Below are 72089 nucleotides of genomic sequence, written 5' to 3'. Positions count from 1 at the left end.
TTGGATGGCATCACCAACACAATGGACATGGGTTTGGTTAGACTCCAGGAGTTGGTGATGGACAGGGAGGCCTGGCATGCTGCGGTTCATGGGGTTGCAAAGAGTCAGACACGACTGAGCGACTGAACTGAACTGAAGTCATGTCCAGCTCTTTTGCAACCCCATGGACCATAGCTCTCTAGGCTCCTCTGTCCATAGACTTTTCCAGGCAAGAATACTGGAGAGGGTTGCCATTTCCTTCTCCAGGAGATCTTCCTGAACCAGGGATGTTCAAATCCCCATCTCATGCTTAGCAGATGGATTCTTTACTCCTGAGCCAACAGAGGAAGCCCCAAATAATAATAAACTTAACTCTTATATTTTCAGTTGTCTAATTATGTAAATGCAAAGTGTGTGTGTCAGTCATTCAGTCATGTCCAAGTCTTTGTGATCCCATGGATGGTAGCCTGCCTGGCTGCTCTATCCATGGAATTCTCCAGGCAAGAATAGGGGAATGGGTTGCCATTTCCTCCTCCAGAGGATCTTCCCAATCTAGGGATTGATCCTGGGTCTCCTGCCTTGCAGGCAGATTCTTTATCCTCTGAGCCACTAGGGAAGCCAGGTTTTCTAATTATCAGAGTTTTCTAATTATGTGAATGCAAAGTACATTTACATAGTCTGCCTCATTAAGTTGTCATAGAGCTATGAGTTTTACATATATATCCCAAGTTTTTATATGAGAAAACAGGTTCAAAAAGCCCAGTAATTTTCTGAAGGTCTTGTGGACAAGAGGTGGGTATTGCTCACCATCCCATTCCTGCCTTGCAAATGCTCAGGAAGGAGTTACCAAGCCAAGTTACCAAATTACCCAGTGAATGATGATTTAACTAATGGCATCTCTAAGTTTCTTTATGGACTTACCTCAGCTGGGCATCTTATGATTTTTTCGCCAGCTAACTTGTTCTTACCTGTGAGTCTTCATAATGTGAGCACTACCACTAATTTTTATCCAAAATTCCCTACTGGAAAAGCCCAAGGAAGAATTCCAGGGCCTGGGATGGTTGTATGGAGGCAAAGAAATTAACTCCAGAGCTTGGAAAGTGTGTTAGTCACTGAGTCATGTCCAACTCTTTGTGACCCCATGGGCTGTAGCCCAAAACGGTCCTCTGTCCAGTGGGAATCTCCAGGCCAAAAATACTGGAGTGGGTCGCCATTCCCTTCTGCAGGGGATCTTCCTGACCCAGGGATCGAATCCAGGTCTCCCACATTGCAGGCAGACCCTTTACCATCTGAGCAACTAGGGAAGCCCTGAGCCAACATCCAAAAAAGAAGGACAAGAAATGGAAAGACAAAAAGGAAAGGAAACAGAAGAAAAACAACCCAGCTGGCAAGCTGCCTAAGCATTCATCCACAGGGACTGGGCTACGGGATACAGGAAAGCTACATGCAAAGCATTTCCAAGGGATAGAGGTTCCTGCTGATCAGTAAGGTCAAGTGTGCAATAGGCCAACCAGCAAGTAAGGAAATGGACTCAAAACTTTCTTATTGGTGTGGAAAGGTAGTATCCTTCCCCCCCCCACACAATAAACAAACAAAAATAACCAGGAGCATTTTTCTTTTCTAGGCTAAGGATAAGGATGTGATATTTTTATATAATGTAGAAGTGGATCTTGTATCAATCTAGAAGCCCTATTGGATGAATTAGGAATTAACTTTACTGAACATCAGCCACTATAGAAAGAAAAATTGTAGGCTTTAGATTCAGATGAAACTAGGTTAAAATTCTGGTTCTGTGAATTTCTAGCTACAGAAAATTCAAGATGGTTATAGGACCCTCAGTACCTTTACTTACAAAAGGGAATAATATGTATCTAGCAAAATACTTGTAAGAATTAACTGCTGTTATATTTATTATAATAGATAGGCATAAGGCACTCAAAAATAGTAGTCATTACTACTGTTATTACTATCATTGTCCACTGAGTTTTATAGTTTGAAGAACAGAAAAATGTACAGATGACAAGTGAGTAGCCAGGTGCGTTATCACACACTGAACACATTCATATAACCACCACTTGGATAAAAATAGAATCAACTCTCCTGCATCCTCCCTGCCAATACAGATGTCATAACAATTCTTATTTTTAATAACAGAGACTAATTTTGCATGTATTTGAAATTTCTACAATGTAGAAATTTGTGCAACTATGTCTTTTTAAAAAACTTTAGCTTCTTCACAAATTATTACACTTCTGAGGTATAGCAGTGGTTCATTCATTTTCATTACTAAATAGTATCTTATTTTAATGAGTATTTATGCTTTTGATAAATATTTAAAGTATTTCCAGGTTTTAGCCATTTCCAAACAATGCTTCTCTGAAAATCTTCCTACTTGTCTGATGACATTATTTACACATCCTAATCTACACAAATTTAGGGATGAAATTAGCTGATCAAGATTATGCATGTATTTGATTCTAGGAAATGTTGCAAGACAACTTTTAAAGGAATTTCTTCCCATTAATCCTTTTACCAACATATTATGAGAGTTCCTGTTTCTCTGAATCCTCAGTTTTTGCCTGTTTGTGCTCAGTTCTTCAGGCATGTCTGACTTTTTGCAATACCATGGACAAGAGTTCGCCAGGCTCCTCTGCCCATGGGAGTTTCCAGACAAGAATGTTGGAGTGTGTTGCCACTTCTTACTCCAGGGGATCTTCCCTGACCCAGGAATCGAATCCATGTCTTTTATGTCTTCTGCGTCGCAGACGGATTCTTTTTGTGCTGAGCCATTGGAGAATCCTCAATAGCATTTGTTATTTTCAACTGTTTTAAGAAGTCAACCATGTCTAGTGAGTATGCAGTGATATCTTATGGTTTTATTAATTTATTTCACCAATAACTAATAAAGTTGAGCTCCTTTTAATACATTTGCCATTTCAATATTTTCTTATATAAAGTGCCTGTTGAAGTATTCAAACCTCTTCCTAGTTTTCTTCTTTCCTTTTTTTTTTTTTTTTTTGCCTTTTTCTTGCTGTTTCAGTAGAAGATTTTATATATTTAGGATACAAATAATTGAAAATTAAAATAAAATATTAATAGCTTGTTCTGTGACATTTCTTCTAGCTGCAGGAATGCCTGAAAATGTGACCCTTGTCAAAAACAATTTGCAACACTAGTATTCAAGACATTGTCTGGAGTATATTTATTTCAGATCAAAGACAGCAGGTATCCCATCCAGGATTCTGTACTAAAATAAGCTACTAAAAAAATTAAGTTGTCAAAAAAAATAGAATTCATAAATTTCATAGACTTATGGGACTTAACAAATTTTCTCTTATAAATTATTTATATGGTCTAGAATGCTGATTTGCTGGTACAGGAACCCCTATTTGTCTCTACTCAACTTTGCATGGCACATGCACACTAGATAACAGGACCACCTTGGTCTCCATGTGAAAGAAATACAAAAACATTATGATGTTTATATAATTATAACATTGTTATCAGTAAGGGAAGGTGTGTTCATATATAGGCTATCAGTAGTTAAACTCCCCCCCACCCAGTTTTGTTGAGATATAATTGACAATATCATGTGGAAACTTCATCTGTAAATCTGAATGGTTTGACTCTCCTTCATCATGAAATGATGACCACAATAAGTCTAGTGAACATCCATCATCTCATATAGTTAGTTACAATGAAAAGAAAAAATATTTCCTTGTGAATAGAGCTTGTAGGATTTACTTCTTTAATAACTTTCGTACGTATCATTATAAATATAGCAGTGTTCATATGTATACAGCAATTTAACTGTAGCTATCATGTTACACATTATAGCCTTAATATTTATTTTTCTTATAAATGGAAGTTTGTACTTTTGGGCCATCTTCAACTCCTTTCCCCCTCCCCCTGAACTTTGGTAACCACAATTTTATCCCTTTTTTCTGTGACTTTGCCTTTATTATTATTATTATTTTTTGATTCCACATTTAAGTGTAATCAGTACATATCCATAGGGGACTGGTTCCCTGATCCTAAGTCTTGTTTGACTCTTTGCAATACCATGGACTGAAGCCTGCCAGACTCCTCTTTCTACGGGATTCTCTAGGCAAGAATACCAGAGTGGGTTGCCATTTCCTTCTCCTGTCGGGAGCCGCGTTAGGCATTATTGACAAAATAGAGGCATGGACCCGGGATGAAGGAGTTAGGCCTTGTGATTCTGACTTGTTTTTCCTCTCCTCAGCTGAGTTGACTGGGAAGAATATTAAGGTGCTTATTGTTCTTGAGAGGAGCATGATAAGGCACAAAGCCTTCTGCAGCTGTGCTCAGAAAATAATTCATAAAGTTAATCATTGACATTTGTTCAAGGACTTTTACAAAAGAATGTTCCAGGATGAGCACATAGGCTGCAGCTTGAGGGAGGGATTGCTATCTGAAGCCTATTTGTGAGGAAAATGTTTATGGCAAAGGAGTTTACTGAATTCAGGCCTTAGAAATAATTAAAATAGTTAGAAGTTAAAGATCTAAGGAATGTTGTAATATTAGCATATTTTACTATAGCTTATAGAGGTTAGGAATTTTAGAGATACTAATAGCTAGAAGCCTTTTTAAGAGAGAGTGTGCTCAGGATGTTAGGGGCAAACAGGATTTAGAAAGATAAGAAATAAACTGAGGAATGTAGCATGAGTTACAAAGTAATCACAAGTTAACTATAGGACACATAAGAGGAAGTAGATAATAGATGGTAAAGCTGATTCAGAATTGCTGAAGCAAGAACTCTGTTTGAAGGGCAACAGTGATTTATGGAGACAACAAATCTGGGTCAGTGGGAACTAAAAATGTCAAACCTCTGACCTAATGCTTTTGTAAAAGTATAAAGGAGAATCTTAAGCTTGAAATAGACAGTCCAAGAAAACTGAGAGGCTGCCTCATTTTCTCGCTGACACCATCCATCTCTTCAGGTTGAATCCCTGGCTGCTGGAGCTGGACTCTGGCATTCTCCAGGGGATTTTCCCAATCCAGGGATCAAACCCACATCTCTTGCATCTCCTGCATTGGCATAAAGATTCCTTACCAACTGCACCATCTGGGAAGCCCTCCCTAACCCTCATGGATACCAAAATCCAAGTATACTTTAGTCCCTTACAGGTGTTCCTCTGAATGGGAAATCTGTCATTACAAGGTGCTGACTATATTTGTTTTTCTCTGACTTATTTCACTTAGCATAATGGATAGGTCCATTCATGTTGTAAATGATGGAATTTCCTTGGATTTTTTATGGCTGAATAATATTCCACTGTATGTGTTTTATTTATATATAAAACAACTTCTTTATCCATTCATCCAGCAATGGTATTTAGGTTGTTTCCATGTCTTTGCTATCATAAATGATGTTTCTATGAACATGAAGGTGCAGATATATTTTTGAGTTTATTTTTCATTCCCTTGGATACATTGCCAGAAATGGAATTGCTGGATCATATGGTAGTTACATTTTTAAATTTTTGAGGATTCTTTATATGATTTTCAATAGTATCAATTTATAATCCCACCAAGAGTACACAGGACTCCTTTCCCTCCACATCCTCACCATCATTTGTTAACCCTCATCTTTTTGATAATGGCATTTAAAAACTCCAACATCTGAGGTTTTAATAAATAAAACCTAACAATTCAAACTATCACTGCATGCGTGTGTGCTAAGTTGCTTCAGTAGTGTTAGGCTCTTTATGACCCCATGGACTGTAGCCCACCAGGCTCCTCTGTCCATGGGATTCTCCAGGCAGGAATACTGGAATGGGTTGCCATGCCATTCTCCAAAACTGTCACTAGGGGGCTGTATAGAAACAGTTGTAAAATAGAAATTTAAATTTGAATAAACATGTATAAGTTAATTTCCTTTTAAGAAGTGCGTGTCCTCTTTATTGTTTGTTTCTGTGTTTTAAACATAAAGTTTGGGGGTTAAGATTTCACATTCAGTAACAACTATTATGAGCTTCCCTGGTTGCTCAGATGGTAAAGCATCTACCTACAATGTGGGAGACCCGGGTTAAATCCCTGGGTTGGGAAGATCTCCTGGAGAAGGAAATGACAACCCACTCCAGTATTCTTGCCTGGAGAATCCCACGGACGGAGGAGCATGGTAGGCTACAATCCATGGGGTTGCAAAGAGTTGGATGGACATGACTGAGCGACCTTCACAGCTTCACACAACATCTATTATACCAAAAAGATCTCTTAAATGTGTGCCTGTCTTATGTCAAATGGTGTTCTCAAAAAGGTTCTACAGTGAGATCGGTGTTACTCCAATTTATTATAATATTCTTTGTGTAACTCTCTCTCTCTCCTTTCTTTCCTTCTTCTAGTCCCAGTTTTCCCTTTTCCTCTCTTCCTCCTTCCTTTTTCTTTTCCTCCCTGCCGTTTTCTCTTCTTGATCCCGTGTCAAATTGGATCTACCTGAAATAGAAAAGGAATTTGCTGTATTGCAACATCAATAGATACCATTCATATTTTCTCCTCTTTGTGAAAAGTTAAAGAAGTAGAAGCAGACCAGTGATTTCACACAAACAAACTTTTTACACAATAATATTTTTTGCAAAATAATAATTTTGCAAATTATTTGTGGATTAGATAATGTTTATAAAAAGGCATACATGTATAAACTCTCCCATTGTGAAATAATCAAATACTCAACCCCAAACTTCTGCTCCCCAAATTAAATAAGGCAAAATATGAGTTTTTCAGTGATGAATTGAAGAACATAAAAGAAATGAAGATGCCATATGTCTGATACCTCTGTGCGTAAACCAATACCTAATTCTACTTTTTGGTGACTCAATAGCAATACTCAAGAGCCCTATCCTTGAAGTCTTTACTATTTCCACAATAAAGGAGAGGAGAAGCTTTTCTTTGTTGAGAGCTTCTCGAAACCTTGTTTCTTTGCCACTCAAGGTCATATCTGCCCTCTGACTATGACACATGTTCTTGTTCCTCTGAGATTGTAAAGGCTTCTTGAAACTTTTGAGAATCAACAGGACTCTCTGCCAGAGGTGCTTTATGTTTTCCATTAGTACCCGTTCAATCAGTGCACAGTGGGTGGAAGATCTCTTTACCCATTTTTCTATGCAAAATATTTAATGGCAGTTGAGTTAAGTGAAGATATAAACTCGGAACATTTATTTCATATTGGATTATAATTAGTAGAAGTCAATGCTGCTGCTACTGCTAAATCACTTCAGTCGTGTCTGACTCTGTGCGACCCCATAGACGGCGAGAGATAATAATTAAAAAGCTAACATTGCTGACAACTTACTGTGTGTCAAAATTGTTTTCAATGATGTATAAAAATCTCTCTTCTAGGAATCACAACAGCTCCAGGATGTGGTAACATCAGAGAGGAATCTAGGTTTTAATCCTGATTGAACAATCTCCCTGGGTGAGGAATACAAGCCACACTTTGGGGCTTAGTTTCCAATAGATATTCGTCATCTGCTGCTGCTAAGATGCTTCAGTCATTTCCTACTCTGTGCAACCTGTTTGGTTATCTATTGCTGCATAATTAATGATCTCAAAACAACTCATTAATTCATGATAAATAATTATCTCAAAATGTAGTAGCTGAAAATAAAACAATGTTTAATTATCTTATAGAGTTCCTGGGGTCAGGAATCCAAGAGTGGCTTAAATGGGTGGTCCTGGCTCAGGATCTCTGAGAAGGTCTCAGGTAAGATATTAGCAAAGGCTATAGATGGCAACTCACTCCAGTATTCTTGCCTGGAAAATCCCATGGATGGTGGAACCTGGTAGGCTACAGTCCATGGGGTCGCAAAGAGTCGGACACGACTGAGCAACTTACTTTCACTATAGACATCTGATGTCTTGCCCTGGGCCACAGAATCTATGTTTCAGCTCGTTTAGGTGATGGTCGGAAGACTGCTTCACTTCCCAGCACGATCTAGGGAGGTCTCTACTCCTCCCAAGAAGACCTTCTCCAGAGAGCCCTTCACAATAAGGCAGCTGGCTTTGTCCACAGCAAGTGATTCCAAAGGGAGGTAATGAGACAGAATCTTCACTGTCTTAGTATAACTGAGACTCTGAAATTGCACGTTATCATTTCTCACTGGCTTTTTCTATTCAAAGAAGCAAGTCACTAAGGGCAACCTGCACTTAAATGGAGGGAAATTAGGCCCTACTCTTGAGTGGTAGAAGATCAGAGCATTTGGTATATAGACATAATTTTAACCTATTTTACCACCTATCACAGACAGAGAATGAACATGTGAACATAGTGAGGCAGGGGAGGCATTATTTGGGAGACTGGGATTAACATACATACCCCCATGTGTAAAACACACTCTCCATGTGTAAAATAGAGAGCTAGTGGGAGTCTGCAGCATAGTGCAGGGAGCTCAGCTTGGTGCTCTGTGATGACATAGAGGGGTTGGATGGAGAGGTGAGAGGGAGATCCAAGAGAGAGGGTATGTATGTACACATATAGCTGATTCACCTAGTCTTAAAGCCAGCCTTGCTTTTAAAATCAGTACTAGTAGTCATAGTAGTAGCAGTATTTCACTGGCAGTTTGATGAATTTTCACATATGTTTACATCTAGGTAACTGCCATCTACATCAAATTAGAGAACATTTCCAGTACCCCCGAAGGCATCTCATGCCCCTTAACAGACACCACTAGACTAGTAAAATAACCACTATTCTGCCCTTTATCACCATAGGTTAGTTTTGCCTATTTATAAACTTCATTTACATAGAATCATACTATGAAGGTTTATTTATCTGATGTTTTTAGTTAGGTATACCTTACTTTTAAGTGTGTGTGTGTGCGAGTGCAGTCACTCAGTCGTGTCTGACTCTTTGCAACCCTGTGAACTGTAGCTCACTGTTCATGGAATTTTCCAGGCAAGAATACATGAGTGGGTTGCCATTTCCTACTTCAGGGGATCTTCTTGACCCAGAGATTGAAACTGCATCTCTTGTGTCTCCTGCACTGGTAAGCAGATTCTCTACCACTGGGCCACCGGGGAAGTGTAGTGGATAGTTAGTTATCTTGAGTCCAGACAGAAGTTCACCTAATCAAAATGTAACTGATACAAGTGTGTGGAATCCTTAGAGCACACAGACACATACACACACACACAGTATGGATGTGCATATATATATATATATCAACATGTATATATATACATATAATTTTCTAAGTGATTGAATGTTACTTTATAGAAGTAGCAAGAAGAGTAGCATACTGGGGAGCTAAAGTAAACATCTGGATTTTTTTTCAGAGAGCCTTGGTTATATCGATTCATTATACAAATATTTATTGTGTTCTATTAATGCATCAGGTACTGAAAGACATGATTGGAATAGAAACATCAGCAGGCAAAATTTGGAATCAAAAGCAGTGCCAACTTACTGATGCAGGGATGATTATAACCACAACATTACAGGAACTCTCTTGGAAAGAAGCAGACCAAGAACAGGAGAGCTAGCTTCAAGAAGGGCCAGAGAAGAGATGTTGAGCGATGCTCTGGAGACTCTAAATGAGTAACTAGGAGTTCAACATAGAGATGGGTTTTACTAAAAGAAAGGATGCAATAGCAATAAAGTTTTTCAGGAAAAAACAAGCATAGCATGTCTGAGAGACAGCAGGCATGGGATGATAATTGGGGAAAATGAAGCTGCAAGGGTTAGTGGTGTTCAGGTCATAAATTCCTGTGCACACCATAGATAGGAGCTTGTATTTCACCTTGTTGGTCATTTAGAGCCATTGAAAGGTTTTAAGAGAGGAGGTGACAAGATCAGATTTGCATGAAAATAACTCCAGTAGCAATTTAGATATTCAGATAGAAAAAGGAGAAAATGGGAGCAATAGGGCCAATAAAGAGGTAAATGATGATGAAAATGAGCCATAATGATGACCTGGATGCTGGCTGGCCCCAGTAGTGGGCAAAGAAGGGAGTAAAGGCAGGACTTCCCTGGCAGTCCAGTGGCTAAGTCTTCGCCTTCCAATGCAGGGTGTGCAGGTTCAATCCCTGGTTGGGAAGAAAAGATCCCATATGTCCCAAAACCATCAAAAACCAGAAGCAATATGGTAACAAATTCAACAAAGACGTTAAACATGGTCCACATCAAAAAAAGAAAAAAAGGAGCAAAGGCGCTGCAGAACTGTCCCTGAAGCTTACACAGTTGCTTCCTTGAGAGAGGGTGCATGCACAACTCTCATGTCTCGCAATTCTTTCCAGCCACCCTAGAACCTTAGAGTACCCAGATGGCATTCCAGAGGTCCCCAAGTCTCCTAACATTGTATGTGGAATTGTGTTAGTCACAGGCATGTGCACTGTAGGGACATGGATGCACTGTTCCTGTGCTGAGGTTTATCACCTACATAGGTTTAAAACCGTTGCATTAAAGGCCGCTCCTCCTACCACTGGCGCGTGGGTATGGGGACGCTGTGGGCCCAGCTGCCTCACGATCTGAAACCGCCAATACCACGCAGATCCACCGAAAACAGATACTCACGCTGGGAAAGAGCAACGGAGTGCTCCGAAAGCCGTGACAGTCGAGCAAAACGAAGGGGATCTTCCTGCAGAAAAGTGCCCGCAGGCTCGCTTCTTTTGTCGAGCATGGAACTATGAGCTTTCCATGCACCCATGAGCTTTCCATGTACCCAGAGGGAGCGCAGCATAGACGGGAAGCTCACCGCCTCTCCTTCCAGACAGATGTTTTGTCATCCTAAGCGTTTGTCCAATTTTTTCCTCCTCCACCTTCCTGTGGCCACGCGGCAGCCCTGTACTCCGCTGTGTCTCAGCCTGCCTTTCCTTATCATTCCCTGCATTCTGCTCTCAAGCTCTTTCGCCTTGACCCACACTAATTGCCCTCCTGGCACATCCGAGGCCAGGGGCAGCAGCCGGGGGGAGCAATCCCATGTCCAAGGAGCCGGGGATGCACAGGCGCAGGAGGGCCTAGAGGAGCTATTCCACGTTCAAGGTCAGGAGAGGCAGCAGTGAGGAGATACCCCTCTTCCAAGGTAAGGAGCAGCGGCTAAGCTTTGCTGGAGCAACTGTGAAGAGATACCGACTTCCAAGGTAAGAGAAACCCAAGTAAGATGGTAAGTGTGACCAGAGGGCATCAGAGGGCAGACACACTGAAACCATAATCACAGAAAACTAGTCAATCTAATCACACTAGGACCGCAGCCTTGTCTAACTCAATGAAATCAAGCCATGCTCGTGGGGCTACCCAAGATGGGCAGGTCATGGTGGAGAGGTCTGACAAAATGTGGTCCACTGGAGAAGGGAATGGCAAAGCACTTCAGTATTCTTGCCTTGAGAACCCTATGAACAGTATGAAAAGGTAAAATGATAGGCTACTGAAAGAGGAATTCCCCAGGTCAGTAGGTGCCCAATATGCTACTGGAGATCAGTGGAGAAGTAACTCCAGAAAGAATGAAGGGATGGAGCCAAAGCAAAAACAATACCCAGTTGTGCATGTGACTGGTGATAGACGCAAGATCCGATGCTGTAAGCAATATTGCATAGGAACCTGGAATGTCAGGTCCATGAATCAAGGCAAATTGGAAGTGGTCAAACAAGAGATGGCAAGAGTGAACATCGACATTCTAGGAATCAGCAAACTAAAATGGACTGGAATGGGTGAATTTAACTCACATGACCATTATATCTACTACAGGGGACAGAAATCCCTTAGAAAAAAATGGAGTAGCCATCATGGTCAACAAAAGAGTCCGAAATGCAGTACTTGGATGCAGTCTCAAAAACGACAGAATGATCTCTGTTCGTCTCCAAGGCAAACCATTCAATATCACAGTTATCCAAGTCTATGCCCCAACCAGTAACGCTGAAGAAGCTGAAGTTGAATGGTTCTATGAACACCTACAACACCTTTTAGAACTAACACCCAAAAAAGATGTTCTTTTCATTATAGGGGACTGGAATGCAAAAGTAGGAAGTCAAGAAACACCTGGAGAAATAGGCAAATTTGGCCTTGGAATACGAAATGAAGCAGGGCAAAGGCTAATAGAATTTTGCCAAGAAAATGCACTGGTCATAGCAAACATCCTCTTCCAACAACACAAGAGAAGACTCTACACATGGACATCACCAGATGGTCAACACCAAAATCAGATAGATTATATTCTTTACAGCCAAAGATGAAGAAGCTCTATACAGTCAACAAAAACAAGACCAGGAGCTGACTGTGGCTCAGATCATGAGCTCCTTATTGCCAAATTCAGACTTAAATTGAAGAAAGTAGGGAAAACCACTAGACCATTCAGGTATGACCTAAATCAAATCCCTCATGATTATACAAGTGGAAGTGAGAAATAGATTTAAGGGCCTAGATCTGATAGATAGAGTGCCTGATGAACTAAAGAATGAGGTTCGTGACATTGTACAGGAGACAGGGATCAAGACCATCCCCATGGAAAAGAAATGCAAAAAAGCAAAATAGCTGTCTGGGGAGGACTTACAAATAGCTGTGAAAAGAAGAGAAGTGAAAAGCAAAGGAGAAAAGGAAAGATATAAGCATCTGAATGCAGAGTTCCAAAGAATAGCAAGAAGAGATAAGAAAGCCTTCCTCAGCGATCAATGCAAAGAAATAGAGGAAAACAACAGAATGGGAAAGACTAGAGATCTCTTCAACAAAATTAGAGATGCCAAGGGAAAATTTCATGCAAAGATGGGCTCAATAAAGGACAGAAACAGTATGGACCTAACAGAAGCAGAAGATATTAAGAGGAGGTGGCAAGAATACAAAGGAGAACTGTACAAAAAAGATCTTCAAGACCAAGATAATCACGATGGAGTGATCACTCACCTAGAGCCAGACATCCTGCAATGTGAAGTCAAGTGGGCCTTCGAAAGCATCACTACGAACAAAGCTAGTGGAGGTGATGGAATTCCAGTTGAGCTGTTTCAAATCCTGAAAGATAATGCTGTGAAAGAGCTTTACTCAATATGCCAGCAAATTTGGAAAACTCAGCAGTGGCCACAGGACTAGAAAAGGTCAGTTTTCATTCCAATCCCAAAGAAAGGCAATGCCAAAGAATGCTCAAACTACCGCACAATTGCACTCATCTCACATGCTAGTAAAGTAATGCTCAAATGTCTCCAAGCCAGGCTTCAGCAATGTGTGAGCCATGAACTTCCAGATGTTCAAGCTGGTTTTAGAAAAGGCAGAGGAACCAGAGATCAAATTGCCAACATCCGCTGGATCATGGAAAAAGCAAGAGAGTTCCAGAAAAAATATGTATTATTGCTTTATTGACTATGCCAAAGCCTTTGACTGTGTGGATCACAATAAACTGTGGAAAATTCTGAAAGAGATGGGAATACTAGACCACCTGACCTGCCTCTTGAAAAACCTATATACAGGTCAAGAAGCAATAGTTAGAACTGGACATGGAACAACAGACTGGTTCCAAATGGGAAAATGAGTACATCAAGGCTGTATATTGTCACCCTGGTTATTTAACTTATATGCAGAGTACATCATGAGAAACTCTAGGCTGGAAGAAACACAAGCTGGAATCAAGATTGCCGGGAGAAATATCAATAACCTCAGGTATGCAGATGACACCACCCTTATGGCAGAAAGTGAAGAGGAACTAAAAAGCCTCTTGATGAAAGTGAAAGTGGAGAGTGAAAAGGTTGGCTTAAAGCTCAACATTCAGAAAACAAAGATCATGGCCTCTGGTCCCATCACTTCATGGGAAATAGATGGGGAAACAGTGGAAACAGTGTCAGACTTTATTTCTTGGAGGCTCCAAAATCACTGCAGATGGTGACTGCAGCCACGAAATTAAAAGACACTTACTCCTTGGAATAAATTTATGACCAACTTAGATAGCATATTCAAAAGCAGAGACATTACTTTGCCAACAAATGTTCATCTAGTGAAGGCTACAGTTTTTCCAGTGGTCATATATGGTTGTAAGAGTTGGACTGTAAAGAAAGCTGAGCACCAAAGAATTGACGCTTTTGAACTGTGGTGTTGGAGAAGACTCTGGAGTGTCCCTTTGACTGCAAGGAGATCCAACCAGTCCATTCTGAAGATCAGCCCTGGGATTTCTTTGGAAGGAATGATGCTAAAGCTGAAACTCCAGTACTTTGCCCATCTCATGGGAAGAGTTGACTCACTGGAAAAAACTCTGATGCTGGGAGGCATTGGGAGCAGGAGGAGAAGGGGATGACAGAGGATGAGATGGCTGGATGGCATCACTGAGTCGATGGATGTGAGTCTGAGTGAACTCTGGGAGTTGGTGATGGACAGGGAGGCCTGGCATGTGGTCCATGTGGTCACAAAGAGTCGGACACGACTGAGCGACTGAACTGAAATGAACTGAACTGAATGTAAGTTTGGGCTTCCCAGGTAGCACTAGTGGTAAATAACCTGCCTGCCAATGCAGTAGACATAAGTGATAGGGGTCTGATCCTTGGGCAGAAAGATCCCCTGTAGGAGGGCATGGCAACTTACTCCAGTATTCTTGCCCGGAAAATCCCATGGCCAGAGGAGCCTGGCAGGCTACAGTTCATCGGTTTGCAAAGAATCGGACATGACTGATGTGACTTAGCATGCACACATGCAATGTATGTTTTGAGCCTAAATATCGAATTATGTAAATTATTGTGTAACTGAGACCTATCTTTTTTTACCAAACAACATAGATATTTTAAAATACTTAAATTGTTTGTTATGCTATGGCAATAAACTGATAATGTTAAGAATAGGAATACTTTTACCTCTTTTTACTTAAACTCCTAAAATTTAGCACATTGTTTGACTGGCACATATTTGGTGTTCAACATCTTGTTGAGTTCATGAAATTAGTAACCCAATGTAAAAATAGCTCCTGTCGACAGAGTGTGTTAAAAATCACAGTGTTGCACTGAGGGTTAAGTTAAACTATAGGCTGAACACACTTCCATAGTATTTCATGCTGCAGAATAAGTATTCAGTACATGGTAGCTGTTAATCATATTAGCCTTGTCTTCAATAACACACAAATTCCCATCTAACAGTATCTATAAGAAAATCATTAAACCTTGAATAAGGATCAGGGTAATAATTTTCCAAACATTGATTTTAAAAATGCTACAAATGATAGGAGCTAAAATTGCTGTCAGAAAGAAATGTTCAAAAGAAAAAATTTTGATTACTTTTAATTAGCTTTTGATCTTCCCTTCACCTGCCTTTTACCCTCTTTATAATAAAAAAATAATGAGGGAAAAATGAGTCAAGGTTCTAAATCAAAATGAAACAGTTACATAAAATTCTGTCTAGAGAATTCACTCACATCACATAAACATTTCTGATTCAAAGTGGTATAAGTTCCTTTCTAACAAAGCATTCTAAACAAAACAGTCTCTGGAAGGTTTCCAAAGAAATTTTTTTAAAAATGGAAAAAATACACTAACATAACATTTCTGCTCACAGTGCAGGGAAAACAATCCTTAAGACTAAATGCAATAAGCAAGAATATGAAGGATCTGGCATGTGAGTCTCCGAATATTGTTATGTTAGGGAAAGAAGGCCCTTAAGATTATATATTTTTTCCTTCTGAACATAATATTGTTTGAGAGAAATAGAATTCCAATTTTCAAGTCTGAAAGCAGAAATTGAGGAAAAACATTGTGAGCATCTTCCACAAATTTTTTTCTCCATCTCTGTCTTCTAGCTCTAGTCTCTGATATCTGAATTGAGACTTTTACCAACATAAGATTAATGAATTATTACTGGGAATAATAAAATGCCTTTTCATTAAGACACATTGATCATGATTTAAAAAAATTATTTGTATCAAGCAATGCAACTTAAAAAGAAAAGAACCAGCAGTTATTTTTAATTCCTAATATTCATTATTCATATTAAGGAATTCTATTCCATTAAAAGAAAGAATGTTCTTTTAAATGCCTTTTTAAGCATCTTTTATTTTTAGGTGAATATGGATATAATTTTTTTCAAGACTGTTAGAATAAGGTAACTGGCACCCTAAAAATAAAAAGTGCCTGGGATCAGGGCCAAGAATAGTAAGAGAAAAACTCTATGTTACCCAGATTATTTGGGGTACATTGTGACTACATAGATTGTTGTTCCTGAAATACCTTTTGGCTACTGGTAGTAGGAAAAATGTTTGTGTTTTGATATCCGCTTTTCTGTGGAACATAGATCTCTAACCAGAATTGAAAGAGACACATGTACCACAATGTTCATCGCAGCACTGTTTATAATAGCCAGGACATGGAAACAACCTAGATGTCCATCAGCAGATGAATGGATAAGAAAGCTGTGGTACATATACACAATGGAGTATTACTCAGCCGTTAAAAAGAATACATTTGAATCAGTTCTAATGAGATGGATGAAACTGGAGCCAATTATACAGAGTGAAGTAAGCCAGAAAGAAAAACACCAATACAGTATACTAACACATATATATGGAATTTAGAAAGATGGTAATGATAACCCTGGATGCGAGGCAACAAAAGAGACACAGATGTGTAGAGCGACTTTTGGACTCTGTGGGAGAGGGAGAGGGTGGGATGATTTGGGAGAATGACGTTGAAACATGTATACTATCATGTAAGAAAAGAATCGCCAGTCTATGTTTGATGCAGGATACAGGATGCTTGGGGCTGGTGCACGGGGATGATCCAGAGAGATGATATGGGGTGGGAGGTGGGAGGGGGGTTCATGTTTGGGAACTCAAGTACACCCATGGTGGATTCATGTCAATGTATGGCAAAACCAATATAGTATTGTAAAGTAAAATAAAGTAAAAATAAAAATTAAAAAAAAGAAGAAAAAGAGAAGCAAGTTTAAGTAAAAGTGTTCATAAACCCTCTTGCCCCACCCCACATGTATAAGACCTGACAGAAGACAGCAAAGCAAACACAGAGATCCAGAGTGATAATTTCAAAGAGAATGAGGTCCTGGGAAGTCAATCAGTAAAAGCTTGGTAGTCTGTGTAAATGTATATGTAAGGAATCAGACCAAAGACAGACCAACCAATTCAAGGCCAACTGGACAACTTAATATTGGCACCAAGAGACTTTCACTGGGTCCAGAGTCCTATAGCTACTATCTTTGAAGTCAACCTGTAAAATATCTTTGAGGTCATTAATTTGTAGTCACTTTTGGTCTAAAACCTTCCTGATCTTTAAATTCCTTTTCCCTGAAACACAAATCTTCTCAATTCTCTCAAATCAATAAACAAAACACAGGCAGACTAGACTTATGTAGTCATTGTTGCATGATATTTATCACCATGAACTTTTTCTTCAACTTCCCACCAAGGTGGTCATCTGTGAAGATCCTGGTGATATCTATGTGACCCCATGTACTTGAATCTCAAAAATTTGGAATGTCAAATAACAATGTTCCTTAATGTCCTTGGGGCAACGTTTTTCCATCTGTCTTATCTTCTGACTCTCCGTTATTGTTACTTATTTACTCAAGGGGACTGTAATTTTTACTGGAACTCATTTTTGGTTGGAGTTGGTTTATTTGCACTTTGAGTACTATGTGTCCTGGATTGTGAAAGTGTCTCTACAGAACAGTTTACACTTCCTTTGCTAGAACCTCAAGGGCTTCATGAATTTTGGATCCTATTGATATTGTATTCTTGGCTTTAACTAGTATAGAGTAAATATGACCTCATTTCCACACACAGTCTCTGACAATGATTTTCAGTTTCTTGTGGGAAACTTTTCCCTGTTGAATCACAAATTGAAAGCCATTTAGTCATGTCTGACTCTTTGCAACCCCATGGACTATACAGTCCATGGAATTCTTCAGGCCAGAATACTGGAGTGGGGAGCCTTTTCCTTCTCAAGGGGATCTTACCAACCCAGGGATCGAACCCAGGTCTCCTGAACTGCAGGCAGATTCTTTATCAGCTGAGCCAACAGAGAAGCCCAAGAATATTGAAGTAGGTAAAGGCTATCCATTCCAGTATCCTGGCCTGAAGAACTCCGTGGACTGTAAAGTCCATGGAGTCACAAAGAGTTGGACACAACTGAGTGACTTTCACTTTTATGGGAAATTTTATTGTCCATGAACAACGGAGAGATGGTAGGCTTACTTGTCATCTTCTATTTTTTGGTCAAGTTACTCTAGGTTCTGGTCTATGGACTTGGGCTATCCTTTGAAAATCCCAAATTGGTGCTGCCCTCTGACATTCCTGCATGCAAGATCAGGTATCTTGATTCTCAGTGTTTTTTTAATGTTCTAGACATATAAGACTATTTCTTAGGTCTGACACTTTCTGGTAGCCTAAGTCAACTAGTTTGAGACTGACTTTATCACACCTATCAATTTCCCTCTCATTGTCTTTAAACTCTTTCAGATGCAGCTACTGTTGCTGTTAGTGGTATGGAGCAGGATCCTGTGGGGTTCCTGGGGACAGAAACATTTCTGTTCCTTGTTTTCTGTAGGGAACAGACTCCAGCCTCCCTAACTTCCAAATGGTTCTAAGCAATGGAGAAACAGCCAAAAACCATCTGAGGCTCCATTAAAGGAACCAGGGAAGCTCATCAAGATTACCTGAGACCAGATTAGATGAGTCCAATGAGTACAGGCCTTGCAGGGCACTCTAATCTTATCAGAAACTCCACCCTTGAACTGTTACTTTTAAACTCCTCATCAAATCCTCCTGGGTTAGGACAAATAGTTTTCGAGGGCAGGAGCCCACTGTGCCTCACTTTGTCTGCAAAACAATAAAGCTATTCTTTTCTACCTAATCAAAAATTATCTCTGAGGTTCCGTTCAGCACTGATGCACAGAAGTCGAGCTTTCAGCATCACAGGTGGTGGTGTTATTATTATAGTATTATTTTTAGGTACTAATGTTAGTAGATATAGGCAATGTTGGTTTACCCTGTTACCTGAATCATGGTTCAGCATTCTTTCCACAACTATGGCATTGGCCTACCATCTATTTTGTGCATTTTATTTATTAAAACCAACACCTTTACAAAAAGGAGTGATTATTCTGGCAAGGCCCATTAGGAGACAACTTTTATGCAGATGAACTTTTACCAAGACTATTAAAAATCACACAATGTAAGTAAAGGAGGTAATTGCTTATTTCACTTATGCAAAAGGGTGTCTCTGGTTGCACTCACATGATATTTATTTTCTATAGATCAGTTGCTTCTTTGCTTGTTCATTTACTAGGGAAGTCCTTCTGGAAATATTTATCCATCGGCTCAATGCTGTTAGGCACTGTCCTAGGTACTGGAATCACAGAGATAACTAAGAGTGTGTTCCTTTTCTTAAAAAATTTTCAAACTAAATGGCTATGGATTCAGAGATCAAAGATAGCCATTGAAACACATGGAGAAAGGAGATGGACGTAGCTTAAGAAAGTCAGACATCATTTCTGCATTGGTACTTAACATAAATGGACAAGAATGGACTGGGCTTACCAGTATAGATCACAGAGTGGTTAGAAATTAATATGCATGGAGCAGAGTTTGAGATAGTGTCCAGCAGGATGCAAGGTCCTGAAAGTAACAAAGGACTATACCATATGAAGGTCTAGAAAGTAAGCAAGGGTAACAGTGCTAATGAAAAAAATTAGGCAAGGGATTGTACAACCAGGCTTTGTTTTCTAGAAAGAATTAAGTTGATGATGGACAGGGAAGCCTGGCAGGCTGCAGTCCATGGGGTCACAAAGAGTCTGACATGACTGAGTGACTGAACTGAACTGAACTGATGACAATCAGACGCAAATGTCTGACGATATGAACACAAGTTGTTATAAGTCCCTTTTTCATCTTGACCACCCTAACAAGCACACTTTAAAGACAATTTAGCCAGAAGTCATGAGGGTGTTCAGCAAAGATTTTTTTTTTTCTCTTTCATGTGTTTATGGACAGCTCTAAAACTGCAGTCTATGGATGGAGAATGTGGGGCTTGACTAAAGCAGGCAGCGCTCATGAGGTCTCAACCACGGTCAGGTTTGAGCTGGTTGCAGAGATGGAGTCAGAAGACAAAAACTCAGGCCATGTTGAATCTTGAGCTTAAAACAGAAAAATCAGAATCCAAGTGTGGAGCTTATATTTAGCAAACAGTAAAACTGCACTTTATCAGTTTGGCTCTAAATTGCACAAAAGAAGAGATAAGGAGACAGTTAAGTTTCTTGCATATTGTTCTGTAGTGGACTTTTGGATATGTTTTTGCATTTGAAAGATGATTTTTTTTTGTTTCTTTAAAGATGCTGGGACTTCCCTGGTGATCAAGTGGGAGGCAATCTGCCTTCCAATGGCGAGGGCACAGGTTCAATGCCTGGTGGGAACTAAGATCCCACATGCCTTGAGGGCAAAGCCAAAAAATAAAAATGAATAAAGTTACAATAATAATAATAAAATATGTTTTTAAAGATTCATATTTCTGATACTTTCTAATCAAGTAGATCCTCCCAGCCTTCTCCTACGGTATTTGTTGAGTAATTAATCAGCATATTTAAATTCATAAAAACAACTTGAATGTCAAGGCTTGATATTTTGATTTTTTAATATAATATAGGAATGAGACAGGTTCTTTGCCCTAATTCAAGGTAAGTATATAAAGAATTTTTTGCAAAATAATGATTGATTTTATTAATATACCACTAGAGGTACAGGATGCCAATAATATCTTATACTGAAATTAATAATAAAACATTGAGCTGTGATGGCCCCTAGCTTGGTTATGTTAGTGCCGTCTTTTTCTTAAATTTATTCTCAGTGAGATCCAATATATAAAAATGTATTTCTATGGGAAAAAAATATCTGCAGTGAGTCAGAAGGAAGATGTGATGATAAAAAAAAAAAAAAAACAAAACCAGTTATCTCCCCAGGCTCCTCATGGTCTATTCTTCAAAGTCTTAGCCAGGAAAATAAACAGGTTCAGATGGAGTCTGCTTCTTCTGACACCTTAAACTATTAGACATTAGCCCTGCCATGAGAGAGAGTGAGAAACAAGAAAGGAAACATGCTTCTTGAAAAAGTGTCCATTTAGAAGTGATTGGCAATATTCTGATGGCTAGATTTTTCACACCTCTTGACAACCCAATGATATTTCTTCACACCTTTTGCAGATGTCAACCTGCCAAGCTGCTGCAATTCATTCTGTGGTTCATATACCATCCAGCTGAGTGAGGCAACACTCTGAGGGAACCCAATGACACAAAAGTTGCTGAAAAACAACTAAATTGCTATTAAAAATTGCTTAGCCCTCAGGTCTGTTCTTGGTGGCTCTCTTTGCCTCACAGTGATGTTTTCTATGCATTGGGTTGGATTAGTGATTCCAATAAGACCGTATTCTGGGAACTATGAAAATTTCAAGGAATCCTCAGCTCTGCCTGATTGTTTTTCTTTTAAATGAATAAACTTTATTTTTAAAGCAGTTTAATTTCACAGCAAAATTAAGTGGAATATACAAAAAATGGAAGATCTTGTATATTTCCTGTCCCCATGTATGCACATTGTTAAGTTGTTAGGCAGTGTTTATTCATCATTTAGTATCTGCTATCCGTGTTTTCCTAGTCAGAAAATTGGTAGGTTTTCTGATTAGGAAGACTCTGTGTTGTCTTCTCAGCATCCCACCCATGGGAGGAACCTAATATGCTTTGGTTGACTATTCCAGATGCCTAGAAGGCCCTTAAGATGATGTCATTTGTGGAGATGCTTTATCCCATGGAGTTTGATATGGTGGGAATGGCATTGATTTTGGAATCAGACATCCCTCTCTTTTAATTTACTAACTACTCAATTTACTCTTCAGAGTTTCTTTTTGATTTTTATAAAATGAGTAAAATATTACTGCATCGTGAGGAGTGTTACAGGAGAATAGGTTTGCTGAGAAAGCAGATGATATACATCTAGAACAGACTTTGGTGAGTAACTTAGGTAATGCTCTCTTCCTCCTTTACTCCCTCCAACCCCTGACTCTACTCAATATTAATTTTATACCACTTCGTTCCTGGAATTTATGTACTTTATCTTGTGTAAGTACTCAACTTGAATGTATAAATATATAAATTGATAGCATATATCACTGAAGCTTGGAGGAAAAAGAAAGGAAGGTTGATAAGGGAGGATCATAGAAAAGGTAGAAATAGAATCATTTGTTTCAGAAAATGAGAAATGTTCTTGGGGACTGCCAAAGGCAGCTCTTGGGAGAACTGTATACACCTCAGTAGCTTCACTACATTTAATCTTAAAATGTACATGAATAGTGGGACCTTTGACATGATTATGTAAATATATGCAAAGCTACCCTATATGGTAGTCTCCAGAAGGTAATCTCTCAGCCTTACCAAGGACCTATTAATACCCCCTTACTAGACTCAGATGTCAAAAATATCTCTAGTTTTCAAGTTATTAGTTTAGTGGGAAAAGTGGGAGTGGGGGCATCTGGCTTCTCATATTGGCTCTTGTGTAACCTATTATCTGCTCTTGGGCAAAACATTCAGGCCGTGATGAAGCTTCTTCTTTAGGGGCATAGTAGCCATGCTGCCTCCTTCACAGAGTTGTACTAAGAATCAAGTATAAAACACATAAACACTGCACAAAGATTATTATGTGCAGTTATCAGGGGCAGTGGGAAACAGTCAACTTTAAGTTACAGGAATGTGGCCACTCTAACAAGTAAAGGCATGACAAAATAGATAAGAAATAGAGGAAAAGGGGGAACAGAGGGGGATCAAAGTGATACCTGCTGTAAGAAGTACAAAGGAATGATTTTGAAGAACGTACAATGTAAACCAATCGCAATTAGATCAAAGTAGCTGAACAGTATTGTTTACACCAAAGACATATTTTATCCTGGTTTTTGATGAAAAGGAGATTGGGTAGTTTCATTGCGAAATTAGGTTTGCTTTTAAGAACAATAAATTTATGAAATAGGCTACAAAAATGTCTTGGGAAGCCAGACACTGTAATGGTGGCTGATTAAATACACTCAGTGACTTACCATTTGAGACAATCTCCCTCTGTAGGGAAAGGAATAATGTTTCAGGAAAGACATTGAGGAGGCAGAAAGGATTGACTGGAGCAGAATGACAAATGAGAAAGGAGGTTATATTACTTTGGAGAGCTAGAAAACTGAGATTACAATACTTGAAGAAAAAGCATTGAAGAGCGGAGATATGATTGAAGCTTTTAAGATGTTAAAAAGGATAGTAAAGGTCAATATAGATAAGCTTTCCCAATGATAATCGCAAACACTGAAATTTAACGACACATTCTAAAAATAAGCAGTGGCTAGAAAATGACTTTGTGTTTGTTCAGGAAACCCCTGCATCCTCTGTCCGTTCCTAAATTATCTTTATTTTGTTGAACAATCATGGAACAGGAAGGCATGGAGTCAAAAACCTTATTCATCATTGTGAAAAAAAAGGACAAGGATTCAAACCAGAATTAAAATAGCAATTTATAAAATCTTCCTGAGGCTGCACATTTATTCTACAGAAGATTAGTGATACTAACATGAGGAATATGTGATGTTGTTGTTCAGTTGCCTAGTTGTGTCCAACTTTTGCAACCCCCTGGATGGCAGCACACCAGGCCTCCCTGTGCCTCACCATCTCCCAAAGTTTGCCCAAGTTCACGCCCATTGCATCGGTGATGCCAAGTGTCAAGTGGGTATTCCCCAGTGGCTCAAACAGTAAAGGCTCCGCCTGCAATGCAAGACACCTGGGTTCAATCCCTGGGTTGGGAAGATCCCCTGGAGAAGGAAATGGCAACCCACTCCAGTGTTCTTGCCTGGAGAATTTCATGGACAGAGTACACATGGGCTATAGTACACATAGTTGCACATGTGGGTATTACCAACCTGGGATTACTTTAACATTCATCTATCATCTTGAGCAGTTCAGAACATAAAAGGAGCTGGTGGAAATTAAAAGCCTAAACGTGGTGAGGGCATATGCATGGTGACACCAAGCAGGAATCTGTGGGGCTTTCCCTGGTTCAAATCTTTTCTGTGTCCTCCATTTCTTGCTTGTAGGAAATAGGCTTCATTCAGCCTCCACAACCTTACCTGAGTTCCAAAGGACAGATTCAAACAGTTGCTAATTAGGGAAAGGAGGAGATGTGGAAGCAAGAGAGGAGCAGTCAAAAAATGATAGAGCAACCCTGTGGCCCGGTCCTGGTTCCTCTTCAAGGACTGCATATAATGATATCTTTGAGTTCTTCTCTGGGAACTGAGGCCACCACCCAGGTGGAGGATGGCAACTTCAGGCTGAGCACAAGATTCCTGGAGCACATTCCTGAGACCTCAGTAGGAAGAAAGCACATACCCTCTCCGGAAGCCTATAAAAACTTTCCCTCCAAAACCATCAGAGAGCTCAGGGTTTTTGAGCGTGAGTCACCCATCTCCTTACTTGGCCCTGTAATAACCCATTCTCTGCTCCAAACTCTAACGTTTTGTCTTCTCTGTGCATCAGGAGCATGGACTTGGGTTCAGTACCAATGGCATGAGCCTCAAACAACTTTCTGCCCAAAGTTTTGTTTTCATCCCCATCCAGAAATCCTTATTCTCCTTACAGTGGGCAGATTTTGCCAACTGTACCCTATTACAGAGTACCTCTAATTTTTACTAGTGTCTCTCCTTTCTCTTGCTCTAGGTCTGGTCAGCAGTCATTCTGTGTCTCAGGTTTTTAATTGTTTCTTTACTTTTGTCTTTAAGGATTGTCTTTACTTTCTAATAGTTTAGAATTGCATTGAAAGAACATTTGTAATATTTTATTCAGCATTTCTAGTTATTTTTTAAAGCAGCCTTCCATATTGCTTTATTTTCTTGGGCTTCAAAATCACTGCAGATGGTGACTGAAGCCATGAAATTAAAAGATGCTTGCTCCTTGGAAGAAAAGCTATGGCAAACTTAGACAGTATATTAAAAAGCAGAGACATTACTTTATCGACAAAGGTCCATATAGTCAAAGCTATGGTTTTTCCAGTAGTCATGTATGGATGTGAGAGTAGGACTATAAAGAAATCTGAGAGCCAAAGAATCGATGTTTTGAACTGTGGTGTTAGAGAAGACTCTTGAGAGTCCTTTGGGCAGGAGATCCAACCAGTCCCTCCTAAAGGAAATCAGTCCTGAATATTCATTGGAAGGGCTGATGCTGAAGCTGAAGCTCCAATACTTTGGCCACCTGATGCAAGAAACTGACTCATTTGAAAAGACCCTGAGCTGGGAAAGATTGAAAGTAGGAGAAGAAGGGGATGACAGAGGATGAGATGGTTGGATGACATCACCGACCTGATGAACAATGAGTTGGAGCAAGATTCAAGAGTTGGTGATGGACAGGGAAGCCTGGTGTGCTGCAGTTCATGGGGTCACAAAGAGTCGGATACGACTGAGTGACTGAACTGAACTGAACATATTGCTTGGAAACAGAAGTTTCTGAGTTTCTATGAATCTTTTAGTAAATAAGATAAATAACAAAATAAAATTGATACTTTTACCCAGTTATGGGATTGGTGAGCAGTGACAGAAAGTTCCATAAATGCCATTGACTTAAATGTGCATCCTTAAGACATGGAAAAAAAAAAAATTTTCTTGCGCAGTCACTTCAGAGACTTCCTTGGGTAAGGAAAGACCTCTATCTGTCATATCCTGATCTGTGTACATTGGTTTCATGAGTGATTCCTCTCCATCCTAAGTAACCTCTTTCTTCTCTTATAGGCTCATTCACTCATTTCCTGGCCATCTAATTCATTATTAATTCAGAAGCCCCAAAGTATATGGACGTGAAGAGTTTCCTGCCAGCTTTACTTCTATGGGCTCACTACAAACATCCAGGACATCACTGGCAGAGTGTCATTCAGTTCAGTTCAGTCGCTCAGTCGTGTCCGACTCTTTGCGACCCTATGAATCGCAGTACTCCAGGCCTCCCTGTTCATCACCATCTCACAGAGTTCACTCAGACTCATGTCCACCGAGTCCGTGATGCCATATAGCCATCTCATCCTCGGTCGTCCCTTTCTCCTACTGCCACCAATCCCTCCCAGGATCAGAGTCTTTTCCAATGAGTCAACTCTTCACATGAGGTGGCCAAAGTACTGGAGTTTCAGCTTCAGCATCATTCCCTCCAAAGAAATCCCAGGGCTGATCTCCTTCAGAATGGACTCGTTGGATCTCCTGGCAGTCCAAGGGACTCTCAAGAGTCTTCTCCAACACCACAGTTCAAAAGCATCAAGTCTTTGGTGCTCAGCCTTCTTCACAGTCCAACTCTCACATCCATACATGACCACAGGAAAAACCATAGCCTTGACTAGACGGACCTTAGTCGGCAAAGTAATGTCTCTGCTTTTCAATATGCTATCTAGGTTGGTCATAACTTTTCTTTCAAGGAGTAAGTGTCTTTTAATTTTATGGCTGCAGTCACCATCTGTGGTGACTTTGGAGCTCCCCAAAATAAAGTCTGACACTGTTTCCACTGTTTCCCCTTCTATTTCCCATGAAGTGATAGGACCAGATGCCATGATCTTCATTTTCTGAATGTTGAGCTTGAAGCCAACTTTTTCACTCTCCTCTTTTACTTTCATCAAGAGCCTTTTTAGTTCCTCTTCACTTTCTGCCATAAGGGTGGTGTCATCTGCATATCTGAGGTTATTGATATTTCTCCCGGCAATCTTGATTCCAGCTTGTGTTTCTTCCAGTCCAGCGTTTCTCGTGATGTACTCTGCATATAAGTTAAATAAGCAGGGTGACAATATACAGCCTTGACGCACTCCTTTTCCTATTTGGAACCAGTCTGTTTTTCCATGTCCAGTTTTAACTGTTGCTTCCTGACCTGCATACAGATTTTTCAAGAGGCTGGTTATGTGGTCTGGTATTCCCATCTCTTTGAGAATTTTCCACAGTTTATTGTGATCCACACAGTCAAAGGCTTTGGCATAGTCAATAAAGCAGAAATAGATGTTTTTCAGGAACTCTCTTGCTCTTTCCATGATCCAGCAGATGTTGGCAATTTGATCTCTGGTTCCTCTGTCTTTTCTAAAACCGCTTTGAACATCAGGGAGTTCACGGTTCACACATTGCTGAAGCCTGGCTTGGATAATTTTGAGCATTACTTTACTAGCATGTGAGATGAGTGCAATTGTGCGGTAGTTTGAGCATTCTTTGGTGTTGCCTTTCTTTGGGATTGGAATGAAAACTGACCTTTTCCAGTCCTGTGGCCACTGCTGAGTTTTCCAAATTTGCTGGCATATTGAGTGCACTTTCACAGCATCATCTTTCAGGATTTGAAACAGCTCAACTGGAATTCCATCACCTCCACTAGCTTTGTTTATAGTGATGCTTTCTAAGGCCCATTTGACTTCACATTCCAGGATGTCTGGTTCTAAATGAATGATCACATCATCATAATTATCTGCATCATGAAGATCTTTTTGTACAGTTCTTCCATGTATTCTTACCACCTCTTCTTAATATCTTCTGCTTCTGTTAGGTCCATACCATATCTGTCCTTTATCGAGGCCATTTTTGCATGAAATGTTCCCTTAGTATCTCTAATTTTCTTGAACAGATCTCTAGTCTTTCCCATTCTGTTGTTTTCCTCTATTTCTTTGCATTGATCACTGAAGAAGGCTTTCTTATCTCTTCTTGCTATTCTTTGGAACTCTGCATTCAGGTGCTTATATCTTTCCTTTTCTCCTTTGCTTTTTGCCTTTGTCCTTTTCACAGCTATTTGTAAGGCCTCCCCAGACAGCCATTTTGCTTTTTTGCATTTCTTTTCCATGGGGATGGTCTTGATCCCTGTCTCCTGTACAACGTCACTAACCTCATTCCATAGTTCATCAGGCACTCTCTCTATCAGAGCTAGGCCCTTAAATCTATTTCTCATTTCCACTGTATAATCATGAGGGATTTGATTTAGGTCATACCTGAATGGTCTAGTGGTTTTCCCTACTTTCTTCAATTTAAGTCTGAATTTGGCAATAAGGAGCTCAAGATCTGAGCCACAGTCACCTCCCGGTCTTGTTTTTGTTGACTGTATAGAGCTTCTCCATCTTTGGCTGCAAAGAATATAATGAATCTGATTTTGGTGTTGACCATCTGGTGATGTCCATGTGTAGAGTCTTCTCTTGTGTTGTTGGAAGAGGGTGTTTGCTATGACCAGTGCGTTTTCTTGGCAAAACTCTATTAGCCTTTGCCCTGCTTCATTCCACATTCACAGGCCAAATTTGCCTGTTACTCCAGGTGTTTCTTGACTTCCTACTTTTGCATTCCAGTCCCCTATAATGAAAAGGACATCTTTTGGGGGTGTTAGTTCTAAAAGGCCTTGTAGGTGTTCATAAACCCGTTCGACTTCAGCTTCTTCAACATTACTGGTTGGGGCATAGACTTGGATAACTGTGATCTTGAATGGTTTGCCTTGGAGACGAACAGAGATCATTCTGTCGTTTTTGAGATTGCATCCAAGTACTGCATTTCGGACTCTTTTGTTGACCATGATGGCTACTCCATTTCTTCTGAGGGATTCCTGCCCACAGTAGTAGATATAATGGTCATCTGAGTTAAATTCACCCATTCCATTCCATTTTAGTTCGCTGATTCCTAGAATGTCGACGTTCACCCTTGCCATCTCTTGTTTGACCCCTTCCAATTTGCCTTGATTCATGGACCTGACATTTCAGGTTCCTATGCAGTATTGCTCTTTACAGCATTGAATCTTGCTTCTATCACCAGTCACATGCACAACTGGGTACTGTTTTTGTTTTGACTCATTAGAGTGTCATTAGCTCCACTGAATCCAGTCTCCTTATTGGTGCTTTCTGAAAAGGAAGACTAAAGAATCCTTACCTTTAGATAAGATATAATTATTTCCAAAATAATGTAATTTCTCATATATCCTTCCCTCCACTCTTCTCAGAAAAGTCTGTAAAACGCAATTTCCAGTATCTTCTATCCACTCTATTGTATTTAAAATGGCATTATGTCCTGGTCTGCCCAAGAAAACTCAAGATTTCATATGCGGTTCTGGAATAATCATTACAGTGCCTTCTGCTACTCTCAAAGGTAAATTGGTATAGAAAATAGATTATATAATCATTCTAGTTCTAGTTCAGTTCCTATGTGAAGCTATGGAAATTAGTTAGCTGTCCTTTCCCTCATCACTGAGTCAGTCTTGGAGTGATGTCATACTCCTTTTTTCCTTGGTGTGCCTCACCTTGTGCTGGGATTCTTCTCTAATTTTCTCCACGTATCCAAGATTCCTTTATCCTCTGACAGAACCTGAACTGACACACCACAGCAAATTCCTAGGTTTTCGTGTACCTCCTATTCATGACTTTCCATGTTTACAATCTGTGCTGGTTCAATAGGATTGAATTTTCACTTTGATTCTTGGTTCCTTGGTAGAGCTGTTAACTGGTCTAACATTCTAATTTTTCTTCAATCCTGGAAATTGACTCTGAACCCAAACTAGTACTTATCTTCCCAGGAGAGATGCCAATCATAGCTTGGCTGTATGTCAATCCATTCCTCATCCCTAACTTTCTCACTGAACCTCCATTTGAAATAAATTAGTATCAATTTCTGAATCCAGTCTCCTGAAGGCAATCATTAACTAGATCATGCTCAAATTGATTGTGTCCTATGGATGTCTGCCCCAGGTCACAAGGTAATTCTAAACCTCTGAAGCGAACCCCACTATACTGCCTAGATTACCTGGGCTTACTTGGTATCTATTATTATTACTATTATTTTGGCTACCAACTTTACATGGTCAATAATCCAACTTGCCAAAGTGAAGTTTGCTTGAATCTCAATCATATTTAACCTGATAATATATCTACAAACCAATATGAGGGGGAAAAATGTCAAGTTTAATTTAGTTACACAATTATTTTGATCATTTTCCCTTCTTGATAGGTAACTAGTTAATAGTTACTGTTTCGTGATAAACAGTTACTTAAATACCATGTGGTTTAAAAAACAGTATATATTCAAAACTTATTATTGAATCTCTAGTTTGTGGTCCTGGATTAGGCCCAGTGTGAGATACAGAAATAAACATAACATATACCCTATCCCTAGCAGCTTCCACTTCGCTAGAATAACTTGTTTAGTTTAATATATTTTGCATATGTAAGGCTGATTTCATGTGCCCTTGGCACTGATGCAAATATGGCTCAGAAAAGTCCATCTGCCAAGAATTCTAGTCATAAGTAAGTGAGTCACATGCAAGACTTATGAAAAATCACACTAAAACCACAAACTTGTCAAAGAAGTTGTTTAATAGTGTGACAATAAAATTCCTTTCCCTTATGTTGATTAGTGAGAGAAAAAACAACCGCAGAGCATAAATACTCTGTGACTTCTGGCATCAAACACAGTTAGAGGATGAAAAACAACAGGCAACCTCTAACTAAATAGGATGACAACTCTTCTTGAATAAATGCATTAAGCAGAAGACTTTGAATATTGGAATTTTAAAGGAGATTTTCTTTTCACTTGTTTCCTTATTTTAAATAAGATGAAAAGGGAGTATGTTTGGGGGATTTGAATGTCTTTTAAAATTTGAAATCTATTTAGTTAGCTGCAGAGAAATGTAGTGAAATAAGTATGGGTCAGAATCAGAAAACCTTGGATTTGATTCCTAGAACTGTGAATTCAGTTCTACAACCTGTCCTAGTAACTAGCCAAACATAACTCCTCTGGTCCTCTGTATGCATGCCTCTTCTTTGAGGAATAGATTTCCTTAATCTTCTCTTTTTATAGATTGTATTCCTCCCTCCTTTCAAAAATTGTTCTTACTAATCTCTTCTGTTGGGAAAACCAAATCAATCCAAACCAAAACAAACAGCTTCCATCCATCCAGTTAATCCCTAATTGCTCTTAGAGGGCCAGCTCACAAGATAAGTATGTCTTATGAATATTTTTGAAAGAGTTCCTCAAAACTGCTACTGAGTACTGACTTACTTACATTGCTTTACTGTTTAATAGAGTTAATGTGAATTTCGGTTAGGAGAGAGAGATTACTCTGAATTTAGCTTTACATAAACATGGAGTGAACCACACTTCCTGAAATGCTGTGCAGACCAGCATATCTCTCTTGTCATGCATAAAATTGCCCCAATTCTTTTTTTTTTTTTCTATTATGGGTCTTGAATATGCAATGTTATTGAAGAGTTTATTAAAAATAATTTTTAAAATCCTGTATCTTCTCTGAGTCTTCTTAGATTGATCAGAATTTTACACTTTTCATGTTTCTGAAATATTTACTCAAAGTAAGGACTTTGAGTCTTCAAAATTTCTCCCCTTTGGCTTCACTGTTCTGAAATTGTTTTTCTCTCAATTTAGGTACTTACAAAGAGAAGAGAATAAAGGTGAGTGGAAAGAAAAGGATGAAAGCAGAATAAAGTAGCTTTAAAAGAAAGTTAATATGTATGACAGTTGATAAGTATCAAAGTTTCCTTAAAAAAACATAAAGGGAAAATCTTTGGTTGCTTAACATAAAACACTAAATCAGCAGAGTTCATTTTATTCATAGTACTATTCTCACTCTGAATGAACAATAATTATTTTTCAAATAACCATAATATTTCTGTCCTAACAACTTTTATTGATGAGTGCTAATAAAATTTGATACACAGAGTAACTCATGGAAATACTACATATGTGTGTGTTTACCTGAAGTCACTTAAGTTGACATTACTTTCTGTGGGATCTATTATAGAATTCTGTGGATAGGAAAGTTAAAACTAAGATCACAAGGAAGCTATTTTCCAACTTAAATTCATCTCTCCCACATCATATTTTAATACAATGTATTTAATTTTCATTCATCTAGATATCCCCCATGTGGCAACACAAACTATACAATTTTGCCATCCCAGATATAATTGCTAAGATAAGGTAAGCAACAATTTAAATTTCAGTGAGATGAAGTATTTCTGTTAATAAGGATGATTTTTTAATAGTATACTTATCAAAACTCTATTATCAGAGTTGAGATCATATTAAATCATTAAAATATATAGCATATTAGAAAAAAACAGAATATAGTTTTAGATATTAAAATGTGGTTAATTACATGAACTATAATTAACAATAACAAAAATATCCTCAAAGTATTTGATAAAATGTAAAATTATACCTATGTAAAGGAACCTAAGGAAAGTCTAAGGATGTACCAGATGGGGAAGAGTTAACCCAAGCCCAGGGAGATATATAATATGGAGAGGGGTGGAGCAAAACGTGTGGATGAATTATACAAGGTTCCAGGAACCAGAAGAAATCTGCTGGGATCAGACGCAAGAATGCTGAATGGTCATCCCTGAAATACACCTTTAGGATTTACAGGACTGACAAAAAGCATGGTCTTGGAAAGGCATTGTGAGAACCTTTCAGTAATTTTAAATATCAGCCTTGTCTTAGGAAATAGGTGAAGCTCAATGTCATTATAGAATTTTGTTGTGAATGCTATTATTGCTCAGCAGGTTTCCAAATATCTCTTTGCTTTCCTTGAAGTCAGGATGTGTGTGACTGAGTGCATGCCAAAGAATTTGGTGGGAGAGCTATGGCCACTTAGAGGTCTGGCCTTAAAAGTACCCATATGGTCTTTCTGCTGTCTCATTTCCAGTGTGGAGAGCTTAAGCATACATGCTTCAGGTGGTGAAGACACAAGGTAGAGAAGAAGCTCTATTGACTCATTCACATTGGACTTACGTAAGTAAAATTTATCCTTTAACTTGTTATGCCAGTGAGATTTTAGCATTTGTTACCACAGCACTGTTTATTCTAAATTGACCTTAAAACATAAATTGACCAAAATTCTCACAGCCAGGGTTCAATAGTACGTGAACTGTGAACTTGCAGATGTTCAAGCTGGATATAGAAAAGGCAAAGCAACCAGAGATCAAATTGCCGACATCTGCAGGATCATAGAAAAAGCAACAGAATTCCAGAAAAAACATCTACTTCTGCTTTATTAATTATGCCAAAGCCTTTGACTTTGGGGATCGCAACAGACTGTGGAAAATTCTTCAAGAGATGGGAATACCAGACCACCTTACCTACCTCCTGAGAAATCTGTATGTAAGTCAAGAAGCAACAGTTAGAACCAAACATGGAACAACAGACTGGTTCCAAACTGGGAAAGGAGTATGTCAAGGCTGTATATTGTCACCCTGCTTATTTAACTTATATGCAGAGTACATCATGTGAAATTCCAGGTTAGATGAAACACAAGCTGGAATCAAGATTGCCAGGAGAAATAACAATAACCTCAGATACTCAGATGACATCACCCTATGGCAGAAAGTGAAGAGAAACTGAGGAGCCTCTTGATGAAAGTGAAGGGGAGTGAAAAAGCTGGTTTAAAATTCAACATTCAGAACACTAAGATCATGGCATCCAGTCCCATCACTTTATGGCAAATAGATGGGGAAACAATGGAAACAGTGAGAGACTTTATTTTTTGTGGCTCCAAAATCACTGCAGACAGTGACTGCAGCAGTGAAATTAAAAGACGCTTGCTCCTTGGAAGAAAAGCTGACCGATCTAGACAGCATATTAAGATGCAGAGACATTACTTTGCCACCAAAATCCATCTAGTCAAAGCTATGTTTTTCCAGTAGTCACGTACGGATGTGACAGCTGGACCATAAAAAAAGCTGAGCACAGAAGAATTGATGCTTTTGAACTGTGGTGTTGGAGAAGACTCTTGAGAGTCCCTTGGACTGCAAGGAGATCAAACCAGCCAATCTTGAAGGAAATCAGTCCTGAATATTCATTGGAAGGCCTGCTGTTGAAGGTGAAATTCCAATACTTTGGCCACCTGATGCAAAGAGCCGATTCATTGGAAAAGACCCTGATGCTGGGAAAGATTGAAGGTAGGAAGAGAAGGGGTCGACAGAGGATGAGATGGTTGGATGGCATCACTGACTCAATGAACATGAGTTTGAGTAAACTCCAGGAGTTGGTGATGGACAGGGAAGCCTGGCATGCTTCCTGTGGTCTCAAAGAATCAGATATGATTGAGCGACTGAACTGGATTGACCTTGAGTGGGCTGCTATTGTACCCAAAACCTACACTGAGTGGGGCACTGTTTTAGGGGCTGTTCAGTGGGGGATGAGGAAACTGACATCAGAGATTAGGAAAATAAGCATTATTTATGGTATTAAAAAAAAAAAATGGTTTCCCAGGTGTGTTAGTGATAAAGAATCCACATGCCAGTGCAGGAGACATGGGTTGGAACTCTGGGTTGGGAAGTTTCCCTGGAGAAGGGAATGGCAACCCACTCCAGTATTCTTGCCTGGACAATCCCATGGACAGAGGAGCCTGGTGGGCTACAGTCCATGAGGTCTCAAAGAGCTGGACACAACTAAGCACATGGCACACATGTAATGGTAAAATTATCTCCTTCAATAACATGTGTGGTGGATCATGTGAGAAATACTATTAATTGCCATGAGGTTTAATGGTTTATTGTTGCCATAGAGTAGTTTACTCTCATTTGACTAATTCTCATTACTCTCATTTTACATAGCTACTTAGCTGCTCCTGTATTTTCTCCACTTGTTTTTCAAGATCTCTACTTCCTTTGATAGAAAACTGAGACTTTTATGCCACAAGTCGAGTCAAAATATTTAACATTCCAGATTGAAATGTCCAGATTCTTGATATGTGCTTATGGGTTCACCGATAGTTTTTGACTGCTTGTCTCCAGGTCTCTGCTAACTGTTGTGGGGCATAAGAGAAGAACCTTGCCCTCAAGAAGGACGACTGGAGAACTATAACTATGAATTAACTATACAGAATGTACCATGTGTCACAAATAGAGCCTGAAGTGCTATGGAAGGCAGAGGAGAAAGGGATCATTTCAAGGCAAGGAGTCAGGAACTATTAGAGCAAGAATAATTTGGGCGGATTTCCATGGAATTACAGAGGCTTGAAAGAGAGTTAGGGGTGGGCTGGAAGGAGAGTGTTCCAGGAAAGAGCCAAGATATCACCCAAAGCCACAGGTGACTGATAACAGATCTGTTTCATTTTAACCATGAAAAGGGGATAAAAGCTGAAAGAGAATAAAACTACTTGTCACTCAACAATAGGATCCTCTCAGTTATCTAGATTTAAAATAAAGGGATTTCTGGTTATAGGCTTTCACCAGACAATTGAGTACTAATTATTTGTATTCTTTATTACTTATTTTTATTTTCTACTGAAGTATAGTTGATTTACAATGTTGTATTAATTACTGCTATACAGAAAAGTGATTCAGTTATGCATATAACACAGGGAACTATATTCAATATTCTGTGATAAATCATAATGGAAAAGAATATATATACATATATGTATATATATAGAAAGCATTCTCTATTTTATTCTCTTTCCCTCTGATAGGATTATAAACTATGATGAGATGGGGCCACAGATTTTCTCCTAGCTATATATTTTTTAAATTTTATTCAAGTTAAGTTGATTTTTATGAGCTTTCCAGGTAGCTTAATGGTAAAGAATCTGCCTGCAGTACAGGAGACATGGGTTTGATCTCTGGCTCTGAAAGATCCCCCAGAGAAAGCAATGGCAATTCACTCCAGTATTCTTGCCTGGGAAGTCCCATGGACAGAGCAGCCTGGTGGGCTATGGAATTGCAAAAGAGTCAGACAGGACTTTGCCAGCAAACAACAACATAGTTGATTTGCAGTGTTGTAATAATTTCTGCTATACAGCAACATGATTCAGTTGATATATATTTTGATATATTTTTGATATATTTTTCCATATGGTTTATCACAGGATGCTGAATATAGTTCCATCTGCTGTACAGTAGGGCCTTGTTTTTCTCCTAGAGCTTAACAGCCTACTGGGGACTTGACAGTGTGTGTGACAGTATAAGTAATTCAGTCATGTCCAACTCTTTGTGACCCCATGGACTGTAGTCTGCCAGGGTCCTCTGTCCTTGGAATAATCCAGGTAAAAATACTGGAGTGGGTGGCTGGTCACTTCTCCAGGAGATCTTCTTGGCCCAGTAATCGAACCCAAGTCTCCTGCACTGCAGGTGGATTCTTTACCCCTGAGCCACCAGGGAAGCCTGGGGACTTGACAGGTATTTGCGTTTGCCAGATTGACAAGGATTTTCACAAATTGCTTTGGAGTTTACTTTTACTCTTGGTGAGTAAATCTGTTCTTACTCTCTGTTCACTGAAGCTCAGTGACCAGGAAACAAGATCTTAACCTCAAATGAGAACTTGCATGAATCACTCTAGGACTGATTGGATTAGATGGATTTATGGAGAAAATGATCAGCCTGTCACTAGAAAAGCCAGAATGCTCTGGGAAGAACAAGTGAGTAATAAAACAAGCACATATTTACCTTTTCATTAATATGATTCAATTAAAAATGAATGTGAAAAAAATCAGTGAACATATGTACACATATACAAATATTTCTGTATCTACACATCTATATGTATGTGCATGTACATATGTTTTTATATTTATATACATACACCTCCTAGCAACCCTTCTTCAAATTAATCATTGTGTTTTGACAAATTGGTTTGGGGTCACCTATATAAAGGGGAAAATCAGTACCACATAATACAACATATTTCGTGCTTGTGCACTTCCATAAGACAAAAGCAGATTTGTGATTCTATCAATCCCTGTCCATCTGTTGCTCTATCTATAGGTGTTATTTATTGGGTACTTATGATGATGAGATGGCTGGATGGCATCACGGACTCGATGGACGTGAGTCTGAGTGAGCTCCGGGAGATGGTGATGGACAGGGAGGCCTGGCGTGCTGCGATTCATGGGGTCACAAAGAGTCGGACACGACTGAGCGACTGAACTGAACTGAACTGAACTGATGTGTCAGGTTTTGAGCTAAATGTGCTATATGAAGCAGTGTATTTCATGTAATCCTCACAGCACTGTAATGAGATAAGAAATAGTGGTCACATGTGCTGGTATCAAAACAGGGGCTTAGACAGCTCAGCTGACAGCATTGGGATGCAAACCTAGAGCTGCCGGACTCTGAAGAGCATACTATAAGCCACTCAAGTTCAATGCCTCAAATTACCATGTCACAGTATACTTCATGTTATTACACACTTTCCACCTGTATCCATGGAAGAGAAAGAACTATGCTCATTGCTTTCAAACTGTTCTTATTTGGGGGGTGGAGGTGGGTTCATTGCTAAATAAAAATGTTTTGGTGTTCAAGAGAAAGAATGTAGTGAGATAAAACTTGTAATATATCTAGACCACTTAACTGAAAAAAGTCAAAATTTTCAGGCAAGTAGGTACTTCCTCAGCTTTAAGTAGTTAAAAATTAAAAAAACTTATTTTGAGTGTATAAACACAACCATTGCATCGTAGATTATCTCTTCTGCAAAGGATATCTACTGTTTCTTTCACTAGAGTAGTAAGTCATATATCTATTATTACAAGGTTTATTGAAAATTATGCTAAGTGAATATGCCATAGAAAAATCAAGCTGGAGAAATAGAATGCCAAGATTTTCATAAATGTCTAAGAAATAGTCTTCCTGTGTCTACAGCTTTGAATATGTTAATTTTACTTATTTTAACCAAAATGAAAATAAAAATATATTTCCCAAGATTATAAATCATTGTGTGTATGTGTGTGTGAGTGCACACACACATACACACACACATATATATACACCCATACACACAGTATATATTTACTAAGTTTAACTTTATGGCAATCATAGTTATTCAAAGCAAAAGATTTAGATCACTTGAAATGTCTTAGAAAATTGAAATATGCTTAGGTAGTCTTAATTCATGTCACCTTTTTTTGGCAAGAAGTATATAGACATAGCATTTCAGAACTCTCCAGATCACTCTCTGTTTACCCACTCATCGATCCACTCATCCATTGGATTATAATATTAACTTCAATATTTGCTTGAGTTCATAGGTATCTTTGTCATTAAGAAAAATAATATTAGCTCTTTTACTTTAAATTATATATGAGAGTACTTTACAATTTTAACAAAAGATTTTATATCTAAAATGGTATCTCTAAGTTAAGGGTAAATGTATTTTAGGATTGTGTATCTAAAGCCACATTACTCTTGGGCAGACTCACAAACTAAAGGAAAAAAATGTTAGCTATTGTTGGATGAGGTTTTTATTATAAAAGATTAGGTTTAACTCTAAGCAATAAGTGAGAAAACACCTAGAAATACCTTTTCTAGTGTATTTTTTAGATACTTCAGCAATGATAGGTGATGCAGTTCATTCTTAAGATTTTACTCTTATCATGTTCTGAAAAAGTTATACTCTGTTTAAGAACATACTTTCATGTGACAATTTTAATTATGAAACAAAAATCAATTTCAAAGTGGTCTCCCATGATCTGTTTTGAGTGTTTCATAACCTAAGACCAACTCAGGTCTGAAAAGTGAGAAAAAATGGGGAAAAAGTCATTGAAAACAAATTTAAGCAAAGGATGCCACTCATTTAAATGAATCCAAATGAGGTCCTGAAATAATGAAAGTCTTAAAAAATACTATTTTAAGTATAACATGTGTTTAGAAAAGGTGAGAAAAGGGAGACTAGGTCAGACAGCATCAACAAGAGAGTCTCTTACTTTTTACCTTGGTCTCAGGTGGAGCTAGTGGTCAAAAACCCACCTGCTAGTGTAGGAGACATAAGAGACTGGGGTTCAGTCCTTGAGTTGGGAAGATGCCCTGGAGGAGAGCATAGCAACCCACTCCACTATCCTTGCCTGAAGAATTCCATGGACAAAGGAGCTTGGTGGGCTACATAGGGTCCGTAGGGTCACAAATATGACTGAAGCAACTCAGCACACGTGCACACATGCATGCAAAATAACATGTATATTTAGTTTTTTTTTTTATTTTAAGAGAAAGGGAAAAGCAAACTTTATCTGGATGCAAACAGTCTTTTTTAAAAGTCTTCTTGCTGATAAAGCATTTGAAGTATCAGTGTGATATTTTAGAGAAATTTTACTTCTTTACAACTTAATTTCCAGTTCTATTAGATAGAATTTTGATTTCTTCCTTTGATGAGCTTAAAGGTTTTGCAAATGATGTGAAGACTATCTAACTATTTACATCTTATGTCTTTTTTTACATCATGATTTTTGGGCAAATCAAGCTTTTCCAAGTAATCTTTCGTTGCTAAAACACTTCAGGCAGACTGTTCTCTCTAAAAACACTAGGTGCCTGTAATTAAAACTTAGATAACTCCTCTCTGCCACAAAAAATAAACATAGCTTCTGTTAATTGGGTCATAATTATTTGCTTTCCTATATTTCTGAGTTGGTCCTAAGTTATGAAGCACACAAAGCTAATTTTCAATTTGGTGGCTTTGTTCATAAATGTGAAATACTGAACTGATGGATATTTGACCAGTTTCTCGTTCCAAAAATATATTACAAACAACTCCTATGGTGAAGTATGGAACACAAATAAATGAGCCTGTTCTAAAGAGAACTATTTAAAGGTACACTCCATTGAAGAAGTATTAGTATAAAAATTTGAGAAAGTAGAAACAAAGTAGTGTTACAATGATAACATTCATATTTTAAATTTTCCCTATTCTTTTACTATCATATAAAATATACTTTCATTGATATACCTATTTTTTAATAAAATGTTTCTGATGTCCTGGTAAAATATAACAAAAAAGTCATTGCACAGATGTCTAAGTTTTCTACTGCAAGTTGAAAAATAAAACATTTCATTAAAAGCTCTGCAAATCTCCTAACACAAAAAAGTGGTTTAAGTAATCTTTGCTGTTGATTTATTTAATGATAAATTGACTATAAATTTAAAATTGATTAACACTTTTGGTTAATGCAGTCTAAAAGATTTAATGCTCAAATCAGCTTCCTATTTAATTTCACAAGTTTTTTAAATTTGTTTTTATGTTAACACAGTAATAATGATTCTCTATTAGATCCAATAAAGAAGTCTTTGAATAAAATTTTCTCTGTATGTGGCAAAGACATAGGAAAATATCCATTAGGATGAAGAAATTGACAAAGGATGAAATTGGTCTTAAAAAATAAGAGGTGGACTTCCCTGGTGATGCAGTGGCTAAGAGTCTGCTGTTCCAATGCAACGGGCCACATTTCAATCCCTGGTCAGGTAACTAGATTCCACAGGCTATAACTAAGAGTTCTCATGCTACAACTAAAGATTTTGCATGCCACATCTAAAGATCCCACATGTTGCAACTAAGATCTGGTATAGCCAAATAAATAAATAAACATTAAAAACTAAGAGGTGGTTATATCTGCCTAAATTTTAAAACAATCCCATTCAGCAGTTAACAAAAATATACTATGTGTTAGACATTATGTGTGCTGCGTGTAACAAGAAGGGAGGAGACACATTAATGAAAATAATTCAGTGTAGTAAGTGGCACATAAAAACATTTTTTTTTAAGCTAAGAGGCTATAATATTTTCCAATGAGTGACTAAATAGTATATGACATATTATTTGAGTCCTAGAGGTGAGTAGGAATTTTTCAGATGAAAGAAGGAAACAAGGATGAATATTCTAGGTAGAAAGCATGACAAAACAGCATAGAGGTTAGAAATCACAAGGAATATTTGTGAAATGCAAAGCAGGTTGACTGAATCTCAGTATAAATGGGATAAACGAATGGAAAAGACTGTAAGTAAGGTGATGAATAGCCACATTATGAGGGTTATAAATACCGTATTAGAGAGTTTGGCATTATCTTCTGGGCAATAAAGGATGACTAACGGCTTATAGCATGGGACATTATGTAGTCATATCAGCATTTATAAAGAAAATTCTGATAGGGTTTTGAAAATTAAGTGGGAGGTAGGAGACTTGGCTGGGCCAAGAGATCACAAAAGAAGCCTTTTCAGGTGACATCCCAGGAGAGAATGGCAGTCAAAGGCAGTGAGAGGTGACAATTATTAGGCCAAAAACAGGGGGAGAAGAACATAAGTCTACATCTGTTTGGTAAATAAGTTCATTTGTATTTTTGTTTTTTTAAAGATTCCACACAGAAGTAGTATCACACGGTATTTGTCTTTTTCTGTCTGGCTTACTTCACTGAGTATGATAATCTCTAGGTCCAAAAACATAGAAAACAAATTTATGGTTGACAAAGGGAAGAATAGGGGTGTAGATTAGGAGTTTAGGATTAACATGAACACACTACTATATATAAAATACATAAGCAACAAGGACTTGCTGTATAGCGCAGGGAACTATACTGAACTATATTTGATATTTTATAACTTATGAGGGAAAAGATCTGAAAAGTATATATGTATATATGTGTGTATATAATATGTGGTCTATACACATATTATAGAAAATGAAGCAGGGAAAAGGCTAAGAGAGCACTGCCAAGAGAAAGCACTGGTCATAGCAAATACCCTCTTCCAACAACACAAGAGAAGACTCTACACATGGACATCACCAGATGGTCAATACTGAAATCAGATTGATTATATCCTTTGTAGCCAAAGATGGAGAAGTTCTATAACAGTCAGCAAAAACAAGACCAGGAGTTGATTGTGGTTCAGATCATGAACTCCTTATTGCCAAATTCAGACTTAAATTGAAGAAAGTAGGGAAAACCACTAGACCATTCAAAGTGAAAGTGAAAGTTGTTCAGTTATGTCCAACTCTTTCGACCCCATGGATTATAAAGTCCATGGAATTCTCCAGGCCAGAATATTGGAGTGGGTAGCCTTTCCCTTCTCCAGGGGATCTTCCCAACACAGGGATTGAACCCAGGTCTCCCACATTGCAGCAGGATTCTTTACCAGCTGGGTCACAATGAAAGCCCACTAGACCATTCAGGTATGACCTAAATCAAATCCCTTATGATTATACAGTGGAAGTGACAAATAGATTCAAGGGATTAGATCTGATAGACAGAGTGCCTGAAGAACTATGGACAGAGGTTTGTGACATGGTCAGGAGGCAGGGATCAATACCATCCCCAAGAAAAAGAAATGCAAAAAGGCAAAATGGCTGTCTGAGGAGTTCTTACAAATAGCTGAGACAAGAAAAAAGCTAAAGGCAAAGGAGAAAAAGAAAGGTATACCTATTTGAATGCAGAGTTCCAAAGAATAGCAAGGAGAAATAAGAAAGCCTTCCTCAGTGATCAATACAAAAAATAGAGGAAAACAATAGAATGGGAAAGACTAGAGATCTCTTCAAGAAAATTAGAGATACCAAGGAAATATTTCATGCAAAGATGGGCACAATAAAGGACAGAAACAGTATGGGCCTAACAGAAGCAGAAGATATCAAGAAGAGGTGGCAAGAATACACAGAAGAATTATACAAAAAAGATCTTCATGACCCAGATAACCATGATGGTATGATCACTCACCTAGATACAGACATCCTGGAATGCAAAGTCAAGTGTGCCCTAGGAAGCATCACTACAAACAAAGCTAGTGGAAGTGATGGAATTCCAGTTGAGCTATTTCAAATCCTAAAAGATGAGGCTGTGAAAGTGCTGCACTCAATATGCCAGCAAATTTGGAAAACTCAGCAGTGGCCACAGGACTGGAAAAGGTCAATATTCATTCTACTCCCAAAGAAGGGCAATGGCAAAGAATGTTCAAACTACTGTGCAATTTCACTCATCTCACATGCTAGGAAAGTAATGCTCAAAATACTTCAAGCCAGGCTTCTTCAGTATGTGAACCAGGAACTACCAGATGTTCAAGCTGGATTTAGAAAAGACAGAGGAACCAGAGATCAAATTGCCAACATCCATTAGATCATAGAAGAGCAAGAGAGTTCCAGAAAAACACCTACTTCTGCTTTATTGACTATGCCAAAGCCTTTGACTGTGGGGATCACACAGACTGTGGAAAATTCTTAAAGAGATGGGAATACCAGACCACTTGACCTGCCTCCTGAGATCTGTATGCAGGTCAAGAAGCAACAGTTAGAACCAGACATGGAACAACAGACTGGTTCCAAATAGAAGGAGTATGTCAAGGCTGTATATTGTCACCCTGTTTATTTAACTTATATACAGTGTTGGGAGCCAGCGTGAGGAACTCCGCCCATGGCAAAGGTCATGAGGAAGGAAGCTTGCCATACGCAAAGGCATGATCAAGCCTCAGGAAACCCCCTGTTCCCGAGCATCTACCCCCAAAACCAGAGTATTTTACAGGGAGCTCTCCCCCATAACCATTTCTCTCAGGGAAGGAGTTAACTTGCAGCTCCAGTTAGTAAAAATTCCTGGGAGTGACAAGAGTGTTTCAACTTACAAACTCTGGAGGTTCTCTGGCCTGCCTGATCAGGCTCATCCGGCCGCATGTGATTGTTTACAGCCTCCCAACTGTGAGAGACACGGGATGTTTTAAAACTTTCTAAATACAGACTCTTTTGAGAAGTTAGAAGATCATTAGTATAGTATTAGTAGGTTGATTAGGAATTATATTGGTGAAGGGTTTTTTCATTTGTCCTGCCAATAATTACTGCTAATTCCCTGCCCTGGGTGTGACAAGGATGTCTCAGGTCAAACCTCTCTGCTGACAGACTAGCTTGTGTGACAGCCTCTCAGCCATAAACAGCACAGAGAGTTTGGAGTATTAGCATAGGGCTTTTTTCATTGATGAGTCAATGATTGCCATCAGGCCTCCATATCCTTAGGCACCTAGGAATACATTAATCAATGTATTTGGAATATAGAAAAGGAAATATAGTAGTTTTTGGTGTTAGCAATACTAGACTTTTGAGTTAATGTATCTTCTCTTTTGTTATAGATCACTGTACTTTGTTATAAATCACTATAAATTACTATGCTATGTAAAAATGTAACTTTATCACTACCTTAAGATAAAATAGATCTTAAGGGGAACATTGGTGAAGGGTTTACATTTGTTGAGCCAATATTTGCTGCTAAATCTCCATATTCCTGCCCTTATAATGAATATAACTAGAATATATGAGAAATAAGTATTAACCTTTAAGATTAATCATGTTAAACCTTAGGTTAAGTAAATTCCTTTCTTGATTGTAACTCACTACATCCTCACCCTATAGGAATGCAACTTTATTTGGAGGGTGGCGCCTGATTTGAGAAAAAATCACCCCTGGAAAAACAAGTTTTCTGGTTAACTGACCGACATCAGAAAGGGCCATAATATGTCAGCAGACCTCATGGCTAAAAGATGATGAAACTCATAAGACCTTTGTATAATTTTATATGAAGCACCTGATTGTGACAAGGGTCAGGTCTGCTGACCCCCGCGTGACTCTGTATTCATCCCTATGTATAACAAAAAGGTATATAAACAAACCTGAAAAATAAAGAAATCGGATCAGTTTCTGGAAAGACTGATTCCCCCGTGTCGTCTCTTTCTCACTCCCTGTTTTCCTAGCTGAATTCAGCCTCTTTTTCTACTACACTATCTGTTTCTAATCTCCCTCTATATCTGTAATTAAATAAGTTTTTTCCAGGACGCTGACTCTGTCCCCACCTTCGAATTACCCTGGATCCACCGGGGCTGGACCCCGGCAATACAGTGTACATCATGTGAAATGCTGGGCTGGAGGAAGCACAAGCTGGAATCAAGATTGCTGGGAGAAACATCAATAACCTCAGATATACAGATGACAACACCCATATGGCAAAAAGTGAAGAAAAACTAAAGAGCCTCTTGATGAAAGTGAAAGAGGAGAGTGAACAAGTTGGCTTAAAATTCAACTTTCAGAAAACTAAAATCATGATATCCAGTCCCATCACTTCGTGGCAAATAGACAGAAAACAATGGGAACAGTGACAGACTTTTTTTGGGGGCTCCAAAATCATTGCAGATGATGAATGCAGCCACAAAATTAAAAGGCGCTTGCTCCTTGGAAGGAAAGATATGATCAACCTAAATAGCATGTTAAGGTGCAGAGACATTACTTTGCCGACAAAGGTCCGTCTAGCCAAAGCTGTGGTTTCTCCAGTAGTCATGTATGGCTGTGAGAATTGGACTATAAAGAAAGTTGAGCACCAAAGAATTGATGCCTTTGAACTTTGGTGTTGGAGAAGACTCTTGAGAGTCCCTTGGACTGCAAGGAGATCAACTCAGTCCGTCCTAAAGGAAATCAGTTCTGAATATTCATTGGAAGGACTGATGCTGAAGCTGAAACTCCAATACTTTGGCCACCTGATGTGAAGAACTGACTCACTGGAAAAGACCCTGACTCTAGGAAAGATTGAAGGCAGGAAGTGAAGGGGACAACAGAGGATGAGATGGTTGGATGGCATCACCGACTCAATGGACATGAGTTTGAGCAAGCTCCAGCAGTTGGTGATGGACAGGGAAGCCTGATGTGCTGCAGTCCATGGGGTCACAAAGAGTCAGACATGACTGAATGACTGATTTATTGATCATTTATACACACACGTGTGTGTGTGTGTTAATTTTTCAGTCTTGTTCGATTATTTGCTACCCCATGGACTATAGCCCACAAGGCTCCTCTGTCCATGGAATTCTCCAGGCAAGACTACTGGAGTGTGTAGCCGTTCCCTTATCCAGGGGATCTTCCCAAGCCAGGGATGGAACTCAGGTCTCTCACATTGCAGGCAGATTCTTTACCGTCTGAGCCACATTATATATATATATATATACACACACACACACATAATATGTATATATATTCCATATATATATATTATGATACTATACCATATGTTATATATAAATATATCATGCAATATATGCATATATAGTATGCCTGAAACTATCAACATTGGAAATCTGCTACAATCAAAATAAAAGATGATAAAGAGTAGATTCAAGATAGACTGCAGTAATAGCTTGAACTCAACCTGACTCCTTGGAAATAGAAGTATGGAAAGGAAGAAGGGATTATATGGTTTCTGAGATGGATGGATGTTTTTATTGAGGAAACACATAGTTGTTATTCTAATATTTTTAATAAGTTTTAGAAAATGTGAAGGAATAATTCAGCTATTTTAAAATATTAAAAACTGTGAATCCAATGAAATATTTTTTTTCTATTTAAGAAGACATCTATCTTGATATCCCATATGCCAATGTATAAATTGCTATATTCATTAGTAATGAGTCTATTTCTATTGGAGACCTTAGATATATTCATTTTTAGATTCTGATTCCCCCTAAGTACAAGTCTCTTAAGTCTAGCTTTTGCTTTCTCTTAAATGTGCTTTTTTCATTCTATTGCACAAAATTCTGTATGCCCTGGCTTATCTGCTCATTTTCTTTCTCTCTTAAAAAAAAAGAAAAAAACTCTTCTTTCTCTCTCTCTGCTCATCCTCTCTGCCCCAACCTACACAAGTACATTCCACCCCACGGGACGCTATCCTGCTGGACCTGAGACATTTCAATGGCTAACATCCCCAAGAAGACATCAATAGTTTTGTCAGTCTTAACCCATCTTTCATTTTTTTCATTGAACCTCTTGAGCTCTCTAGTGTGTTTCGTGTTTTTAGCTCACCAGTCAGTAAATATTGCTTTGTATTTGTGCTGTTTATGCATTTATTTATTCTATAAATATTCGTTAAGTGCCTTGCCCATGGAAGGCAATTTTATTTGTATTTTAAGTTACTTCCATTTAAACTGCAAGATCTTTGAGAGAAAAAACTCACTACAACTTTGTATTCCCACCACAAACAAGTTGGTAGACTGACTCCCTGTTTGTGTGCATGTATAAATACGTATTCAGTGTAGGTATATATGAATATACAGGTTACTAAAAATAAGACAATAGATCCAAAATAAAGTCATTCATCCTAAACTCCACGCCACCAAAGAGAGACTAATTTGATTATTTGCTGCTACTGCTAAGTCGCTTCAGTCGTATCTGACTGTGCGACCCCAGAGACGGCAGCCCTCCAGGCTCCCCCGTCCCTGGGATTCTCCAGGCAAGACACTGGAGTGGGTTGCCATTTCCTTCTCCAATGCATGAAAGTGAAAAGTGAAAGTGAAGTCGCTCAGTCGTGTCCTACTCCCAGCGACACCATGGACTGCAGCCTACCAGGCTCCTCTGTCCATGGGATTTTCCAGGCAAGAGTACTGGAGTGGGTTGCCATTGCCTTCTCCAAGCAGCCTCTCCCATTTCTCAGGCACTCCCAGAAAAAGAATCTTAAACTAATCATTCAGGATTCTCCTATCAGCTCTAGTTAGGTAATCTGACTGGTAGACCCCTGTCATCCCCTATAGGAAAGTAACCTTGCAATAATCAACCCTTTTTTTTTTTTGCCTAGTATAATTTCCTTCTTCCTGCTCCTTTCTGCCTACAAAAATCTTTCATTTCATGTAGCTTCTTGAAGTTCCTTTCTAGCTAATAAATTTGATGCTACCTGATTAAAATAAATTTGCTCTGATAAACTCTCCAGGCTACTCTGACCAAGGAATTCCCCAGGCAAGAATATTGGCATGGATAGCCATTCCCTTCTACAAGGGATCATCCCAATCCAAGGATCAAGCCCGGCTCTTCTGCTTTGAAGGCAGATTCTTTACCATCTGAGCCATCAGGGAAGCCCTTATAATTTTTAATATCTCAAAATACTTTTTAACTGTCTGTCTATCTAAAATTGTACCACTGTATATATTGTATATGATTATAAAACTAGGGCAGAAAGTGAAGAATAACTAAACAACCCCTTGATGAAAGTGAAAGAGGAGAGTGGAAGACGTGGCTTAAAACTCAACATGCAGAAAACTAAGATCATGGCATCTGGTCCCATCACTTCATGGCAAATAGATGGGAAACAATGGGAACAGTGGGAGACTTTATTTTTGGGGGCTCCAAAAGCACTGCAGATGGTGACTGCAGCCATGAAATTAAAAGACACTTGCTCCTTGGAAGGAAAGATATGATCAACCTAGATAGCATATTAAAAAAAACAGAGAGACATTACTTTGCCAACAAAGTTCTGTCTAGTCAAAGCTATGGTTTCCCCAGTAGTCATGTATGGCTGTGAGAACTGGACTATAAAGAAAGCTGAGCACCAAAGAATTGATGCTTTTGAACTGTGGTGTTGCAGACGACTCTTGAGAGTCCCTTGGACTGCAAGGAGATCCAACTAATCCATCCTAAAGAAAATCAGTCCTGAATATTCATTGGAAGGACTGATGCTGAAGCTGAAACTCCAATACTTTGGACATTTGATGTAAATAACTGACTCATCTGAAAAGACCCTGATGCAGGGAAAGATTGAAGGCAGGAGGAGAAGGTATGACAGAGGATGGGATGGTTGGATGGCATCACCAACTCAATGGACATGAGTTTGGGTGAACTCTGGGAGTTGGTGATGGACAGGGAGGACTGACGTGCCTCAGTTCATGGGGTCACAAAGAGTCGACATGACTGAGTGACTGAACTGAACTGATAACACTATATGTTTCTATAAGTAACAAGGACAGAAAGAAATGTTATTAAAATTTAATTATCATTAATCTTATGTGGAATTATACCATTAGTTGTTAAATTTACAGTCTGTTTCTCTTAAATCAAACATTTCTACACAACTAGCCTTTTGAGAATATCTGACTATTCTCAAAGGATGAAATTTACACTATTTTCCATGTTTTCTCTCCTTTGTCTTTGAAAGAATTATACACAGAATTATGCCACTTGTTTTTTTTCTCAGAAACAGCACATAGACATTGAAATGTCAAAGTAAATGGAAAAAGTAAATTTCATTTTGACTGTGACAAAAAAAAAGATGAATAAGTAAATAACGGTGGCTTTTTTCTACATAGTGAAAAAAACAAAACCATTGTATGCATGAGTAAATATCTGCTTTTTATTACTGTAAAATAAGGAAATGGTGACTTGCAAGGGAAAATTTATTTTTCATAACTGAAAGCACTATTGCTAGAAAAGGGATGTAAAGTTGTGCATTGACCTTTGAAAAGCAGAAAGGTTCAGAAGAAAATCAAAATGTTGTCAGTCATCAGCTATGCTTGTTCTATGCACCCCTGACTCCCCTCTTCAAATAGCTTTGTATCTTTTATACAAAACAAAACTGTTGATATGCTAAAGACCTTAGTGGACTTATACACATACAAATTAAATTAACAATTAACCTTTGAGTAGACCGAAAAAAAGTGATTCGAGAGTATTACTTACAATCTAGGTATGGTGGGCATGAAAAGTGTATGAAAATGTCAGTCGCTCAGTTGTGCCCCACTCTTTGCAACCCCAAGGACTGTAGCCTGCCAGGCTCCTCTGTCCGAGGAATTCTCCAGGCAAAAATACTGGAGTGTGTAGCCATTCGCTTGGCCAGGGGATCTTGCTGAGCCAAAGACTGAAGCTGGATCTCCTGCACTACAGGCAGATTCTTTACCATCTAAGCCACCGAGGAATCTTAGGGCTTCCCAGGTGGCACTAGTGATAAAGAATCTGCCTGCCAATGCAGGAGATACAGGAGACTCAGGTTCAATCCCTGGGTTGGGAAGATTTGAATAGGAAATGGCATCACACTCTTGTATTCTTGCCTGGAAATTTCCAAAGTGGGAGGATCCTGGCTACAGTCCATGGGGCTACAGAGAGTCGGACACTGCTGAGCACACACACACACACACACACACACACACACACACACACAATGGATATAGACAATTATTAACCAGCTGATGGCCATCATTTAGCCTTAATTAGATAAGGAGCTGCAATTGTAGCTGTCTTCATCACCATGATCACCAAGCTAGCGCCCTGTTTCTTCAGTACATCCATAGACTAGTCGGTATCTATAGCAATCTTTCTCTGTGTGGGGCATCAATAATTGGAATATTACTGATCATGTGCACAAAACTTCTCCTATAACCTGATTGGCATTGATTATGGTTACAGTGGTCAAATTCCATAACAGTTAGGATATACCCCTCTCTAGATGATCACATTCTGGTAATCTTTCTGTTCTCTGCCATTTTTCCATAGTTCCAACTTTGATAACTGAACATTTATATTTATTTACTTTATAAATGTGCTTAAATCAGTTCAGTGAAGATCAAATTTCCACATTTATGAAACCAAACAGGACCCTGTGGGGCTCCTGAGGCTAGGAATAGAATAGGATAGTTACATAGATAGCTGTAAAAGTCTCAGTAGGGGATTAGAGGAAAACCCAGAGAATCTAGGGAGACCACTCTTTAAGTTAATGGTTACTCAAGAAATCATTGCCTGCTATGAGATCATCATGGAATTAAAACAGAAAGGAAAGGGACAGGGCACAACTTTTGAAAGAATGACATAGACCAAGGATACAACATAAACCAATTAGAATCAAATGGGTCCAAGATGGCAGATAAGTCAACTTCAGCTAGACCTTCATCCTCAATCAGCAACCTAAATGACACACCCAGAGCACCATGACCATTCCAAGGCACTGTCAAAAGACCAAGGAGTGCATGATGACCCAATTCCAGGAAATCTCCACCCTTCCCAAAAATAGTTGAAATAATCCTCCCACTCATTATCAAATGAAATTACCCAGCCCATAAAAACTAACCATGCCACATTTTGCAGCTGCACTGCCCTCTGCAATGGCCCACACTCTGTGGAGTGCACTTCTCTTTGAATCTGAATAAGCCCATTCCTTACCTATCACTTTGTCTCTAGCTGAATTGTTTCTGTGATGAGACATCAAGAGCCTGAGCTTCATTTGGTCCCGAAAGCGGTTACCAGGGTTTTGGCTGGGTTTGAGTCCCAGCAAATGGTTGGATGGCATCGCTGACTCAATGGACATGAGTTTGAGCAAGCTCCAGAAGTTGGTAATGGACAGGGAAGCCTGGAGTGCTGCAAGCCATGAGGTTGCAAAGAGTCAGGCGTGACTGAGCGACCGAACTGAACGGAACCGAATATGGGTTCAAGTCCCAATCTGAAGTTAATAGTTTCAGCTGGGTAGAGAAGCCTTTCTATGTCCTCTGTTTTTTTATAGGGAACAGAGTTCAGCCTCTATGAACCTCTCTGAATTTCAAAAGGCAGATTAGAATAGTTGCTAATCCAGGAAGAGAAGGAAAGCAGAGTGAAGGGAGGGGCAGCCAAGAAACAATAGTGCAGCCTTGGGGTAGGGTCCTGGTTCTGCCTCAGGGGACACACAAAACAATATCCTTAAGCTGTTTATAGAATTTTGTGCTAAATTGCTTCAGCCTGACTCTTTGCAACCCCGTGAACTATAGCCTGTCTCTGTCCATGGAATTCTCTAGCCAAGAATACTGGAGTGAGTTGCCATTCCTTTCTCCAGGAGATCTTCCCAACCCAGGGATCAAACCTCTGTCTCTTACATTTGCAGGCGGATTCTTTACCATATGAGCTGTCAAGGAAGCCTTATAGAATTAAAACCCAGCAAATGGAAGATGTCAGCATTCTTCATACCAGAGGAGACCATCTGAGGGCAGATTAAAAGAGTAAGTTCATCAAGAGGATAACCTGAGGCCCTATTAAAGAAGTCCCTGCATACACCCTAATCTTATCAGCAAACCCATGCTTGAACCATTACCATAAAACACCTCACCGAAGTCCCCTGGATTGGGACAGACAGTCTTGAAGGCAGGAGCCCACTGTGTCTTTCTTTACCTCGCAAAGCAATAAAGTTGTTCTTTTCTACTTCACCTGGAACTCTTGAGATTCAATACAGCGCTGGTGTTCAAAGGCTGAACTTTTGGTATCATTTAGAGCTGAACATGAATTTGAGCAAGCTCCAGGAGTTGGTGATGGGCAGGGAAGCCTGGCATGCTTCAGTCCATGGGGTCGCAAAGAGTTGGACACGACTGAGATTGAACTGAACTGAGAGTCCAGTCAATTCAATTTAACTTGCTCATTATGTGCATCAACCATGTTAAAATACATTTCTGGAAAGGACACCAGTTACCTAGCCTGTCCCTTCCAGGAACCATAATGCTAACTAGTTAGAGCTTATGTGAGTTAGATATACATCCTATAAAACATTTTCCAAATTATATTTATATAAAAGCATTTATTCCTTCAGGAAAAAATACCTGCTAGGCTATTAAATATGTGCCCTTCTACATATTTACCTCTATTGTAACAATTCACATGCCTATTAAAAGCTCTGAAACATCATTTGTCACTGCTGTAACTAAATAAATTGTTTTTATTACATATTAGCCAAATCTAATTCACTTGTTTTATGAGCTTGGTTCATTGAATTTATTTTTCTGAGATGGATGTAACCACACTTGATCACATGTGTTGCCGCTTGGAGAAACTCAGTCTCTTGGCTGCAATTTCCCAAGGTTCAGACTTCAAACACTAAGTTCTTGTTAAAACCACTGTAGCCTTTGCAACCTCTCTCCTTAATTACTGCATAACTTTCACTCTCTAACTTCTATATGCTGCAATAATGCTAGCCAACAGATATTTATCTGTTAAATGTGTGGTTTTTCTATTTCCAAGACAGAATTTTGATCTGCTTCTTTTCAAATGTACTGAATTTGTTTGAATTACTGTGGCAGCTGGAAGGTGTTCATACCTCCCACCCCCCCCCCCCCCCCCGCTTTTGTTTTTGAGATGAATCCACTGTTTAGCCTATCCAGAGTCATGTGCAAGCTACTTATACTTGTCACTACATACTTCAAGGTCACTGAACTGAATAGCCATTGCTTCAGTTCACCACTCCTTTAAAAAAGGCAAATTATATACAGTCCATGGAATTCTCCAGGCCAGAATACTGGAGTGGGTAGCTTTTCCCTTCTCCACAGGATCTTCTCAACCCAGGGATCGAACCCAGGTCTCCCACACTGCAGGCAGATTCTTTACCAGCTGAGACACCAGGGAAGCCTATTAAACTACATATATATAATCATCTCAAATACCAGATGTACGTTTGGAAGGGTGAGAACATAAAATTCACAGAATGCTTCAATGAATGCTTATTTTAGGCCAGAAATAACTAAGCATACCTTTCATTTATGCATAAGCTGAGAGGAAAACAATGCTATAGAGATGAAGAGATAAGATAACTTATCTCTATGTTCAGTAAATATTCCATATCCCAAGAAAACCCCAGGATAACTATATACAAAACTGAAATTAGTATATTTGGCTGTGTGGTCATTCTGGGTCTCAGTTGGCGAAAGACTCAGTCAGTAAGAACATGAAAGTAAAGGACATAGAACTTGCAGGCATACAATTCATATCAAACGCAAATCCAGCTAAATGGATCCCTCTCAACATTTCCATTATTCCCTCCCTGGCTCCCAGTACTTCCCTCTTTCATGGCATTTTCTACCTGAAAGGAAGTCCCTGATATGAAATGTTAAACTAATTATATTCCTGGATAAAAGACTTTGGAGTGAGAGACACATAGTCAGTCACTTCTGGGAACCTGCTGGGAAGACAGATTTTTATGGCAACAGATGAGGTTACCAAAGTCCCCAGCAGAAAATGTGCTCCTCTGAAGTTTCTGAGAACTGCGTTCCTCTTCATCTGTCTATCTCTGATTTTATGATAACTTTTATATCTTCTATTGCATGAGTCAACTGCATAGAGAAGATTCTCAATTAATACTTGTGGAGCGAATCAAACTAAAACCTACTCCTAAATCTATTTGCCGGAGGATACACCAAGATTTCACTTGGCTTATAACTGGAGTATGCCTCTTAATCTACAACACAATCTCTATGAGAGAAGATAAAAAGCTATCATATAAGGCTGTTTTCTCCTGATCTTCTGAAATGTTATTAAATAAAGCATTTTTACATATTTCTCTGGCATTTAAGTTTATGAATGTTAAAAGTCAAGATTCCTTACACACTGATTCATTTTATAACCTGTTGATGTGTTTCCAGAATCTTCCTAGCAATGAATAATTTCCTAATATTCTCTTCTTTGACTAGTATTCTAAGTAAGTTCCTTTATATTAATTAATTATTAAATTAAAATAAAAATAAATTTTTAAAACTAACATAAAACTATAGTTTATCAAAGGTCTAGAAAGACCAAAGCTTACTGAATGCACTGACTCTGAAAGCTGTCTGAAAATGTCACAGAGTCAGCTCCTGACTAAACTGCACTTAAGGGAATCATGTATTTATTTCTGTGCCTTCTATAGAACTGAATCAAGGCTGAAACCAATAAAGAAGCCTCATTACCATTGTCATTTGGAAATCTCATCTTCAGTTTGATGGACTATCAATATTATGTGCCTTTCTCTCAATCTTTCAAAGGCACATAGCCCCTGATTCTATCTATGAATTCATCATCAGTTATATGCTATTATCTCAGTAATTGAAGAAGAGTGTAGGATTAAAATTTCTACACCAAAATGAAGAAAGACAGTATTTCTTTCATTTCTCATTCTTAACACCTAGGTCATAAACATGGATTGATTTGAGTTTATCCTATTATCCCTAGCACCATTTTACCCCCTCAGCTTTCCACAGGCTGTAGCTAAAACTCCATGGAGAGTTTTGATGTGTGGGAGCTGAGAAAAGAAATCAATTAAAAACTGCAGGCAGCTACTCTGTTTTGAAAGAAATGGAGGAAGAATTTTACCTTTGAAAATATTATCCCTTTGCTTTGGAAAGCCACTTTGTGATCCTACATGGCTTTCCCCACCCCACCCCCCAGTTAATTTGCGCTCATTCCTTACCATTCTCTGAGTCACCGGAGTCTGACCTTTGCAGCTTGAGTCTTTGTGATAGGTGGTATCTGGTTGAACTCAGTTAATGGGAGTCCTTATCAAGAGAACAGAGGACAAAATTGAGAGATTTCCTCCTTCTTCACTTCAGGTCATAGCATTTCATTTTTAGAAGTAGTTGAGTCCTTCAGAAATATTTCTCTTACTAGCTAGCCCCTCATTCACTTGTTTACCTTTTACTGCTCCAGTAACACTATTTTATGCCCTTCTCCACTAAGATCTGGGCAGAAGAGTTATGTTCTAGTGTACTAATGCCCACAAATTGCTCTTCTCTGGGTACTTCATCATCCCCTGTGTTTTCCCTTAACCCTGAGTTGATACACTCCCAGCCATCACCTCCTTGGGGACAGAGATTTGAGCTTTGTTATCAGTCTATCTCTAGGGACAGAAGAATATCTGATATCACTTCCCAGGTGGCACTAGCAGTATGGGTTCAATCCCTGGGTGGAGAAGATCCCTTGGAGGAGGAAGTGGCAACCCATTCCAGTACTCTAGCCTGGAGAATCCCATGGATTCTACTATAATAGTAGAATCATTTCACTACTGAAACACCAATAGCATACTTGTTGTTTAGTCACTAAGTTGTATCTGACTCTTTTACAACCCCATGGACTGTAACCTGCCAGGCTCCTCTGTCCATGGGATTTCCCAGGCAAGAATACCAGAATGGATTCCAATCTCCTTCTCCAGGGGATCTTCCCAACACAAGGATCAAACCTTTGTCTTCTGCATTGGCAGACAGATTACCACTGAGCCATCAAGGAAAGGTATCAAAGCTCAAAGTTCCATCTAGAATATAAAAATATTTTAGGATAGTCACTTGTGTTTAGTTTCCCAGGTGGCACAGTGGTAAAGAATCTGCCTGCCAATGCAGGAGACACAAGAGACCCGGGTTCGATCCCTGGGTCAGGAAGATCCCATGGAGTAGGAAATGGCAACCCACTCCAGTATTCTTGCCTGGAAAATTCCATGGACAGAGGAGCCTGGTGGGCTGCGGTCCATAGGGTCCCAAAGAGTCAGACACGACTGAACATGCACACACATTTGTGTTTACTTACTGCATGCTAAATATATTTAAAACTTTCAAAACTTAATGGCCTGGGACCTCCCTGGTGTTCTGGTGTTAAGAATCTGAATTGTAAAGGAGGGGGACATGGATTTGATCCCTGGTGGAGAAACTGAGACACCACATGCTGTGGAAAAACTAAGCCTGCGTGCTGCAACTGCTGAAACATGCATGCTGAGGAGCCTATGTGCCACAACTAGAGAGTCTGTGCGCCGCAATGCAAGATCCCACATGACACGATGAGCATCCCAGGCGCCACGACCAAGGCCTGGCACAATCAAATAAATAAACAGCAAATTAAATAAATGAAATTTGGTTCATCTGGTGATAATACTATCTCATAAGTGACTCTGTGAGGATTCCATTAGAAAAGTTACAGAAAATACCCATCAGTGTCTCTGGCACATTGAACTAAATCTTCCTACTCTTGTGTCAGGATGAATGTATTTTTAAAATCTGGCTAGCCTTCCTCTTTCCCACAGAGTAATAGAGATGTTTTTTAAAAAAAAAATCTCAGAACGGTCACTCAATCAAAATTACCAAATGTTGAAAAGGTCAAAGCAGTATAGCATACCTTTATAATCATAGATTTTTGAATGCATTAACATTCCAATCTCTCATTCTTAAAGAAAAGATTATAATAAGGGTCCTAAATGGCCACACATTAATCCTCTCCCAAGACAATAGTCGTTCCTTTTCTGGAAAATGTACAAATGTAACCTCTGCTGACACTGAATTTCAATTTCGATGCCACACAGTGCTTCTGATTTTGATAACAAATGGATACCCAAGAGAAAAACAATAGCAAATACACGAGATGCTCACAAAAGGAAAAGACTTTCAAATATGCGGTGGGTTAATTTCATCCAAACTGCCAGGTCTAGAAAATTATGTAATTGACATCCCTACTTAAGAATATTTTGAGTTTTTGCAAGGCTGGGATGAGATTTTTACACAGGCTTTAAACAAGCAATCAAGCATCTGCTTCCCAAATTAAAGAACCAAAAAGACTAACTGGTGTGAGTTCATGATTACAATGTCAAATATTTCTTTGTAACTGTTGGACCATTTTCAACTCAATCAATTTTGTTTTTATTTTTCATGATATTTCCAGGGATAACATAGACTCATAATCACAGTCTGTTAGCGTTATAAAGGGCTTTAGGGACCTCTTAGCCCATCCTTCTCATTTTATAGATGAGAAAACTGAGGACCACAGAGGGTAAGTGGCTTGTCTAAGGTCACAGAGTTAGTGGATAAGCCAGAATAACACTGAAGTCAGCTGGAATTACAAATAGACAGCTACTGAAATTATTTCATACGCATTCCATTTTCATCTAAATTTATCTTTAAGAAAGCACATAATGCATTGATGATGAGGGATTTACAAAACAAGTTGCTTGGATCACCTGAAGACAACTATAAAAATCAGGAAGGATAAACACCTTTATATTCATGAGCTGAAGTCTCCTAAGGAAAAGTTCAGCATTTCATTCCTGTCACTCCGACAGCCTTTTGGACCAAGACTTTGCAAGTAGGTTAGGCAACATGTCACTCAAATCAATTCCAGAAACATCTAGTCTTTTAGAGGAATCAGATTTATAACTTGGTAAGAGCTCAAAATGTAGTCTTTTAAAGAAATTTGGTACAAAATATGCAAAACATACTTTCAAGTATTAAGGAAAGACATTGACATAATAATGATGGTTGGTAAGGCTGGGTGCAAAGACATGGTAGAAAAGACTCAGGAATAGCATGGTGTTTATGCTAGAGACAAGCACGCAGTCTGTAAAAGAGATAGATCAGCATCTAATCTGTATTCACTCTAGTAGATATGAAAGCAAAATGAATTTGTGTTAAGAGAACCCAGCCTAAGAGGCTTATTTTGAAGATCTGTAATATGACTTGTAATAAGACCTGGTTTTACAATTGTTGTTTTGGCAGAATAAAAAGAGATTTCATGTTACTTGACAGTGGTCCAAAAATACAAACAACAAAAAATGGAAATAATGCTTACATGCAATTAACCTTCATTAACAGGGCTATGTTAGAAATCCTTCTCTTCTCTGTTTTTGGCAATAAGGAGAATTGTGTTGTCTTGGTGATGGGGGCTTTTACTCTATGGTTTCTTCTTTGCAGGCAAAAGATTAGATTTAGTTCTGGAGGTTTCTTCCTCTGGCATCAGAGTAGAAAGATATTTTTTTAATCCCTCAAGACTCAGGTTGCCTTCACATAGATTGGCTTGAGTTGGATAAACCCTGCCAGTAATCCTAGAACTGTTTCGACCTACTTCCTCAAGTATTAAAAATGCATACCCCAACAGCTTATTTTATCCTTATTTTCTTTTGCGTTCACATATTGAAGAGCAAATAAAATCAGAGAGTAAATGTGGATTTCCAAGAGGCAACGTCTTGTCACCTGGCTTACCTACTATGTTAGTTATTTTCCATTTGTTCTCCCAATGCAAGATCCACTCTCAGTCCTATTTGGTGTTTGGGAAACCTGGTTCTCTTGACTGCATATGGTGATTCTCTTACCCTCTGGCTTTCTGGTGAATTTGGCAAAGTGAAAATAGAGAAATCTCACTGATGTTCTTGCAAGAGCCATATGTCTTTATGGCAAGAGCTCTTGTTGGCTGGTTTCTCCCCCCAGGTCCCTGCTTTCATTGAAGTGAAGTGAAGTTGCTCAGTCATGTCCGACTCTTTGCAACCCCATGGACTGTAGCCTACCAGGCTCCTCAGTCCATGGAATTTTCCAGGCAAGAATACTGAAGTGGGCTGCCATTTCCTTCTCCAGGGGATCTTCCCAACCCAGGGATTGAACCCAGGTCTTCCGCATTGTAGGCAGACACTTTACCATCTGAGCCAGCAGGGAAGTCTGCTTTCATTGGACTCTGGCAAAATAATTTTATTCTGTACTTTCTTCTGGTCAAAGGGTTGGAATGACTTCCAACTGTTGCTAATCCCCGAATGCCTCATATTTCCAGGATGGCTTCCTCACCTTTGTCTTCACCTCTGTATGTAATACTGTTATAGTTTCCTTGAAGTCTTTTTAGTTAAACCTTTTGTATCAGCCCTTTGTTTCTTTCCAGGACACTAACTGATAGGCCACTCTCACCATATATCTATTCTGTTTCCCATTACCATAATTATTCTTGAAGGCAGAGAAGGCAAAGACTGCTAGGGTCCTCAATATTCACTGCAAAGCCATGCAATTGACATTCAACTGAGAAAGCTGTTTGGTACAGTAGGCAGATAGTACACTGTCTTGTCTTATTAAATGCTAAGTCGCTTCTGTCACATCCAACTCTGTGCGACCCCACAGATGGCAGCCCACCAGGGTTCTCCATCCACAGGATTCTCCAGGGAAAATTCTGGAGTGGGTTGCCATTTCCTTCTCCAAGGAAAAGCTGCCTTCAAAAGCCATCATCAAAACCATTTCAGCACACATAGCCTGCTAATGAGCTAGAATGACTCATTTCTTTGATTTGGACTATGATTTCCAAAGTCCAATGCATTTATTTTATAGCCAGAGGGAATAAAATGTGGTATTCAGTTTATATTGTGCCCAGATACAATAAGAACAAAATTATTTTGTTTCACATAGGTGAAACTTGTGGCTTTTTAGAAGTCTTATCTGTGAAAAGGATTATGTGGAGGGATTCATAAACTGTAGGAATCCCTGATCTTCTTGGATCTCTGAAGATCTTTGACCTCTCAAAGGATCTTGGTTTCCTATCACTAAAATTTAGGATTTACCATCTAGAATTATATTCCTTCAGGTCAATTACTTATTCACGTGTGTTAAAAAAACAAACAAACAAACATTTCTTGGGCACTTCCCACTACTTGTTCTAGTCTTTGTGCTAGGAACTAGAACTATGGGGGTATGGGAAAAGAATGTGTACAATAAATCAATAAACAAATGAATAACTTAGATAGTTTAATATATAAATGCATGCAGAGAAGGAAATAAAACAGGGCAATGTAATCAAGAGATGGATCAGAGAGACTTTCCATAGGGTGGCCAAGAAAGGTTTCAGATCCCACTCAATCTGAAACCCAGATGACAAGAAAAAGCCAGACGGGACTAAGCGCAGGCGGCTATGGCGAGCAGAGCTACTGCACGTCTGAGGCCAGGGGCAGCAGCTTAGAGTGCCAGGCTGAGACGGCGCAGGAACGGCCAAGAGGAGCTACCCTAGGTTCAAGGTCAGGGGCGGTGGCGGAGAGGAGCTACCCTGCATCTGAGGTTAGTGGCGGCCGGGAGGAGCAACCCCGGGTCAGAGGTCAGGGTGGCAGCCGGGAGGAGCAACCATGCGTCCCTGGCCAGTAGTGGCCGGGAGGAGACACCCCGCGTCCGAGGTCAGGGGCGGCCAGAAGCCACCTCGCCCCCGAGGCCAGGGGCGGTGACCCTGAGGAGCCACCCCAAACCCAAGGCCAGGGGCGGCAGCTGGGAGGAGCCACCCACGCCCGAGGCCAGGGCCGGCGGCAGGGAGGAGCAACCAGAGGAGCGGTGGCTTCGCAGGCACAGGAGGGCCTAGAGGAGCTATCCCACTTTGAAGGTCAGGAACAGCAGCGGTAAGGAGATACCCCTCATCCAAGGTAAGGAGCAGCAGCTGTGCTCTGCTGGAACAGCTGTGAAGAGATACCCCACGTCCAAGGTAAGAGAAACCCAAGTAAGATGGTAGGTGTTGCAAGAGGGCATCAGAGGGCAGACACACTGAAACCATAATCACAGAAAACTAGTCAATCTAATCACACTAGGACCACAGCCTCCTCTAACTCAATGAAACCAAGCCATGCCTGCGGGGCAACCCAAGACAGGTGGGTCATGGTAGAGAGGTCTGACAGAATGTGGTCCACTGGAGAAGGGAATGGCAGGCCACTTCAGTATTCTTGCCTTGAGAACCCCATGAAAGTATGAAAAGGCAAAATGATAGGATACTGAAAGAGGAACTCCCCAGGTCAGTAGGTGACCAATATGTTACTGGAGATCAGTGGAGAAGTAACTCCAGAAAGAATGAAGGGATGGAGCCAAAGCAAAAACAATACCCAGTTGTGCATGTGACTGGTGATAGAAGCAAGATCCGATGCTGTGAGCAATATTGCATAGGAACCTGGAATGTCAGGTCCATGAATCAAGGCAAATTGGAAGTGGTCAAACAAGAGATGGCAAGGGTGAACGTCGACATTCTAGGAATCAACGAACTAAAATGGACTGGAATGGGTGAATTTAACTCACATGACCATTATATCTACTACTGTGGGCAGGAATCCCTCAGAAGAAATGGAGTAGCCATCATGGTCAACAAAAGAGTCCAAAATGCAGTACTTGGATGCAATCTCAAAAACAACAAAATGGTCTCTGCTCGTCTCCAAGGCAAACCATTCAATATCACAGTTATCCAAGTCTATGCCCCAACCAGTAATGCTGAAGAAGCTGAAGTTGAACAGTTTTATGAACACCTACAAGGCCTTTTAGAACTAATACCCAAAAAAGATGTCCTTTTCATTATAGGGGACTGGAATGCCAAAGTAGGAAGTCAAGAAACACCTGGAGTAACACGCAAATTTGGTCTTAGAGTACAAAATGAAGCAGGGCAAAGGCTAATAGAGTTTTTTGCCAAGAAAATGCACTGGTCATAGCAAACACCCTCTTCCAACAACACAAGAGAAGACTCTACACATGGACATCACCAGATGGTCAACACCAAAATCAGATAGATTATATTCTTTGCAGCCAAAGATGGAGACTCTCTATACAGCCAACAAAAACAAGACCAGGAGCTGACTGTGGCTCAGATCATGAACTCTTTATTGCCAAATTAAGACTTAAATAGAAGAAAGTAGGGAAAACCACTAGACCATTCAGGCATGACCTAAATCAAATCCCTTATGATTATACAGTGGAAGTGAGAAATAGATTTAAGGGCCTAGATCTGATAAATAGAGTGCCTGATGAACTATGGAATGAGGTTCATGACATTGTGCAGGAGACAGGGATCAAGACCATCCCCATGGAAAAGAAATGCAAAAAAGCAAAATAGCTGTCTGGGGAGGACTTACAAATAGCTGTGAAGAGAAGAGAGGCGAAAAGCAAAGGAGAAAAGGAAAGATATGAGCATCTGAATGCAGAGTTCCAAAGAATAGCAAGAAGAGATAAGAAAGACTACTTCAGCAATCAATGCAAAGAAATAGAGGAAAACAACAGAATGGGAAAGACTAGAGATCTGTTCAAGAAAATTAGAGATACCAAGGGAACATTTCATGCAAAGATGGGCTCGATAAAGGACAGATATGGTCTGGACCTAACAGAAGCAGAAGATATTAAGAAGAGCTGGCAAGAATACATGGAAGAACTGTACAAAAAAGATCTTCACGACCCAGATAATCATGATGTTGTGATCACTCACCTAGAGCCAGACATCTTGGAATGTGAAGTCAAGTGGGCCTTAGAAAGCATCACTATGAACAAAGCTTGTGGAGGTGATGGAATTCCAGTTGAGCCATTTCAAATCCTGAAAGATGATGCTGTGAAAATGCTGCACTCAATATACCAGCAAATTTGGAAAACTCAGCAGTGGCCACAAGACTAGAAAATGTCAGTTTTCATTCCTATCCCAAAGAAAGGCAATGCCAAAGAATGCTTAAACTACCGCACAATTGCACTCATCTCACATGCTAATAAAGTAATGCTCAAAATTCTCCAAGCCAGGCTTCAGCAATACATGAACCATGAACTTCCTGATGTTCAAGCTGGTTTTAGAAAAGGCAGAGGAACCAGAGATCAAACTGCCAACATCTGCTGGATCATCGAAAAAGCAAGAGAGTTCCAGAAAAACATCTATTTCTGCTTTATTGACTATGCCAAAGCCTTTGACTGTGTGAATCATAATAATCTGTGGAAAATTCTGAAAGAGATGGAAATACCAGACCACCTAACCTGCCTCTTGAGAAATCTGTATGCAGGTCAGGAAGCAACAGTTAGAACTGGACATGGAACAACAGACTGGTTCCAAATAGGAAAAGCAGTACGTCAAGGCTGTATATTGTCACCCTGCTTATTTAACTTATATGCAGAGTACATCATGAGAAACGCTGGACTGGAAGAAACACAAGCTGGAATCAAGATTGCTGGGAGGAATATCAATAACCTCAGATATGCAGATAACACCACCCTTATGGCAGAAAGTGAAGAGGAGCTAAAAAGCCTCTTGATGAAAGTGAAAGAGGAGAGTGAAAAAGTTGGCTTAAAGCTCAACATTAAGAAAACGAAGCTCCTGGCATCTGGTCCCATCACTTCATGGGAAATAGATAGGGAAACAGTGGAAACAGTGTCAGACTTTATTTTTTTGGGCTCCAGAATCACTGCAGATGGTGACTGCAGCCATGAAATTAAAAGACGCTTACTCCTTGGAAGAAAAGTTATGACCAACCTAGATAGCATATTCAAAAGCAGAGACATTACATTGCCGACTAAGGTCCGTCTAGTCAAGGCTATGGTTTTTCCTGTGATCATGTATGGATGTGAGAGTTGGACTGTGAAGAAGGCTGAGCGCCGAAGACATGATGCTTTTGAACTGTGGTGTTGGAGAAGACTCTTGAGAGTCCCTTGGACTGCCAGGAGATCCAACCAGTCCATTCTGCAGGAGATCAGCCCTGGGATTTCTTTGGAGGGAATGATTCTAAAGCTGAAGCTCCAGTACTTTGCCCACCTCATGCAAAGAGTTGACTCATTGGAAAAGACTGTGATGCTGGGAGGGATTGGGGGCAGGAGGAGAAGGGGACGACCGAGGATGAGATGGCTGGATGGCATCATGGACTCGGTGGACGTGAGTCTGAGTGAACTCCAGGAGATGGTGATGGACAGGGAGGCCTGGCGTGCTGCGATTCATGGGGTCTCAAAGAGTCGGACACGACTGAGTGACTGAACTGAACCTGACTGGAAAGGTCTAGGGCAGGGTTCAGCAGACTATAGTGACCTGTGCACCCAATGCAGCTCATCTTCTGCAAATAAGTAGCTTTATTGGAATAGAGGAGTAGAATCAGGCTGTTTGATTTGTGTTCTGTCTATGGCTGCTTCCCTGTTACAGTGGCAGAACTGGGTAGTGGCTACAGAGACCACATGGATCCCAAAGGTGAAAATACTTACCATCTGACCTTCTACAGTCAAAGTCTGTGGAATTTGGTCCTGGGGAAGAACATTCCAAAGATAAAGAAGGGCTAATTCAAGGCTTTAAGACAGGGACCTACTTGGAGGTCCATGTCACTGCATGTGAGATAAAAAGTGAAGGGAGAAAATGTCTCGAGTGTGTAGAGTCAAGATTATAATAAGCAGATTGTTTTCATTCTACATGGGGAATGAAGATTTTTTAAAATTTTGTATCTGAGAGTGAACTGAACTGTGTTTACTTTTGCAGTAAATACCTTCTAGGAGATATGGTTTCAAATACAGATTTTTATCTTATTTCCTAGTAATAAATATCTATATAGATAAAATAATTCATCTCATTTTAGAGGAGAAAAAAGTAAAACTAAGAGAATTTAGGTGAGTGTTCAGAGATCAAAGAGCAAGTGACTGAGCTGAGACCTGCCCAAATCCAACAGGACGGTGACTGCATGAGAAATGAGAGATATTTGATTTTCAAGCCTCTATAGCTCGATGGTGCTCATATATAATAATGATATAATTGGGGGAGTAGAAAGACAGTCCATCCCCTTGAATGCATCTTCTGTATGTTAAGTGATGCCTGAAATTCCAGTATTCGAAGGTCAACCATTCTGCAGCTCTGCCTAAGTTACAGAATAACTGTTCCCATTCAATTTGTTCATTTAGGTACTAACAATTCTGAAGAGCAATTAAAGAAGTGCACTATATTCATATAAAAAGAAGCCATGAATAATTGCAGCTTTTCTGTCCTGAACACAGATGTCTTTGGAAAAGTTTCAGTTTGATGACAACCGCAGACTTCCTGGCCAGTGTGTGACAGATACCCTTGAGAACAGGAACCAGCTCCTACCTTTCCTTGTATCCCCAGGCCTTGGCTCAGGTCCTTGGCAAGCTTGAGATGCTGAGAATGTCTTAGATGCAAATCATTTCAGATTGAACACCAAAATAGAATTTTGCTTGACTCTGAACTTGTATGCAAAATGCGAGTAAAACTGTGTGGTCTAATTGAAAATGCCCAAATCAGGCTGTTTCTCTTCTCTTGATTCTCTGACCCTACCACCTGCCAGCACCATCCCCACATGGGGAAATGGGATCTGGCAGATCATATTAATTGAGCACTAAAGTGAGAGGGAGCAGAAGAGCAGGAGGATCCTTCTCTTCAGATTTGCCACCTTCTTCTGCCACGGCTTTCCTCTCTCCCTCATCAATGATCCTACTGAAACTCCCACAGGTCTCTCTGGATGTTCTGTGCCAAAGCTTGAGCCTACAAACCCTATGCTGACTACTCTGAGGCTCTGCCTCTTCTTCAGCTGGAAATCAGTAGCATGAACTGGAGGAAGGAAGGAAGGAGGGAGGAAGTAAAGCAAAGGAAGAAGGAAGGAAGAAATGGAGAGAGGGGAGGAATGGGGGAGGGATGGTGAGAGGGAGTGAAAGGTTGTTGCTGAATCACGCAAAGACGCTGGGATCCTTGGCCTCCGGAGGAGAAGAATTCAATTCAGGGCCAGAGATGAGGCTTGATCGCTCAGAGCTTTTGTGTAATAAAGTTTTATTGAAGTATAAAGGAGATAGAGAAAACTTCTGACATAGATATCAATAGCGGGTAGAAAGAGTACCCCCTTGCTAGTGTTAGCAATGGAGTTATATACTCTCCAATGAATCCAAAGAATGTCTGGAGGTTGTAAAGTTCTCACCAGACCTACTCCCATAATTTACATTTTAAGATAACATGATTAGCCAGGTTTAATCCAGAGACTGTCCTCAGGCAGGATACATAATCCTAAAGCATGTAGAGGAAAAAAGAAACGTTGTCCTTTTTTCCTCCTTGAGAATTCCAGACCCCTCTCTCCTTGGGGACCCCCTAGACTTCTTATCAACCTGCCTAGGAAATGACTCTCTCAGGAGGAATGGGAAAGGGGAGAGGAAGGGATTAAGAAAGTGAGGAAGAAATGAAGGAAGGAATGAAAGGTAAGAACTATGATAGCATTCTCACCGGGACCACTGTGGACAAACAAGGGAAGTATAAGAAAAGAGGATGGCACTTGACAGGGCATGTCCCTCCTGTGACCACAAAGCCAAACCTCTATCAAGGAAGTCAGAATTATATGTAATATAGTATGTGGTGATATTCAGATCCTTTGAGGTTGTGGGTGGTGACTCTCTAGAGTTGCCCTATCCAACAGTGTGGCCACTCGCTACAGGTGACTGCTGAACACATGAAAGGCAGTGCAACATGCTATTGGTTTAAATAAAATACATCATTAAAATGAACTCCACTTGCTTAGTTTTATTATTTTTTAAACATACTTATTATAAAAAATTTAATAACATATTACATATGTGGCATTGTACAGTGCTGTTCTAACCAGAAGAAAGATAAAAAACTCTAACCCAGTTTCCCAATTTGAATATAGAAAAGACTACACATATCATTAATTCTCTTTTCCAAATAAAATAATACATTAAACCCCCCAAATCTGCTGAAAGCTCACATCACTGAAAAGAAGCACCATCCAAATCATGACTTGTCCTCAATCAGTGTCAAATGGTTCTGTTTTGCTCCCTGCAAAACTCTCTAAGATCTTTAAAAGCAAGGACCATGCCTTGTAATTTTTCTTTATTCATGAAGTAAAGTGAAAGTCTCTCAGTTGTGTCTGAATTTTTGTGACCCCATGGACAATATAGTCCATGGAATTCTCTAGCCCAGAATACTGGAGTGGGTGGCCTTTCCCTTCTCCAGGGGATATTCCCAATCCAGGGATCACATCCATGTATCCCATATTGCAGACAGATTCTTTACCAGCTGAGCCACAAAGGAAGCTTATTCATCATATTGTCTACCAAAATAATGATGCACAAAAGCACTCAACAATTATCAATCATATGATTCACTAAAATAAGAAAATGAGTAGAGTTTTAGAATAGACAGTTACTGAGTTAATGACCATCTTGGTCTGTGCATGTGTATGTGTGTGTGTGTGTGTGTGTGTGTGTATGGATGTAAGTCTCGTGATATTTCAGTTCAGTTCAGTCGCTCAGTTGTGTCCAGCTCTTCGTGACCCCATGAACTGCAGCATGCCAGGCCTCCTTGCCCATCACCAACTCCCGGAGTCCACCCAAACCCATGTCCTTTGTGTCCATGATGCCATCCAACCATCTCATCCTCATCCCTTCTCCTCCTGCCTTCAATCTTTCCCAGCATCAGGGTCTTTTCAAATGAATCAGCTCTCCGCATCAGGTGGTCAAAGTATTAGAGTTTCAGCTTCAACATCAGTCCCTCCAATAGACACCCAAGACTGATCTCCTTTAGGATGGACTGGTTGGATCTCCTTGCAGTCCAAAGGACTCTCAAGAGTCTTCAAAAACACAGTTTAAAAGCATCAATTCTTTGGTGCTCAGCTTTATTTATAGTCCAACTCTCACATCCATACATGACCACTGGAAAAACGATAGCCTTGACTAGATGGACCTTTGTTGGCAAAGTAATGTCTCGCATTTTAATATGCTGTCTAATTTGGTCATAACTTTCCTTCCAAGGAGTAAGTGTCTTTTTTCATTTCATGGCTGCAGTCCCCATCTGCAGTGATTTTGGAGCCCAGAAAAATAAAGTCAGCCACTGTTTCTACTGTTTCCCCATCTATTTCCCATGAAGTGATGGGACCAGATGCCATGATCTTCGTTTTCTGAATGCTGAGCTTTAAGGTAAATTTTTCGCTCTCCTCTTTCACTTTCATCAAGAGGCTCTTTAGTTCTTCTTCACAATATTTAGTAGGATGTTATTAAGCATGATTCCTGCCTCCCCAGATATTTTGCTAGGGAAATGTGTTGTGCTGTCCTCAGTTACTCAGCTATGTTTGATTTTTTGTAATCCCTCGGACTGTAGCCAGCCAGGCTCCTCTGTCCATGGTATTCTCCAGGCAAATTACTGAAGTGGGTTGCCATTTCCTTCTCCACGGCATCTCCCAAACCCAGGGATTGTGCCAGCATCTTCTGCATTGGCAGAGGGGTTCTTTACCACTGTGAATATTTAATAGCAATACACAGGAAGTGTCATGACAGTCATATTCCTGATGAGGATGACATGTTCAGTTTTCACTCTAACCAAAAGTGGTTTCCTCACCCTCCCCACCTTGGAGCTTTTATCAAAAATTACAGTGACTCCTACAATCATAATGTCTCTTCCAAAGATATTGGTGACAAAAATGCTTGAATTAGAGACCTGGAGTATTACAGTATCACTCATCCATGCCTTCCACAAAGACTTAAAACTAGAATAAATCATAAGTGTTTTGAAGCTAAAAATAAATAGAACAGATCATATGCTAGAACAGAACCAACCAGTAATACTATATCTATTTTCTCAGGCATGGTATTTTTCAGGAGGTACCCAAGACTCATAGCAAAACCCAAAGCATGTAGATATACTAAGTATATACTAGGTATAGATCCAAGAACTATGCAACTAGTTGTCTATAATTTAGGAATTTTAATTCCCATTTTACAGGTTAGGCAAATGAAACTTTGAGACACCAGCTCATTAGTGTTCACATATTTAGTCTGCTTTTGGCTAGGACTTATAATCAAATATGTCTATGACTAGTTTGCATAATTTCTTCCTTTGCATAGGTGCATCTTTTTTTTTTTTTTTTTGGTCTTCATCCTTTGTAGTAAGTTTTATATCATTCTCCTTGCAGAGTGTTTCTTCACTCATTATTAAGGCACCTTTCTGTTTGTTCTAAGAAGTCCGCAGGTAAACATTTTTTCAGGGATTATTGTGGTCCGTATCTAAACTATTTGAATTATGATTATAACACATGAGGTAGGAAGAACTCAGAAGAGGAGCTTTCTGTATGAACCTAAGTTTTCGTGAGGCCCACTGGTGCATAAGTAATAGACTGTATACGGCACGTACAGAACTTTACCCCAGTGCTCTGATGATCCTAAAGAAACCAGGAAACACATGAGGCACTGTGTCCTGGGGCATCAGCAAAGTATGCACTGTATTGCTTTGTTTTGTAAACCGAAAATCTGGCCTGTGCTGTGCTGTGCTTAGTTGCTGAGTCCTATCCTACTCTTATGCAGTGCCATGGACTGCAGCCCGCCATGCTCTTCTGTCCATGATTCTCCGGGCAAGAATACTAGAGTGGGTTGCCATGCCTTCCTCCAGGGGATCTTCCCAACCCAGGGATCAAACCCAGGTCTCCACATTGCAGGTGGATTCTTTTACCATCTGAACCACCAGGGAAGCCCAAGAATACTGGAGTGAGTAGCCTATCTCTTCTCCAGGGGATCTTCCTGACCCAGGAATTGAAACGGGGTCTTCTGCATTGCAGAAGGATTCTTTACCAGATGAGCCACCAGGGAAGCCCAAAACTTGGCCTATGTAACTTCCAAAACACAATTGCATTTGCGAAGGTAAGAGTTGTGAAATTTTCATTTCTTTTTTGTGACAGTCACCTGGTTTTACATCTTAGAATGTTTACAACAGTAAAAAAAAAAAAAAAAAAAAAACTAAAAATAAATGAAAAATCCCTAAAGTTTGTCTAAGTGCAGGTGAGAGTGGAGGAGATTGTAGGAATGGGAAACAAAGACATTGATGCTGCATGTATTTATGACTTTTAATTCTTGAGAAAAAGAATTGTGTCGAGAAAAACTGAAGCTTTTAAAATAACAAGTCAAGGTCTTGAAGCTTTCTAACTTCAATTTTTCTTGGTGCTGACCCTTGGATTCTGTAAACAACAGTCAAATAGAATATTTAGATTTGTATGTTTTTCTATTCAGTTCAGTTCAGTCGCTCAGTCGTGTCCAACTCTTTGTGACCCCATGGACTGCAGCACACCAGGCCTCCCTGTCTATCACCATCTCCTGGAGTTTACCCAAACTCATGTCCATTGAGTTGGTGATGCCATCCAACCATCTCATCCTCTGTCATCCCCTTCTCCTCCTGCCCTCAATCCTTCCCAGCATCAGGGTCTTTTCAAATGAGTCAGCTCTTTGCATCAGGTGGCCAAAGTGTTGGACTTTCAGCTTCAATGTCAGTCCTTCCAATGAACACTCAGACTGATCTCCCTTAGGATGGACTGGTTGGATTTCCTTGCAGTCCAAGAGACTCTCAAGAGTCTTTTCTGACACCACAGTTCAAAAGCATCAGTTCTTCAGTGCTCAGGTTTCTTTATAGCCCAACTCTCACATCCATACACGACTATGGAAAAACCATAGCCTTGACTAGACAGACCTTTGTTGGCAAAATACTCTCTCTGCTTTTGAATATGCTATATAGGTTGGTCATAACTTTCCTTCCAAGGAGTAAGTGTCTTTTAATTTCATGGCTGCAGTCACCATCTGCAGTGATTTTGGAGCCCAAAAAAATAAAGTCTGACACTGTTTCCACTGTTTCCCCATCTATTTCCCATGAAGTGATGGGACCAGATGCCATGATATTAGTTTTCTGAATGTTGAGTTTTAAGCCAGCTTTTTCACTCTCCTCTTTCTTTTCCATCAAGACATTCTTTAGTTCTTCTTCACTTTCTGCCATAAGGGTGGTGTCATCTGCATACCTGAGGTTATTCATGTTTCTCCTGGCAATCTTGATTCCAGCTTGTGCTTCCTCCAGCCCAGTGTTGCTCATGATGTAGTATGCATATAATTTAAATAAGCAGGGTGACAATATACAGCCTTAATGATACAGCCTTAATGAACTCCTTTTTCCTATTTGGAACAAGTCTGTTGTTCCTCTATTTCTTTGCACTGATCACTGAGGAAGTCTTTCTTGTCTTTCTTTACTATTCTTTGGAACTCTGCATTCAAATGGATATATCTTTCCTTTCCTCCTTTGCTTTTAGCTTCTCTTCTTTTCACAGCTATTTGTAAGGCCTCCTCAGACAGACATTTTGCTTTTTGCATTTCTTTTCCATGGGGATGATCTTGATCCTTATCTCCTGTACAGTGTCCTCAAGCTCTGTCCATACTTCACCAGGCAATCTATCAGATCTAGTCCCTTAAATCTATCTCTCGCTTCCACTGTGTAGTCATAAGGGATTTGATTTAGGTCATACCTGAATGGTCGAGTGGTTTTCCCTACTTTCTTCAATTTAAGTCTGAATTTGGCAACAAGGAGCTCATGATCTGAGCCACAGTCAGCTCCCAGTCTTGTTTTTCCTGACTGTACAGGGCTTCTCCATCTTTGGCTGCAAAGAATATAATCAATCTGATTTTGGTGTCGACTATCTGGTGATGTCCATGTGTAGAGTCTTCTCTTGTGTTGTTGGAAGAGGGTGTTTGCTATGACCAGTGTGTTCTCTGGGAAAAACTCTATTAGCTTTCTCCCTGCTTCATTTTGTACTGCAAGGCCAAATTTGCCTGTTACTCCAGGTGTTTCTTGACTTCCTACTTTGGCATTCCAGTCCCCTATAATGAAAAGGACATCTTTTTTGGGTGTTAGTTCTAAAAGGTCTTGTAGGTGTTCATAAAACCGTTCAACTTCAGCTTCTTCAGCATTACTGGTTGGGGCATAAACTTGGATTACCATGATATTGAATGGTTTGCTTTGGAAATGAACAGAGATCATTCTGTCGTTTTTGAGATCGCATCCAAGTACTGTATTTCAGATTCTTGTGTTGACTACGATGTCTACTCCATTTCTTCTAGGGGATTCTTGCCCACAGTAGTAGATATAATGGTCATCTGAGTTAAATTCACCCATTCCAGTCCATTTTAGTTCGCTGATTCCTAAAATTTCAGCGTTCACTCTGGCCATTTCCCGTTTGACCACTTCCAGCTTGATTCATGGACCTAACACTCCACGTTACTATGCAATATTGCTCTTTAGAACACTGGACTTTGCTTCTATCACCAGTCACATCTGCAACTGAGTGTTGGTTTTGCTTTGGCTCCATCTCTTCATTCTTTCTGGAGTTATTTCTCCACATCTCCAGTAGCATACTGGGCACCTACCAGCTTGGGGAGTTCATTTTTCAGTGTTCTATCTTTTTGCCTTTTCATACTGTTCATGGGGTTCTGAAGGCAAGAATACTGAAGTGGTTTGCCATTCCCTTCTCCAGTTGACCAGATTTTGTCTGTGTTTAGTCACTCAGTTGTGTCCAACTGACTCTTTTTGACCCTATGGACTGTAGCCTGCCAGGCTCCTCCATCCATGAGATTTTCTGAAGAAGTATAGTGGAATGGGTTGACATTTTCTTCTCCAAGGGATCTTTCAGACCCAGGGATCAA

The sequence above is a fragment of the Budorcas taxicolor genome, chromosome 2, assembly GCF_023091745.1.
Source record: "Budorcas taxicolor isolate Tak-1 chromosome 2, Takin1.1, whole genome shotgun sequence".
In the NCBI taxonomy this organism is placed as follows: Eukaryota; Metazoa; Chordata; class Mammalia; order Artiodactyla; family Bovidae; genus Budorcas; species Budorcas taxicolor.
This window is presented reverse-complemented; position numbering follows the sequence as displayed.